Genomic DNA, 72,089 nt, shown 5'->3' with positions numbered 1-72,089 from the left:
CGTGCGTGGACCTAGAATGAAGTGCGCCAATGAAATCGCCGGCGCGAGGAAGCAAGAACTTCCCCCATAAAAGGGTAGAGCTAATTGCTGTTTACATTATTTATCACCGGTCGCCGTTTGAGGCGTCATCGGGGGCCGCCTCCCGCTGCCCACCTTAGAAGTCGCTGGTGAACGGTTTTATATTTTCCCAATTCATTTCCCCGCGGTACCTGGATCGCCTCGGGCCAGTTAAAGGGACACCGCGCCCGACAGTGGCCCAGTTAGAAGGGGCCACTCCGAATGGCCATACACGTGCGATCATCCTGTCAAAGTCAATCAGAACCGATCACTTTCGGGTGACCGGCGGTTGCCCGGTGCGGCGGCATTCTTCGCTTCAGTAGATGCCCCGCTGCCCACGGCGACACGAGGCCCTTTCTTTCACCCCACTCCCATTTCTTCCGGCGCGAGTGTGGGTGTGATTGTCGAGAACCGTCCGATGGGCGCTTTCACCAGCCAGAACAACATGGCATCCCACGGCGGGGTGACCTTTGGTGATTCTGGATCCCCTCCTGGCTGGGGTAGGGGGTTCTCTGCGGGGGGTGAGAAAGCCACCCTCTTGTCGGGTGTGATTCAAGCCAGACCGGGTCCCGTATGGCGACCAGAAAGCGGATATCACTCTGGCACCCCCCAAACCCGCCGGCTCCGCAATTCGGAATTGATATTCGATCCCCTTCAGCCCTTAGGGGCGGATGAGTCGAGAACCCTTCCAACACGGCGCGGGATAATGGGAGTTCGCGGCTGCAGTCACTCGCCTTCGACGCACCATCGTTTCACCGCTGTTCTTTCCTCTTCGGGTCGCGACTGAACCCGCGGTCCCGTTAGGGCAATCAAAATCAAGTCAAAACATCTCACCATCAACGCCTCTCGCGGTTGGCTGCGATCCAAATCGCGCAGCATCACCAAACGCCCCGGTGCTGGCCCGTTTGCGCTGCAGCTGAGCGGTGCTGCCGATGCCGGGTCCCGACTGCATCCACCACCCGGTTTCAATCAACGGGCCCGGGCCGCGCAATCAGCCGATTCGGATCAATTTATGACACGATGATTACGGACATTACGGGAAACGGTGTGGGCCGATTTTCCAGCCCCGAAATGTCGCGCAGTCGGTCTCCTGCGCAAGCGCGATTGACAAATGGTGTCGGTGGTCGTCGGGAAAATGAGGTCGTTTACATGCTTTTCCGTGAACCGCAGGGCTGAACAATGCGTACACTCCTGAGCGTCGTTAAAAACTTCTTCGTTCCTTTATGCTCCACTATCGGTGACAGTTACCTGCATCAATCTGAAGTATTGTCTTTAAGCTGTGTTTATGTAAAGCTTGATGGGTTCAATCTCTTTCAATTCGACGCAAGTCAAACTTGGCGCATTTTATTTGCTATTAGGTTCTACAGAATAGGGAATAAGTACTTCGAAAAGATTTTTTTTTATATATATTACAGACGGAAGTGAACAAATAACCGATATTTACGTTCATTGTGCTGTTGAAAAAAAAACCATCAATTCATGTTTTTAACCGTGTGGTTGTTTCAATAAATTTTTGTTTTCATTTCAAACATTTTTTGGCCCAAGAATTATGTCCAATGGAACTATATCGATAGCCTTTGACGTTTTTGGTTTGTGATCAACACTGCTTACCACTGTAAATTATCATGCAGTAAAGTTTGATTTATTTTTATCCAAAGTACCTTACCTGTAATGCTTTGTCAAGTTGAAAATTACACCAAATAGTGATGGGTCAATTAAGAAATCATTAGATTTCAATGTTATATTAGAGTATTCGAAGTTCAAACTACAGGCAAATGCTTAAGTTGTATAAAATTAAACGTGTTATGCATGAATAAATGTCCATTCATTGTACCTTGATATAAATTCCGAATTAATAGCCACTGTCACCTTCATATTTTCGATTAAAACATTTTGTTTATGAAAGAGGTCAATGCGTCGTTGCTGCATCGTGGACAACAGCCAAGGCATGACGCTGAAAATTTAATCCGAAGATCATGCTGAAGGAATTCCCATTCCCATTCGGTGGCCGTGTTGAGTCATGTATTTTACCGAGAAATCAACACCAAAAACATACATTTAAAAAACCCACAGTTTGATGAGGTACACTCCAAGCCGAAAACATCTCTCTCGAGTGTCGGAACGATCGCTTCATTCATAAACCTGTGACGCATAGAAGGTGCACACTCGTGTGAGGGAAAATATTATCCTGAACTGTTGCCGGTTCAGGTGAAGCCACCGTAGTGCATATTTATGCACACACACGGAAATGCCCTTCCGCGCGCCACACCTTATGCTTCACCGGAGCGAAGGGAACAAGGCCGGCAGCCTCCGGTGGTGTGACGTAAGTCTCGCAAGCCGGTTACGCTTTGCACCGAGCCGGTTATCTGTCGGGGACGAGGCGACGAATGAACCATATCGCGTCATCGACTGTGGCCGCACCGTGTGCCGACTTTCGCTCCGTGTGCAGAAAGTGCCATTTTTTTCCACTCCGGCCTGCCCTGGCGTGACTTTTCCTTTATTTATTGGCATCGTAAACCTCCGGTCAGTTCCATTTTTTTTTGTTGGTGTGTTTTTGGTTTATTTCAACCGTCTTCCTGCTCGCCAGGACTGGCAATCGATCCGAACCGGCACGATCTGTCCATCCATCACGCGTCCGGGATTCGCCCGGATTGGCGTTGACAGATTACAACCAGTGGAGGAAAGGAGAAGAAGGAGATAGTAAACTCGCATGAGTGTGCGTGTGTATTTTTTTTTTATTTTTTTGTTAAATTGGTCCTGTGTGCAAATTGGATCTTGGATGCGGATGGCGAGAGTGCGTTCGTACAGCCTTAACAAAAAAAAAAAAAAAAACCACACGAGTCACGATGCCTACATGAGGCGAAAGTGTATCACGTCGAAGGCTATGTACTCACGGGAGGGATGGGGGTCCCGGTGTGGACCGGAAGAAAATTGCCACACGGTACGGATGCCACAAATACCCGCAGGCGAGGAGGGAAAGGCAAGGTTCGAAGAGGGACTCCGGGAGCGTCATCTGATGGACGCCAGTGACAGATGCTCTCAGACGAACCGTCCCTATCAGCTTAATTATCTTGTATTACTTTAGTACACTCGGAAGGAGTTTATTTCACCGAGCGCTTTTTTCCACGCCGACTTTGAACCGAGCCATGGAGTAATATGTAGCAGGCTCCTTTGATTTTGTAATTGTCGACAGCGTGTCAACAAACATAAGAACCTGGAAGATTTTTCTTTTCTTACGCACATTAGCCACGATGTTTAGCTGCGTGCCTATCGGGCAAAGAACGAACGCACAAAGCCTCGGACGGGATTTAATCGAGAAAAATACAATCGTACACATGTCTTACACGCCACACTAGTCCATGAACGAGGAGAAGAAAAGAAAATACAGAAATAAAACACGCTCGATGGTATTTTTAATAACAAAATCCTTTCTTTTCTTATCGTTCCAGGTAAGCATCCACAATTGTCGTCGGCCGGCCAGCAATCTGTTGCGCCGTACGAACAGGGCGTACAGATGAGGTGTTTTTCTACCCAATCCTAGTAAAAAAACATGTTCATCCCCTGAGTAGGGAGGAGAGGGAATTGTAAAATCCTGCCGCATGATGGAACAGAATCCTGCTGATTGAGGATATTCATCATAATGAGGAGTGGACCAGATGCCGTAAACAGGATTTTCAATTAGAGGAAGGATTGTTTGGAATGAACACTGGACTGGATCGCATTCTATTCTCCATCCTTCCTCCGGTTGGATAGTGCTTTTGGAAATGGAGGAACTGAACAGGGGTTCGTAATTCGAAGCAACGAGGAACAGGTTTTTCTCCTCCCTTGCTAGAGTGGCAGGATTCACGAAACCACGATCACCACAAACCGATTCGTCGAGCGGCGGTTATTGTTATTATTATTATGACCTGAAACCATGCAAAGTGTGCAGTGTGGGCTCGTCGGTGGCTTTTGGTCCGATTATGTGCCCGGCTGTGCTCAAAAATGCTCGTAAATCGTGGCATTTGTCGTCGTCCGACGCGTCGTCTCCGCGCACCAGAACGACGACGACGAGGAGGAGGACTGTAAAGATCCGTATTGTTTGGAAGATTCTTGCGCGCCCCCTGCTGTGCTCCCCCGAAACGTAATGGTAGAACATTGGATTATGTTTACCTCGGATTTTGGTTTCGGTCCTGGGTTTATGCCTTCTGGCTTTTCCCATTCTTTCCTGCGTTGGTCCGTTGTGCCAAGTACAGCTTTTTCCCCCCAAAAAGGTTGCGATGAGCCTGGAGAAGACATCACCACCTACCGAATTTCAGGATGCGCCCGAGACCGACGGTCGGAGTTGTGGTGGTATTAATTTCTCATAAACATAATCTTGTCACCATCCAATTTTCTTCGCCTTCCTCACGGCCGCACTACCGAGTACTGGCTGAGATTGTGCTCCGGTTTCTTGTCATGTCGGATCGGATCCCGATCTCCGCGTTCGTTCCGGGGGTGACGCTGATCAACCTTTTCGTGGGGTTCTCCGCATGCCCACCGAAATCCGGCCTATCGAATTTCAGACGCTCTTAGCCCTAGCGAGGGGAAAGAATAACTCTCCTTAAGCTTCGAGCTTCCAGCCGGCTACTGTTTCCGGCCGTAAAAATCGATAATGGACGCTTTTAAGATAGTTTTGTTTTCTTTCATCGGGGTCTCAAAAACGCTACGGTCGTCCCATCCTTAGTTAAATCCTTTACGGTGGGAAACCACACTGTACCAAGCGATCGTGGTACCACTCTCGAGGGCTCGCTCAAAGGGACAGTTTATGACAATCTCATCGCACGCACGGGTACACGGGAAGTCGTAATGAATTGCCTTACGGTCGGCTCGGTGTTGGGGTCCATTTTCCAGTGTACCCTTCGCACATTCTAGTCGACGGTACAACGTACGTCACCAGCTCCTGTTCAGCAGAGGCTCAACAGAATGAAACACGGGCAAAAGTGAATGGTGGAAGTGCCGGGCGACATAAATGAGCTCCAGGGTTGTGGCATGGCCGCTGTACCCGTTGCTACCCCGTGGCAAACAAGTTTCAATTCAGAGTTTGCGACTCTGTCAGTAATGTACCCGGCGGCTCGCCGCAGGTAATGGCATTGGTTTTTGATAAATGAAGGCCCGCTCGTCGAGCACAGGAAGTAAGAGTAGCAGCCAACAGTGAGTAGACGCCGAGAACAGACCGGAGGAACAACAATTAACTTCTACCTACGAAGCGGGAAACGGGTTCTATGGAACCCGAAGGAATACAGTAAATAATTAAGATATGAAACTATGTACTGTGAAACAAGTTAGGACCATTGGAGTGTTGGTGTTGCCTCTAAAGCACTACGGAACCACGTAGGCCCAGTTTAATTGGTTCGGTGTAATCGCAGTAACACATGCAACTTTTCCACATCGCGATGATAACTGCAACAGCTTGTTTGAAATGTGATGAGTCCAAGTAAGCTACGAGTTGCAGTCGTTACAAACGACACGACGATACCGACTCAAGGCCAGTGTGTACAAGAACCTCTTACGCAACTCAATATCCACTGAAACCAAGTAAGTAATCAACTGTGGAAATCAACTGCTGGTATCGACAGAGCGTATTACTCCACCTTCAGGTATCGAATATCCTCCATCGTATTTCTGAGACAGTATCAATTCCTCCCTCAACTACCAAACAAGTCCGTAGGCATATAGCCGCGTCAGCTTAGGTCCACTGGGCGCGGGAAGTTCAACGAGAGGTCAGTCAGCTGGCCACAATTACCGAACCTCGAATGTCTCGGGTCACCCGATGAAGCGCACCTAGCACTTAAAGCGCTTAATGGTTGTGGACGACACGCTACGTCCGATCCGGCCACAATCTGCTTATGCGCCACAAATCAAGGTTAGTGTTAGGTCACGGTGGAAACTCCCTAAGGTCCCTACCCTGTACCCTCCTCCAGAGCCCGGGGGGTGATGATGGTTTCGTTCTAGAGCTCCATTGCCCCCGTTGATACGACTTCACCATAGACCATTTGGAAGAACATGGAGTGTTTTGGAAGGCGGGGTGGATTTGAAAGCCCACCCGAAACCAATCCAAACTCCTGGACGGTGAATGGAACGGAAAAGTCAGTCAGTAGTACGGCGTCGGTGGAGGTACGAAAGTGTAATTACGCCACGAATAGGATGATTTGTCAGTACGCTTTTCTTGAGCTTTCCTCGCTGAAATGACGTGGAGCGCTGCAGCAGCGATTTGGAAGTAGACAGAGCACATGAAAGCAGATATAGAGAGCATCGGACGCGGGTTCAATTCGATCCGTTTGAAATCACACCTTGCTCGCGGTCCTAACGGATAGACAGAGATGAGCCAAAAGGGGGGGTCGGGACGTTAGGGCTAGGGTATAATAAATGACTAGTGAACCAAAACAGTAAAAAAGAGTGTGGTAAAAACACGCCAGAATAGGGAGGAGAATAGACAAAACCGAAAAACCAACACCATTTGAATACAAATCGCCGAAGAATGCGGGTCCTCCGGTTCTGCATGGTCCGGTGCGGTTTTAGGCTGAAGTCCCTTTAAACGGACGGAGTGTTTAGATGGAACGGTTTCGGAGGTCCAGCAGATGGGTTTTACGCGGAATGTGTCCGATGTCGCGTTGGTGGGGAGATGCTACGCACTCCCGGCTGCAGGAAGATACAGGAGATGAAGAATGACATGACGATTGTCATAAAGTTTTCGGTGAGTCTAACGGACACCGGTCCAGCTTGATTGTTGTTCCGTGTTCCGCATATTTTTCCACATCACAGTGCCGGCTTCTTCCCCAACCGGCCCCTCCCTCACGTTGCTTCCTCCCCTGCGGTGGCTTTAGTGTTAAAGCATAGTTCCTATTTTCCTATTTTGTGATAAATTGCGATGGCTCCACGGTTGCTTCGGTCGGTTCGGTCGGTCGGTGAAAGAAAAGGCACTCAGCGGGAGGGCTTGACTTTAAAAAAGGTTTGGTTCTTTTTTTTCTCCATCCCATGCTTCTCTAGCACCATCCTCGGCCAGGTAGAACGTGTGGCTGGCACGAGAAGGCGTGTTCGAGGTGGGATGGAAGTACCAGTGCCTTTGCTGAGCATCATCGGCAAAACCATTATATAGGTCAGCCGTACACACATTAGGCGAACGGCAACAGGTGTGCACACCTAACGCAACTAATGTCTGCCCCGAACCGCAACGTTGACCGGGGCGCATCTTGTAGGGGATGGACCTCGGGTCTCATCCGGGAGGTGTTGGGATTGAATGTTGTTTTTCTACAACATTTCAATGTTACCTGCCGCAGCTGGTTGCTCTATTGTGTCGATAAAAGCACACAAAAACATGATAAATTCCGTGTAGTAGAGATAGAATGCCAAAAAAGGAATCCTTTAGACCCGATCTGTGGACGTTCGATGGAAGTAGAAGAGAAAAAATCCCTGTTTGCACTTCACCATGGGAGGATCACATTGAACAATAATCTTCGCGAAAAAAAAACATGCTCAATAGCATTGAAACGATAGTTGGTTTTTGGTATTGTTTACCCACACAACACGCACGGTATGTTTCACTTTATTTGCCAACGGAGATTGAAAAATGATCGAGAGAGAGAAATCATTTCTCATCGATCCTGCGTAAGGATGCTCGAAGGAAAACCCTTCCCAGCATGGCAAACGACAACAGAACGAGCGTCTCGGAAAGGTCACAACCATGGAGAACATCAATCACGACACGTTTATTACGTGCCCGAAAGTTGAGTCGGTTCCGAAATGTTGTGATTATATTTTATCGCTGCTCACCTTCACACAAATGATCGCCATAAGGGGCCGTAATTAAAAGGCCTGAGAAAAGGGACGTCTATAATTGCGTCCGGATGAGACCCTAATAAATTTCCGACAAATCATACTTTTTTCTTGAAAAATCCAAAGATGTAGGATGGCAGTGAAGATATGGGGAGTTGGAAACTCAACATCAATTTTTAACAAAGCTTATTAGCTGACGCCCGATTAAGGTTTGATTTGTTTGAAGCGAAAATTATTTACTTTGTTTTCCTACTGTGTGTTCGTCCGTGGCACAGTTTCCATTTGGGTCATCATTTTCGCAGCCAATTACCAAGCCGGTGTGGAAGTATGCAAATTGTGCCGGAATTAAACTCGACCACCCTGCATGCCTGCGACAGAGGACATTGCAACAATCGAATCTTTTGACAATGGTGCAATTTGCACGACACATATCCGTCACAGAAAAAAAATGGGTTAGAATGAAAGAGCGAGTTTGTTTTGTACAGAAAATTGTCGCATGGGGAAGCCGTCCGTGGCAGTACGACGTGGCCTCCACGCATACGAAGAGGGTCCCATATTTCAAACTGTTAAATGCACAGCGTCGCCTAACAACGTGTTGGGCACAGACCAGAGCATATATACCTTCTGCGCATAAATTATCACCTGACGCAACATAAAAGCAAGAAACCAGCGCGAAGTAAAGCGAAAGGGGAGGAACCGTTTTCGCACCACTTTTCCACGGCGTACCGCGGTGGCCAACGAACTGTGGAACGGGGGTTTCTTTTTTGTTGTTGTCTCCATACAGTGTATCCTTTCCCCTTTTACGCCCGGTGAGCTGACATATGTTCGTCGCTTCTGCTATCGTTGAAAGCCCGCGTTGCCTTAACCTTATTTTTTCACCAACGTTTAGCAGGACTGTTAGCTTGTACTGTATCTTTCCACTGCAAATGAGCTAGGGAACAAGTGGTTTGTTATGCTACGCGGTGTTTGTGCTCGGGTTTTACCCTCCAGTTCGTGAGTGTTGTTTTTTTTTTGGTCGACACTCTAAAACATGCCGCTTTTCCCACCTGCTAGACGCCGGCAGTATCATCGAACGGTATCGGCAAGTGTTCTTTTTTTCCCTTATGATTTCAACCTTCCCAGAGTTCATTCGTGTTCGATATACTTCTTTTTTACCTCCCTGTATTTTTGTTTGTCTGGTTCGATTGACTACCACTTAATCGGTTGACCTAGTGCGTGGCGGGTCCAGCGCGCGCCCGGCACGAAAATACTGCACAAGTGAGCAAGTGGCAAACCTTGGCGCGAACAACAATCGAACCAGATTTTTCGAGCGCCAGCGAGCCAAACCGGACGGGGCCACTAGTATTTAAAGCCGTTGAAACATGTGGCGTTATTTTGTTTTTCTTAGTTCCACTCCTGCTGCTTCAAATTTATCTTACACGAGTTCCGGCGCGCGGTTGGCGGTCTCTGCTCCGAAGCGCCGACATATCAAGGACGCACTCACTATGTCTAGTGTTGGAGCGGACCAACACGACGTGTAGTTATGCAGGTGCCTAGCATAGCTGCGTTTATGATGGCGTTCCATTGTTGGAATAGGGGTAAAGTATTTAAAAGGACGAGTGTGGCTAGTAGAAGCTAGGAGCGAGCGTGACTGTCCCGGTATGTCGAAGTGAGCGTATTAGGGAGTTCAAGGCTACCGCTACCTGGAGTGGCCGATCGAACACTCCTGGCTTAATTTGCTTGATTGCACTAGAACATTGGCATGGGAATAATAAAGTCTTATAAATAGTTTACAGCTCCCAATCAGGTTCCTTACGCTTAGACAAATTAGTTGGGTTGTAGAATGTATTGAAGAAAATACGGATCAATATTTAATATTTGAATTTGTGATCTGATTTTTATACATTTGGTTAGCTCTCTTTTTTCTCACATCATCAAAATAGGAAAGTTAAACTGTTTTCGTATAGCTTTTCAGACAAATAACAATTAAACCAAAAATTAGAAAAAAAATTAGAAAAGCATCTAATTTTAAGGTTTTATTTTACCTCCAAGGCAGAAGAACTTTGATCAACTATTCTTTTGATCCAATACAATAGAAATAACACGTTTCAAAAATGTTTTACTTCACTCTTGATGTGAGAGGCCTTTTTATTTTTATTTTAGAAGTTTTGATGAAATATACGGATCAAAATTTGATATTCAAATGTGTGATGTGATTTCAAAATATTTAAAAAAATTTTTAGTTGGTTCTCTTTTTCTCAAATCGTCAAAATAAGAAAGTTAAATTGATTTCTTATAGCTTCTCAGACAAATATAAATTAAACCCTAAATTCTAAAAAACCTGAAGTAGCATCTAATTTTAAGGTTTTATTTTAACTCCAAGACAGAGGCACTTTCTTTACATTTTCATTTGATCCATTACAATAGAAACAACACGATTAAAAACAGTTTTACTTCACGTTTGATGTAAAAGTTTTTTTTATATTTATTTAAAAGTGTTGATGCAATATATAGAAATAAGTATAAGAGACTGACTTATATCTTTTAAGATCAATTTTTAATAATTTAAAAAGTTGGTTTATTTTCGATATCAAAACCCCATGATTCGCCTATCGGCTTACCGTCATTACCGGGAAACTGTATATCATGCTCCTGTGCAAACATTAGGATCCCCCTTACTTTTTCCTCAACTTCTCATTCCCAAATTCAAACCCCTTCAACCATACGTAATCGTCCGTAATCGCCCGTAATGGCACCGTTTGGCTTTCTCCGGCTCGGGCGAAATGGTAGGATTTATTTCTTAATCACCCAGGCCAGTTCCATTGGCTTGGCTGTTTCTTAAGCCCGCTGCCGAAGAACTGCACGACTTAACGTGTGTGTGGTCTCGCATCGTTTCGTCGCCCCGAAACCGACCGATTGAACTATTTTTGGGCAGCGATGAAGCGATCAACGCGATGGGATGAGTTTTCTTCCCGATCCCGGACTGCGTCCTCCTCCCCTCTTTAACGTGGTGGCATCTATTTTCCACGGGTGGGCTGCTGGCCGCTCCAGTTCGAGGGCATTCAGGGGGTTCGTCGCTTGATGCCGAATTAATAGTACTTTTTTTTTTGGTTGTTGGTGCGCGTGTCTCGCGTGCTTCCACTGACCTATTCCGCGCCGGCATTTGGGCTTTTGCGGCCTTGCGATCCGTGGTGAGGGGATCCGGTGGTAGTCCAAACATTTGCCAACATGCTCCGCTTCACGGCCCGTTGTTCGGTGAGCGGAGCACAGGTGGAAAACGTCCGTCGGTGGAAGCCGACGAACCCGGGCGCGCGGTAATAAATTGCATTAGCGGAATATATCGGTACATTTGGGGCTGATTTTTTCAAAATCTTCCCTCTTCCGCTGCCACCCGGTTTTTGGGTTCGTTTTGATGAGCGATCCCACAAAATGCTCCTCGCTTTTTCTTCCTCTTCTTCTCACTTTTTCATCACTACCAGCTCGTGGGGAGGCGTTTGCTTCCCCCTTTGCTGACCGGAGCGCAATTCTCACGCCCGTTTGGGCCACGGACCGAAGAAGCGCACACATTGGCAGCTTCCAGCCGGTGTTGGGTTTATTTTCGGAAATTTATAATTAATAAATTTTAGCTGCAATTAACTTCACCTTTTGCTTCTTCTACTCCGCCGCCCGTTGGATCGTTTCAAGATTTACCGAACCCCCTTTTCTTGGGTTGGCCATATGAAGTTGTTTATTTGGATCTCGTTGAAGTTTGCGCTTGCGCGTGAAGCAAACATTTTGCTTTTTGCATCTTCTAACGCCTGCAACGCGGGAGGAAGATTACACGATTTTCCACGCTGCATATGGTCGGGCGTGTGTTTTTTTTGGCAACTGCTAACTGCCATTTTGACTCCCCGGAACGTCTCAGCCCCTCGTTGCTTGCTGTGGTCAGTTACTGGAGCACCGGCACGTATCATATATTCGTCGACCGTGGATGCTAGAAAAGGGTATAAATTAGCCAACAAGAGGGCGCTAATGGTGGTTGGTGGTGGTCGGTTGGTTCGCGATCGTTACCCCGGGCATGGGAGCTTTTTCGGCTAACTGTTTCGACCGGACCAGAGGCGTGGTTTACGGCTTTACGAGGGGCCGGTAGGGGAGAGGGAAGGGGTAGATTTTGCGCGCCCGTGACTTAGTTATGGCAGTTGGATGTAATAAATTAATAGCGCATCCGCGCACCGGCAAAAGGAAGGAAATCCGTGGTTCACGCACCACAACACGACCAGAGCGGAGCGAGCGGGGCGTGTGTCCGGGACGGGGTGGGTCGAAAAGAAATGAAATGTGCACGGTTTCCATGCCATGCCGCATGATGGTACCCGCAGGAAGGAGAATGTTTTACGGAAAAACGGTTTATGGCTGCCGTTAAAGTCAAACCGATCGATTAGGGAACGATCTGTAACATCGTGGGGCGCCGCTATAGCCGATAGTCACACGATCGAACTTTCTTCGTGCGCCTTTCCAAAAAATTTGATTGGATTACGAAATCAGCGAATTCGGGGCTATATAAACATACGGAGTGCGATCCGGTTACGTAAAATAATTAAGCCGACTGTTGACATGCAGACACCGTGCTATCCGGAATTAACGCCGGGTCTGATTAGAGACAAAACATCGTGTCATAATAGAGGGACACTTTTTATTGAAACTAAAGCAGATACTGGATTTCATTGATGTTTTTAAAAATATATTTTGACGTAATACTATTTCAGCGAGGCAGAGACATATAAACACTGCTTGAAACAAGTAACTCAAGTAATGGTTTGTTTTTAATTAATAACAAAAATATTAATTCCGTTACTTTTCCATGGACTGTCCAAAAAATGTAAAATGTGTCTTGTAGCTAACTATTGAATTTGTTATTTTAATCCAGCGTCAGTATATTTTATAGTTTCGTTGCTCTAAAATATATTTATGTAATGCTTTTCATGCCAAGCTTCAAAAGAGTACTTTCATATATTTTTTCTAAACTCAAAAATATTGAAAATTATATAGAACCAACTAATACATTGTTCTTTATTATACCGTTTACTGGTTTAACCAAATACTTAAGTATCTTTTACCTTAATTACATCGATATGCTAATTAAGGCCTGTGAGTTTTTAATGCTACCTTATTTAATATCTTTATTCGTAGTATTATTCTCGAAAAAAAAGGTAAAGCAAATAACACCTTCATTGTGCACGTCAGGTGGGAATTCCAAGTTAGGAATCGGAATTTTTGGTTACAACATACAACCCCAAGGCGCAGGAACACCTGAGCGTACCTAACATCCACTTGCAAATTAAGATCTCGTTCAAAGAAGTCTCCCTTCACGCTCCCGCGTGTCGTAGTGTTTGCCGAACACCTTTCGCTCGCTCGCTCACCCCGACATCGGCACATACTAATTTGCCAAATTTTTCACGTGAGACATTTCGTTCGTATCCCCCCTATCCCAGTTCTCGCTGGCACATGCCACACCGCGCGGGGCACCTGCACCGAGAAGGAAACCCCCAAACGGAGCCAAAAATTTAAATACCTTTTGACTTTTGATTGATAAATATCTCAGCCACACGCGAAACAATAAAGGGTGCTTAGAAACTGCTTGGCACTTATACAACACCTCGCGCGACGACCACCACGATCGATCGCGTCGGTCGTTGGGGGAGGGGGAGAATCTCTCGACTGAAATTTAACCCCTCGGTGAGTGTTTTTGAAAAGGGTGGTAGAGAGACAGGGTGGTGTTGCAATCGATACCGATCGTCTGGAAAGGGAAAAGGCTGGCTTTTTGGTGGCCAGGTTTCGCCTGGCACGATTTGCCCGCTTCCATTCACAAGGGCTCGTCGAATGCGCGCGCGCGGTGTTCGATCACTATCGCGCCTCCGGCTATTAGCGTCAGCATTTAATCAGATTCGATGCTGCGCACCACGACCACCACCACTACTACTCCAACCCCCTCGAAAGCCTCTCCAACCGGGGGTCGGTTACGCGAGTTCCAAAGAGTGGATTGGACATTTCATTTTGTTTATTCGTCTTTTTTTTCTCTCTCAACCTTAAATAAACCTGCTTCGCTGCCGTCAACCGATCTAGAAAGGGGGTTGGGGGTAGTCAACCCCTCAGAGGTCAACGGATTGACATCGGATCGAACGAACGCTCACGATGCTGGATTCACACACAGGTGTCGGAACAATCGCGATGCGCACTTGGAAAAAAATCCCCATCCCCCGTTCGATTGCTCTTGCCAGGTCCAAATGCCAAGGACTTACATGCCCGTTGCATGGCCTATGAGGAGATGAAGATGAATAACGAAAGGAAAAAAAAACTAATCGAATATCTAATGCAACACTGAAACCGATCGATGATGCGCAAGTTTGGCGTGAGAATTTTCATAAATTCCATCTCACACTCGTGCACGAGCGCTGATCATGGTAATGGTGCATCGTGACAAGATGTGAGGTTGTTTTTCTATACCCTACGTTCAATAATTATTAACCCCATCTAATAACTATTCAATTTTTCGATCGTTCCTTGCGGGGCTCCCGATGGCACGTTCGTCGCTTGGTGTTCGTGCATTGAATAAATCCCATTAATTAACCAAAGCTCGAAGTATTCGCTCGGGGTATGCTGATTGATCTAGGTAGATCTTCAATCGGCACCTGCACCGAAAACCGACCACCGGCTGTCCTTGAGTGGCCCGTCGAATGTCCGTTTGGGTCGTCCCCGGGGCCTCGGAGGCTGAACCACCGACCAGTTTCCGTTAGGGCCAAAGCGGATGATTAACGGACGACGACGAGTAGCCCAGCGCAACGTTTCATACCGACACAAACGGTCCGTGTGTTTCGATTAGATAGCAACCCCGCTTCGCTTCGCAAGGTGGCCTTTCTTTATGGCGCAGTCGAAGGTGATGTAAACTATGCGGCGCGTTCTCAAATCGTCGTCATCGCCGCCAAACCTGTTTGGCTAAACTCTATCAGGTCTTGGGAAGGAAAAAAATCAGTCTGTCGACTACCGCTTTACGGGCAGTTGAATTGTTAAGTACCAGAGGGCAAATAAGAGGGCGCAAAAGGGCTCGCGATTGGTGAACTGGCCCGTCTTTAGCGTCTAAGCATGGTTATTACGCCAACGAGGCTCCTTTAGAGGAGGTGTAATTTTTTGTTTGTTGACTAGCAACTTAGGACTTAGCAACTTAGGCAAAAATCCTACCAATCCTTGTTCGAGTACGTACTCACAGTTTAAGATAGAATGTTTATGCATTGAATGAATACCGGGTGGTTAGTTATTTCCCAACGCATGCCTTTGCCAGGTCGAGATCCTATCGGGAAACACCGGCGAGCGAGAGACTCTTATGGTGAGCTGATCACACGACACGAAGACGACGACAACTACCAATCAATCGAACCACGCGGCAATCACTTGATTTGATGGAATGCACAAGAGTCCCATGGCGAGTCCATGGCCCCTAGCTCGAGGTGGAGGAAAAGTGATCGATTCGGGAGGTACTAATGTATGAGATGGAGGAGGGGGGGATAGGGTTTTTTTATCCCATCACATCATGCAGGCAAATCAAACAACCCGGGCGGCGGAACGGTAATCAGCGGAACGGTGTCCGCGGGCAATAAAATGTCGTTGCAAAACCATTCAAACTATGCACCTCTATGCGCAAACCGTCTGTGAACATATATATGTGTGTGTATGTGTGTTTCTGTTGCAACATTTTTTTCCTCGCGATTTTTGACGTCATGCCAGCCAACCTCCCGGGGGGAAGGTATGGTCTCGTGTTGGAGGGAAAAGACATTTTCCCACCAGCCCATGCAGAAGTGGTCAACCAAGTGGTTGCCTCAGGGTGAAAGAGAGTCTCCCTGGAGCCCCGGGAGAAGCGGTGGATGGCGGTAACTGGCATTGAGCAGGTGAATGAAAGTGAATCGCGATTCATTCGCATATTTGTCGCAATGTTGTTTGTGCCACCGCGTGCTCGTAAATCTAATCAACCGGTGTGTAAGGCAATCAATCTCGCCGCATAGGGGTAGTTACGCTGTATATGTGTGTGTTTAAGTAGGGTTAGGGTTTTGCGACATCCATGTAGACAACACAGTTTAACTTGACTGTAGATATAGGAAAGGAGTGCTTTTATACACTATTTTTCTTTTACATATTGCATTAAACTAGTGTTGTGCCATATGAATCTTTTGACGAGATTCAGTCATATGAATCTTTCCCCTAAGATTCACTCAGATGGATTCATGAATCTTTAGTGATTCGAATCTCCAAACGTTAATGAATCTTCATGAATCTTTTACGGATCTTTTACGAATCTCCATGATTCTTTGGTTACCCATTTTTTGTCATCACTTCTTATCGATGCATTAACGTTTGTGATTCAAAATAAATCTCTCATTTAAAGAATCATTTATCTCTAATACACAAAGAATCATTTAGAATCATGAATCTGAATCTGAATCACACAACACTATATTAAACACATGTCTTCCAATTCAAGACTGCGTTATTTTGTTTTCATTTTTTGGCAAATCAACCCTTCGGCAAACAAGCCAAACGTACGTCATCTAAACTAATGATAAATCGTTTCCCGTGCGCACAATGATTCGCACAATTGGGCTCGCGCATCGGGTAAGACAACGTTACGACCACCATCTCCTCGCACATTAGCCTCGTACGGTCGCACCATTCTGTGAGTGATCGAGCAAACATACATCACCTCGTTCGACAATGCCACATTAGGCAGGCATGGGGCACTTTAGGCTCGGTTGATTACAAATGGCATTCGCAATGGAAATGGAATACGCAAAAAAAAGGAAAAAACCATCAAGTTGAAGCCTAGAACGGTCTGATAAATGGAGCTTATGGTGCCTTAGGTGATGCCCTCTGGAGGGGGTTATGGAACAGACACCACTCCATTGCTCGACCTCGTTGGGTGAAGGCTAAGATGCAGCGCTTTGCCTTATCTCGGCAACAGGTCTTCGAATCAAGGGTGGACGGGTTTTTGTGGCCGTTTTCAGTTCGCTTTTTGATAAGCAAGTGCAATTTAGCTCGTGCTTATTTTTGAATTTTATAACAACAAACAGGTTTAGAAGCAAAACCGTGTTACCTCAGCTGGCAGAGGCTTATTTTAATTTTGTTTTGAACTTGTCGATTTAAATCTTCTTTATTCGCATTAAAAAGTTAAAAAAGAAGGTTATTTATAATAAACTGAAGCCAATACTTTTCTACTTAAGTCGCATTTGCTGTGAGTTTTGAAAAAAGAAGGTTATTTTTTAATAAACTGAAGACAATAACTGAAGGGTTTGATAAAAAATCAAAAGTATAAAAAAATTAAAGAATCAACAAAACCAGTACAAATCGATTTGTTGCAACTTTTTCTACAAGACCTTATTTATCACTCCTGTAAGAACTATTCCTCTATAAATGCCGATGACCCTCGGGAGATTTATTAAATATGCTGATTTGATTTTTATTAAAAACAATAGCTGGTGGAAAATGATGCAACATGAAGCCTATGTTCTATTATCGATTTGGTATAAAGCGAATATCATCATCGTTAAAGCACTCTAAAAGTCATAGTTAAAATGTATTATATTGTTCTGACGAAAGTGAAATTTGAACAATTCAATTTATTTCACCATTTAGTATTTTTAAACAAACATTCTCCCTTTCAAAGTTATTTGCATCATGTCGATCAAAATCAACCCTATGAGTAAAGTGCAGAAGCATGGTAAGAGAGCAATAAAATAAACCTTCCTGATGGATGGACGGACACGGACACTTGGCAAAAACGGACCGCGAACCCGTTTTGCGTTCCCGCAACGCAAACAAGCCCATTAAAAAGTGAATGAATTTATGAAATAATGAACACATTACAAAACCACGACGGAGTACCGCGGGGATGCAAGTTATGCCACTTTCACTGCCGCTACCAGCAGCATCATCTGGTGCTCGGGTTGCAGATCTCCCCTGCAAACGTCCTGAGTGCTCCGATGGCGCGTGCGGACGCATTTAGTGCCCACCGTCCGATGGTAAGTGGGCCCGAATGGGAAACGGTGGCCAGTGGACAACATCAGGCAAGGCTTGGGCCATGCCGGCCATTTCCGGCCATTCACGTACGGCCACGTCGTGGGCCCCGCGGATACATTACCCCTTACGGGCGACGACGAATGGGATCGTGAGGTGAAGAAACTGCAATCAACCTCAAATCTTTACGGCCATAAATCAGAAACGCAGTCGTGTGGGGGGGAGTACGTTTATGCTTCATAAATGCAACGCAGCCCTAAACACCGAACCTCTCGGGGGCTCAAGAATTTTAACGGAGAGATTTGTTTTTGTCCCTTTCGTTTACTTAATTTTTCATCTTTTTCTTCTTTCGACAGTGGACGGCAGACGCAAAATATCATTAGTTTGGGTCCGTCTCGGGGGTTTTTTTTATTCGGCAGGTTTCCCGGTTTCCATCGGTCGGGCTTTATGGAACCGGATCGTTGTGTCATCGATACAAATTGCGTCCATAAAATGCACCTCATCCATAAAAACAAAGTTCCCCCTGCTTAGTGTGGAAGGAAAAAAAAACAAGCCGGACGAACAAACATACACGAATGACGACTCATCTGTCAGGTTGGGGGCTGGGAAAGGGAAACCTTTAAAAGAAAAAAACACCCAAACCCATTTAGAAGTCATTCTATCGCTACCTGTGACAAATTCGATACTAAGCGGTTTTAGGTTTTTCTCCTACATTTTCCCATCAAAATTTGTCTGCGTGTTTTTATTTTCTTACAGTTTTTTTTATTATATTTCTTATGACTTATGTGTTTGTTTTTCTCTCTCCCTTTTCTCCTTCAGGTACGTATCCATCACACATCACTGTCCCCATCCCGTTAGGCTCTGGACACCGTCGAGAGTCGTCGACATCCTCGTCATCAGGCTCGTCAACGGGCTCGGGCAAGTTGAGACGATTTGTTTGGAAAAACACCTTCAATTTCCCGTGGGGAGGGGGTGGGTATCGCAGGGACACTATCAATAATTCAAATGATTCTGCTTTCTTTCGGCATTCGTTGCGTGCATCCCATCCGTCTGTGGGCTCTGGTTTTTTTTTCCTGCCCCTTCAACGGATCCGAACGCAATGACCATAAATTATGCATTCATGCAAAGTGTTGAAGTGGCTCGCAGAAAAGGGTTCGAGACGGGGGGGGAGGAAAGCGACCGATCGCCTAACGGCTACGGGGGAGAGAGGGTGCATGTTAATGACCGTTTGAATGTGCTGTTGTTGCCGGATGTTGCTGCCCCGGGGACTGAGGGCGAGCGAAGGTCGCTGCACTTGCACTTGCACCACACTGTTGTGAGGGGGCACGATCGCGATTGTTGTTTAGATGCACTTTCTTTATTTCTTTCACCGCGCCGAGCACGTACGTTGTACGTTCGTGTGGGGGGTTTTTCGTTTTCCCTCACCATTGTTATCCCTTTCCAACGGGCGTTTTTCCACGAGCCCTTGGTTGATGATTTTTTTTCTTTGTTTTTGGAAAGGGACGATGTCTCTGCCGAGTTCAACGACGCCACCGATGCCGAAAGAGATAATTCAATTACGTGTCACCTGGATGGTGGTCTCCGATGTACCTTCCGTTTTGTTTTTTTTTTTTTGGAAAGCCTCGAGTATTTTGAAGACGTCCTCTTCGGGAATCGGGCCATTGCCTTCGGTTGATTGCGTTTTACGAGTCGTCAATGTTTAATTGATTCCTGAGAACCGCCGAGTCCTAAAAACCCTCCACCCTCGAAGGGCTGGCGACATGGACACCGGAACTGGTGGGACAGTTTTACGAGTCTCATTATCGATTTTACGATTTGTTTTGTCGATGCTGGGTGACCACAATAAATGTGTTCGTATAAAGAGGAGAAAAAAACCTGTCCGCTTTGTGAAAACGTTTTGAGATGTTTTGTGTTGTGTTGTATGCGACAAAGTCGCACCGGCAGTTAAACATCAGCATATTCGAAACCGACCAGCGTGTTGTGGGCCGCCCTTCGTTCGGGCATCGGCATTTTGATCGGATCCCCCCACCGCCGAACTTACATAACCTTCAATCGGCAAGCCGCCGAGACGACGACGACGGCGTTAGGAAAAGGAAATCGCACCACAAACGGAATCTCCTCGTTTTCCGATTGGTTTAATTTTTAATTTCGGTTGAGAAAATGATAGGGCATGGCAAAAATTAAGGGTATACATCCGGCGCCCGATTTCTCCTGCGAAGATGTGTGTGGGGATTTCGTCTCCCCCTCACGTCTTCTTCCTATCGACCCTCCCATGTGAGGGCCGGGTGTAGAGTAATTAATGAAAACCTTCCGAATGATGATTCGGCGGCGCCCCACAAAACCCTTTCGGGAGGTACTAATTTGACACTGTGGCAAATTTTGTTCACTTCCGTCGCCGGAGGGGTGGTGGTTTGCCACGGGACCGTAAACTTTCGTTGGGTTTTTATGTTCCGAAATTGCGCGGAACTTTTTTTTTCCCCATCGCGAGAGGGGATAATGTCAATGATAAAAGTGAAACTTAACACTGTTGGTGAAGCTTTGCAGCTTTTAGTGACAATGGTTTCTAATGGGATGGTTTCAGTTTTCTAGTGGTTTACGACAAAATTACTCGACACTTATGCGGCCATAATTGCAAGACGATTATTGTGACCATCCGTCTCAAGGCAAACAACGGGTCTACAATTTCAGTCGTCTGCCGAACGATCGGCGACTAAGTTTCAGGTAGCAGAAATGCCCGGCGTTCCTCTTCACCCGGCCTTTCAACTCCATTATCCCGTCGCGCCCTCGGTCTAACGATCCAGACGTATGATAAAGCACAAGAAACAAACATTCGTACTGTCACCAGCACCCGCTTGACATTCGACCCCCGGGAGAGGAAGTTTCCCTGTAAATATTTACCGATAGTGGCAGCCATTTCCTGCCCGGAAAGGACTCAACACCCAAAAAACAAAAAGGACCAAAATACCTGTGTGAGATTCTATCGCTGGCAATCTCCTGCCTTTTCCTGCCATGCAATCGTATTTCCGTAAGGTCTCATCCCTTATGGAATGCATAATGTTCCGTTAATAATCTGCTTACGGAAAGGCAAACGCGTCACGCGCTCATCCTGTTGGGAAGGGAACCCCGGACGGAAACCGGGATGCCTGTTGAAGAGTGTATGACTTATGGTTTCAACATTTTGTGGATAGCGTTCTCGTGTCTGATTTTTTTTCCTCTTCCCTCATCAATTCCGTTTCCCAAGGGAAATGTACCGAAATTTTAATCCTTGGCGCCGTATGGATTGGCTGGGAATCCCCGCAGAGGACAGGACCCTTTTTCGATCCCGTTCGACATGGTCCATCAATAAGGGAATTATAGGTCAGCATGGCTTTTTTTCACCCATCCCCTTGTGGATATTTTATCCCGATCGTTGTTGTTATTTTCTCGTTCGCTTCCGCCGAAAAATAATGCCAAAGTTCACGTAACGTTGCAAATTAAAAATGATCCGCCCGCCTGCATCGTGCTCGTTCACCATGGAATCGACGCAAATGCATAGTGCAACACAATACTCCTCAAAATGCATAAAAAAACGAGGCCACATACACGCATACACGCATAGAAAATAACAAAATTAAACGGGTCACCGAGTGTTGCGTTTCAGAACACGCACCACAAAACGCCCATCCGAGGCGTTGGCGTAACGGTGTAACGTTTTACATTGTCTCTCCGTTTTGTTCCCCTTTTTTCTCCTTCTCCCCATTGTAATCGATCCATCCCTTTGTGTGCGTGTATGTCGCCTTTTCTTGCAGGGCGTCTGAAGATGATATGCATGAAATTGACTCATTCGTCCATAAATAATTCATTCACTCCCTTTCGCGCGCCCCCTAGGGTTGGGGTGGTCGGCCACTCACCATGGTCTTTTCGTTGATCGAGAACTCGATCACCTTCGCGGTAGAAAACGCGTCACCACCACAGAAAAGAAGCAGGCCAAAAAAAAAACAAGCCGTTTTGCATTTTGGGGTGCGTTCGAACAATTCGTGAATTAATTAGCCAACGGTTTTTGGAGCGCGCTTGAAGGACGCGTCAAATTGAAGGTTTCTATCGCACAGTTGATGTTCATGCCACATTCAGTTGATGCAAAAGAAGTTTACAGCTACAGTCACCTACATCGTAGGCCATTGAAAAGGTCTAGTAAAATGTGTAGATGATAACTTTGAAGGCTGCAAAGGAGAGGCAGCTGAGATCGCTAGCTGATAGGCGTGTTAAAAGGAGCTACGATCGTGCGTGATCTGTTCTATTTCTTTTCTTCGGCCTGTACTCCTTTCAAAGGTGATGATTTAATAACAAAACGGGATTGATCATCAACATATTATGTTTGTTTTAGTTACGAGCCTCTTTTGTCGGGACAAAATACGCCACCTTTGAATTCATTCGCATTATTATGCAAACGTGAGACGAACGCATCCGTACAACGCGTGATAGAAACGATGACTCACCGGTGAGTTCCATTCGCGAAAGCTAGCAGAGCGTTCCCTGGAATGTTGGCTCGATCGTTTCCGAGCCATATCACCGTCAGCCATCCATCTCAACGCCTACGGGACTGCGCCCGTCAGTCTCCGGAGGAAAGGGAAAACCCTAACCTCCCTCGGGCGCCCACGGGGGGGGGGCGCATTATTATCGCACTGGGCCCGGGGTTCATTAGATGAAATACTAGAGGAGGCGAAATTAAATCAGTCCTACCCCGCTTTCCACGAATCAACCGCTTTCCAAAATGATGAAGTTTCACCCAGGGTTCGTTAAAAGCGACGATCGGGTGCGTACGCCCTTCCTATAGGGCGCATAATAACCGCGAGTTGAGTCGTCGTTGGGACGGTGCCGCTTCCCAACCGGGCGTGCCTTGATCTCCCGTACGGCCCGTGATCGTTGGGACGTTGACTCAATTTAGAAATCATTTCCTAGCGGGCCGCTTAGGTTCGTTTGGTAGACGCGTGCCACACTCTACACTGCGGGTTTATATCGGAGGAAGTCCGTTAGTGGTGAATCGAGCGACTCAGCTCCGCTCCGAAGGGTCGCGGCGAGCACTTGAACTTTATCTATATGGCTATGACCGATCGATGAACGCCGCACCACTTGAGTTGACAGTGGCGGACTCCAAATGGTTCACGTTACCTTCACCGTTTGAACCGATATCTCTTGCAGCGGACCATCATCGCAACGTGACGCGATAGGAAGGAAGCGACGGACGCTTAGAAGTGGTGCCGTGAAGGCATAGAACCTGACGAAGGTCAGCCATAATTTGCGCGATTGTTAGCCGCATTTCCGCAAAATGAGAACCCGCTACGAACGCTCACCCTGGTTACGCTTCGCCAACTTCCTTACGCCGTTCTCGCGTTCTCTAGAAGCGTGTCAAACACATCCGGACCACTCTGGGTCGAACACAACAAGCGTTGCTATTATCGCTGGAGGTTGCGGGTCCGGTGTGTTTGTTGACATCACCCGCCGACCAACTCCGCGGTAGGTCTAAACATCGAACCGGAGAGGGGGTGGGGTGGAAACACATCCATGCAATGTCCAGCGGCTAACTAACCTACTTTAACAAGATTGGCGAATCTTGGCGATTCTTACCGTGACATAATCGTCAGCCATTCATGACGAAGAACCAACCAAGCCGACACTGAAAACCGAGCTGGTTGTGGAAGTGGCACGCGAGCGCCATCCAACTAAAACCCGTCAACGTTGTGCCGCTCTCTAGCCCACGATGTTGGATAATCCGAGCACTTTTCTTCACTTTTCTTTTTCTGTTTGGATTGCAACCCTTCGAGGCTTAAGCAAGTGGCTAAAAAAAATAAGGCTAACGATACGACAATGTTGCCCTGTGAAACTGTGCCATAGTTTTGTAGCAATGCGGAACGAATCGACCGTGGACAGTTGGACGGTGACGATGGTGGTAGAGGTTGCGTTGCCAACGATGATTGAATCTGACGGGTTAGTGGTGATAAACTCTCTTTTTTCCCCCCTTAAAGACAAGAGTGCCGCAGGCTCGGGACGACTGTTCAAAGCGCGATACAATGAAGCTTAGAGTCATCAGCTGTTTGAATAATGGTCTTAAGGTTGTATCGGATCATCTGGACAAATTGACGCCCTTTATTGTTGTTGATGTGATTTTATTTTTTATTCGAAAGATAACTGTTCAAACTAGAGCTGTGTCTTCTTATAAATCTTTTGACGAGATTCATTCACGTGCCCTTTGAAGATTCGAAATTCATGGTTCTTTCCGAACTTTTATGCAGCTTTATGGAACTTTAAAATGTTTGAGAGTGCATGGATCCAACGAGCAAAAAAGAGGATCTTCCCACAAAACTGTATCTTTGGGATTCACCAATTTCTTATCCAAAGACTCACGAATCTCTAATTCTTTGGACAGAGTTATTCAGGTCCATGAAATCCCCGTAAATCAAACTTCATTACTAAGGATAACCTGCACACTCTACACTTGTGTCTAGTGGCATGTATGTTGTGTATTAGTTCAACTCCAAAGGCAACCAAAATACATCTAAGTGACATACAATCAAATATGCCTGCATAAGACTTTAAGGAATTCGACATTGCCCAGAATTCTGCAACCAATCACATGTTCAATTATAAATTATACTTAAGCATACCAATTATTGTCTCACTCTTGTTTCCCACGTCCTCGGCTCTGAAACGGCTGGACTCGCCCGCAATATCATAGCATTCCAGCAACCGGTACCTTCCTCGGCCTGTGGGTACCACCGGTCTACGTGGAGACAACCTTCCATTATTCCTCGATATCTATATTTTTCTTGTCTTCCTAGACAATCCCGTGCCGTCAGGATGACAAATTGTGTTCTCTCGAATCTCTCCGGTGCGGAACGTTCACCTCACTCCTCTAGGGCCGCTAGGGTCACGGCACCGGGGACGTTGGAACACATCGAAAGTGCTGTTGTACACCGCATTCCATTATGGTATGCAAATCGAGCACCGAGTACTACGCCGTAGACTATATCGGGCAACATTCCCGAGCTCACAATTGTCCCACCGTGCGCCGCCGTCAGGTTGTTGGAATGTTTTTCGCCAAAACAACGTCCCGGCTAAGCCGCCGGTGACGGGCAGCGTGTGTATATGTGCACCCGAACGTTCCTGTTGCGGGGGCCTCAGACCCCCAGAGGGATTAAGTTGTTTCACTCAAGTGGTCGAGTTGCAGCTTAGCTGCAGCTGCACAAACCCTAGACAAGTGTACCGTTCGCTGAGTGGTGTGGTGTGCTTTGATGGTGTATCAAATTTGTTTGTCCTTTTAAAGCTTAAATTTCGCAAGCATTAACAGAACACCTCCGGGTGGAAGTAAACGATCCGGACGCTGATTCTATTTTTTGTTTTGACGATTGTCGTTGACATTCAACCACCGCTGGTGGTGATTGTGACCCCAAAGAGATAAACTTTTTCAAACGGAGGCAAACGGAGATGGTGATCTTCTGAAGGAACCCCTCCCGCATTAGCGTTTGGACGAAGGAAGGAAAACCACCGTCTTCCGCGGCGAGAGCCTAGTAACCGGGTAACCCAACACCACCGGATGGCCAAGAGTGTTGTTGGCGTGGAGTGAAGCTCGGCGGATGGACGCAGTTCTAATTGTTGTAGCCCCATAAACGAGATCGTTTGTCTCCGCGACCGACGCTGATTGTCGTTGTGATAGAAACTCACTCACTCGTTCTCTCTCGCTCGTGAATGGTCCTTCCCTCTCCCTCTCTCTGCCGTGGCCCATCAGTAGAAGTTAGTGGAGTAGGCCACATCTGAACTGGGAGTAACTTAGTTCTAAGTCAACCGCGGCTGGCGTTGGGTTTGTCTCCCGTTTTCTGGGATCGCACGGGAAGGTGTGTAAAAGAACTAGGTTGTCTCGTCAAGTGTAGGTTATCGTTGGTGCGTTTCGGAAAAGTGTTTTGCTCTGCGGTGGACGTGTTTACCAGCACGTGGTTTGACAAGAGTTGCCCTAATCGTGTCGCCGTGGTGACACGCCAAGAAACCGCAGGAAGTTACTCCGATGTAACCAGCTCCAGTTTGACGTTGGAAGGTCTTGTGAAACTGTGTGTGCTCGGTGTTGATCTAAACCAAATCCCAGTGTTGGTGCAGCTGCGCAGCGATGAAGCGACCGTTTGGTAGGGTTTTAAAAATGTATCGACACGGAGAATGGAGCGTGAAGAACCAGAAACTCCCCAGCCGAAACGATACGACCGAGCGTTAAAATTCAATTATTGCCTAATTTTGTCCGGAACGACCTTGTTGTTCGGGCGTTGATTTTGTTTTTGTTTAGTCGTTACTTTTCGTGGTAATGAAGCAAAACACAACCAACCTAACACAACACGCTCGCAGTTTTCATGTTTGCGCATCGTCTCTCGCGCGCACGCAGTGATCGACGATCTCCGCCGACCGGGTGGACGGTTGAGGCGGTGAGCCGAAGTTAAAGTAAACATTTCGACCCCGCGGCGAGACCTGGCGATAATGCGAAACCATAACAGCACCGATGTTCCACGAATAACTCCATCTGTCCGCGGGCCGAACCTTGGCCGAACCTCCTCAGCAGTATGTAACCTCGAACACTGATTTACGCCAGCGCGGTGCAAACGGAGCGAACGCAGGTTCCAGCTTCTCCGGCGAGACGTATTCCAAGCTGCAGCGTGTACTTTAAACGCTATCGCACAATCGGCACGGCACGGGAGGTTTGCATTAATTGTCACACCGAGCGACCTCTCTCTGGCAGCGACAAAGATGGCGATCTGGGGACCTCGGCGACGCAGTTGAAGGCACCGGAACGCGAGCACCAACCAACACTACACCGGAACGCAAGTAGTAAGAGCCTTGAAAGGTATTGGAATTAATTTTTGACGGGTCTGCTAGTGACGGTTCTGACAGGCTGCGTGCTGAACGTGCTACTTTAGCTCTGCGAACTCGTCCGGCTCATTCGGAAAGGTTCTTCACGTCGCGCCTTCTAAACATGCGTGATGGAGCAAACGGTTGCCCCTTTTTTTAGTGTCGTAAACGCTTGCTATTCCATCGCCTCGGTTCGTTAAGAAGTTTCGGTAAACTGCCGGAAGCGGCATCTATTTGTTCCTATACTGTCTACCCTTGGATACCCTCACCCGTGTGATATATTTGCCCGGACGGTATCTGCGCATAAGCACACCATTCGTTCTTATATGTGGTTTTCTTGTTAAAAATGTGTACCCTTGGCTGTAAGATCATCTTCCAGCCGACGAGAAGAAGCTTTTCAAGGAGGCGAACGTAGAACACTGAAGCAAATCACCAGGTGAAGTGTTATTTCTGGGAGTGTCCCGAAGTGATCGAAGCCTCCGCTTCGCGGTTATGGCTGGATAAATATTTAGAACATTGTGTCTCATTGTTGAGCATGACTTTGACGGAAGCAGTCACGGTTGGACGTTGTCCAGGTTAACTTTTTTTTGTTGTACGTTCTTTAACTATCGTCACGGGACAAAAACTCCTCACCCCGACTTCACGTCACGCGTTCTCCGGGGGGATGGTCAGGAGATCAGGGGGACTTTGATTATTAGAATGCCCCAAAACCGCAAGACGGGTAGCGGATATAGGGAAATTGAATTCTATACCGCTTGTTGATCACCGTGCGCTGCTGAACATTAAGAACCGCCATTGGACACATTGGCGCTCAGAATGTCTTCCACTGGCAGCGCATTGTTACGATCGATGATTCTACAGAAATTTTGCGTTTGCGAGTCGTGTCGGTCACAATAACAAGAAGCAAACAAAAAAAAAGAGATGTATGTACACGACGTATACATCCCATAAAATCACGTCACAACAGCAATCAATTACGGTCATCAGCCGGGCGGGAACCGCAACCGGGAGCTATGGATGATGGTTTTGATTGCGGTCTGTTGCCGTCTGTCGAGCGTAAATGGCTGGCCAACATCTTGGTGGGTAGCGCATACAAGTTTCCCCTTCGAAGCCGCTTTTTTTTCTTCATTACTATAAAACTTCATTTCAATTACGATCATGTACCGTAGCAATTCATCAACTTTGGCACGCTGGAAGCGTTTTGCAGTATTGTTCCCCATTTTTTGTATTGTCTTGTCGGAACATCTCGAAATGTGTCCGTTTCTAGCGAGGAGAAACCGATCTACGAACCAACCAACGTGTGTAGAGTGTACAGTGTGTTGTGCCCACCGACTCCGCCTGTGTCATAATTTCGGCAGCCGGTGTGAATATTTCGTTACATAAAGTTTTGCCGATACGATCAAAAACCGGCCAAAAACGGAACATCGTTCGGGCCCGGGTTTTGCAAGTAAATGGTTTGGAAAAACATCAACCCACACACAGAGCGAGCAGTTGAAGATGCAGAAAAGCGAAAAATAAAACCCTTTGATCCATATCTCCTCCAGGGCCAATGCAATGTCCGACGTGCAGCTAATGAAATGAAATGAACAATACACACATGCGATGGCACGGGGGGGTGGAGGGAAGGTGAACATAAAAAGAAAACTCACCATTCAAACATGTCTTACACAATTTCCACATGGTACGAAACATGGTTCGATTTGGTAAATGGTAACTTTCTTTCGGACGGCAACAACAACAACAACAACAACATGCCACTCCCTTGAAAGAAGGTAAAGAAGGGAAAAAAAATGCACTACCCTAAAGCACATCCACACGCGGTTGGTAGCAATACCATCGAACCACTTGTCGAAAGCCGATGCTGCTTGATGGTTTCAGTGCGTGTTTGTCAGAGTAGAGCATCGGAATGGTACCACTCCACCTACTAATCTAATCAACCGTTTGTGCCCGTTTGCCTTTGGAGTAGGTGTTGTTCGGGTTCGGGCTATCAGTTTCCAGCGTGCATAAACCCGCATGGTTTCGGAGGTGCGTTCGATTGCGTCGCCCTTGCGTACCTGGTATCGAGCCAGATCGAGCGAAAGGTACAGTCAACTTGCCCTGCCTTGGGTACTCCGCGGAGGAAGACGCTCCTCGTTTCCACACCCTGGATGGTGGTGGTTGTAAACATCAGCATAAACCGAGCCAATTACAACATCTCACGCGTACGCTGCTTGCGTTTTCTTGGGGGCGAAAAAGGGCGTGAAAAAAGGGTACTGCTCCCTGGTATCAAGAGGAACAACACACCATCCCAGCAGGTCGAAATTGCGTTTGTTACCTTTCCCTGCTAAGTCAAACTCTCGACCTCGGTTCCCCCGAAACCTAGCCTAACCGAAAACGCCACACTCCAAAACAAGGTGGAGTCCCAAGGTCTTCCTCTCTTTCGCACTCAATCTTCGTCAAAAACTCGCCACCAGAAGGATCGTGTCGGCGCTGTGATCGTGAGGTGGGTGCGCCAGAGTCGGTAAACCCCCCCGTCGCTCTTAAAATTACTTCACATTTGCACTCTCCTCTTGTGTGTGTGTGTGTTTGTTTGCCACGCGCTTGTCCTGTTTTACAACCCTGTGGCCACGAGCTGGAGGATGTGAACCCCCGTCCGTGCCCGTTGCGTAAAGACAAGCCGCCAAAGATAACGCCCCGCGAGGTCTACAAACTTCCCCCAAACGCCGGAAAAGGTGTTAAACGATTCGGGGAGGGTGGAGAAAACGGGAAGAAACGGGAAAACGCGCCGCGGGTCCGCGATCAAAAGGTTTTCCGTTCGGAAGAAAGTAGCCGAATGGGGAAATGGACCGCGCGCTGTTCCGTTGTCATGTTCGTTCACAAATATGATCCCCAATTAGTGTCCAAGTGGTGCCGTACAGGGAACGGTAGGAAGGGAGAGGTTGGAAAACAAGATCAACAAACCCTTAGGAACCGCCGTCGGTTGCGCTCGTGAATGAATCGGACCGATTAGGTACTCAGAAAAGGTTCGGTTCGCGCTAAGCCCGTTGAGTGTTGTTTACCTTAGTAAACCCTGCAGTGCGTAGGGCACACTCTCCGGAACGTCTGTAATGGGTCTCCGCTGGGGCCATCCTGAGAAAGCACTCGTCGAAAGTGTGCGATCGGGTTCCAATTAGCGCCGAAAGCGTCGGCTAATGTTCGGTAACGGCACGCAGCGCAAACGCGGTTTTCGGTCAACTTTCCCATCTACTTCCCCGGGGCCGGGTTCAAGTAGGGAAGTGATGGGGTAGATGCCGCAACATCCCTAAAGTAATCAACGACACCACGCCAGACGACACCACTCGTCTCGGAATGTAGCGAGCATCCCCCCTCCCATCCCCGTTCTCTCGGGTTCGGGTTTTGCAAAGGCTACACCTTGGCTGGCGCTGAAATGTTTTGAAAGACTTAAAATTAAATACACTTTTCGCAACTCTTCGCAACACCCCTCCTACCTCTTTCCACCCCTTTCCCGGTGACCATAGTTTATGGACGCGCAGCTGAGAGCCGGCTCTCGACATTGCGTGCCGCGAATCGGGCCGGATTCTTTTCAACTCATGCTTATTTATCTTCGGTCGGACAAAAATGCACGGAATGCGTGCTTCTAATGGGTGGCAATGCGCTGATTTTTTTTTTGTTTTTTTTGGTTCGTTTGCCCAGAAACATTGTTTATGCCGAACAGGCGATCGGTGGTCGATTTCCGCCTCGGACCAACTGTACCGACTGGTCCGCAATCATCCGAGTGGTCAAAGGTTAGCCATACTTTTGTTCCGCCTGATCGTGCGTGTTGCCATTTTGAACACGAGGTCCCGAAATGATATTGCACTGTGGTAACTAAGGTGGCTTTTACATCACGCTAGTTTTCATTTAAAACACATGCATAACGGGGTGAGCATAGTAAGATTTAAAAAATCAGCTTTTCGCTTTTCTGCTTAAAACATTTGACAGTTGATAAATTTTTAATTATTTTAAAACAAATTTCGTCAAATTTTATAACGGTTCTAACACCAGTTATCAATTCAGCTTAGTGATGAGATGAGAGAAATAAATAAAAAAGTGAGCTAGTCAGAAAAGATCAGCTGATCGTTATCGTTATTATTGATCGAAGACGTTAACCTGTTGGCAAAGTAATGAAAGTTGTGGATTTGAACAAAACTGGGCTCTATGTCAACAGAACATCAATAAAGGCACAAACTTTTTGATTTGCTCTCGGAGCATTGCTAAGAATATTGATTTTGGTTGTTCTTATTCACTCAATCAAAAAAAAAAAACGGTTTAGGACAATTATTTTTAAAAGCTTTTAATTGTTTTGTGGTTATCAAACCCTACTTTTAAAACACATCTATTAACAAATTCACCTTAAAATAAGTTCGTCCTACTAATTGTCGTGACACGGCCCGTTGTGGTTCTCCCTTCTCCAAATGTTCGGTCCTTCAGGGTCAATTTCTTCCGCTCGTAAGCACTTCGGCCTGTGCCTGTTCAACTCCACTCGCGCACGATCGGCCAATATGTGACCAATTATTGATCGCTAGTTAAACTTTATAGAGCATGTGTTTTGCCTCCAGTTTTGTTGTCGAACGGACGGGGGAGCTCCAGCGAAGAAAAAAGCCCGGCGATCCCGACCGAGGGCAAATGGCCTCGGAATGGCAGGTTTTGGGATTTCAAAAAGTATGGGTTTGTGGTACGATTATCCACGATTGCAACGATTGAAACTGGCCAGTGCCTGGTTGGGGACCATAATTACCGCTCGCTCACTGTTGATCGACGAACCTGGTGAAGGGGATCGTTTGGGGAGATGGTGTAGAATGTTTTGAGGCTCTCCGCACCCGATCTCCATACATGCGGGTGATTGGACCGGCCGGTAGCTGCACTGCTTTCCAAACCGATGGTAAAGACTTCTTAGAAATATTTCATAAACCCCCCCGTCTCTGTTAGGCAAGTTTGTTGTTGTACCTGATGTGCCTGATTTTCCCTTTATCTAGGGGCCATTTGTACGTCAAATACTTATGCCTACGTGCAAGACGGGACGCAAGAAGTAATTGTTCTTTAAACGTGTATTTACCCGATCCGCGGCTTAGAACAGGTACGAACAGTCTCTAGCCACAAACGAGATCCGAGGCCGTATTTCATTCCCCAATCATATGGCGGCCGCAGTCACGCAAACGAAATATTATTGGCCAGCTAAACATCTGCTATCCAATCAGCCGACCAGCGTTCTTTATGGGGCCGGCTATCGATGATCGATGATGATTGAACCTTATGGCGAGACCTGCGCCGAGAGTTCTAAGGCCAACAAGCGCTAATTCGCCCATTCGTTCGAGGAAGAATGGGGAAGTTCGCTAGGAGAACCGACCAGGCGTATCAATCGATCGCTCGAGCAAACTAACTAGCTTACTATTTGGATGGTTTAGGAGATGGACAGAATAGGTCCAACGTACCAAATCAACGAAGAACCAAAAAAAAAAAGCGGTGCGCATCATGCTTTGTGGTGATCAGCGAAATCGAAGGTCACATTGCCGGCTAAAATCAGGAAGAAACATTCAGTTTTCGGCTGATTCCATTTGCTTATTCTGTTTCTCTTGCTTCTCAGAGCAAATGAATTTGATGAAATGATCAAATTTTCCAATGTGGCCGCTTTTGCGGCAGGTGTGATCACATTAAGCACCTCTCAGTCGAGAAGCTACGTGTATCCGGTCCCGGCCGATGATGAGTTCTTCACCTTTCGGAAAGGGGCGGACTTCCACAAATTACGGTCACATCCTTGTTTTTGCGCACTTCCCACCATGTGCGGCCGCCAGTTCTTTGCCGCTAGCATTACACCGAGGCCCTTTGGAGAAAGCCTCAACTCGTCGTGTCTACATTAGAGACACGCCGTCCGAGCGGTTGGAAATATCGGAAGTATCGATTATTTGACACAGATTTCTGCGAATGGCAATTCGTCGTGCTGGCCGCACTGTAGAAGATGAAAGGTGGAAAGTAATTGTAAACCAACCGCTGCCACCCACAGCACATTTCTGAGAAAGCCACCACGAGACCCTCCGGGGAGGTATCGCCTTAGATCTGGGGTGTCTTATTCGGTTCTCTTCCGGACCTGAGGTTAGCAAAACCATCATCAACCATCAACCTGACACACTTGTCGCTTTCCAGCATGGAGGCGAGAAGAAAGGGAAAACGCGAGTGAGGAAAAACCGCCGAGCGATTGGCGTGGTAGCGCCTCATAACCCACCCCGTTGGCATTGGAAGCGGGATTGTCGGTCGCACTTCGTCAACCTAACACTTACACCCTTTTGCCGGTGGCCATCGCGCGCTGTAGGGGAGAATAATTGCGGACTTCCTGCGACCTCGTGCACAAGTGAAAGTGGTATCTACACCGACACCGACGTCCGTAGCCCTTACACATCCAACCGGGAATGTCGCGGGAACGAAATTTGCATGTCATACGTTTTACGGGCCCTCACTACCGGGGGCCCTGCATACATCCGGATAGCGACCAGATGGTCCTATTTAATGGGCTCATGTTTCCATGCGATTATGATGGACCACCAACTCGCGCGCTCCGGCAATCTCTAGCATTCCGGCGCTGTAAACATGGGCCGAGATGAACTAGCAGAATTTGTTTGAAAACGTACACACACACACACACACAATGACCCTCCACGCGGGGCAGAGTGCGCAAGTTCGCTTCCTTTCGGTGGGGCTATTTTTACTTCGCTCCACAAGAGAACAATCGTGCGTCTGTTCTGGTCGTCTTGTTTCGAAGAATTAGAGGCACACATATGGACCATTGCATAATTGAACCGAATGAGGGCGGATGCTGCCGAAGGGTGGGCAGCGACGGGTAGGTGGAGTGCTTAAAACCATAACTTCTGCCATCGTCGTCCACTAGCATTAGCTCCGATACACATTCCGTAAATTACCCTTGCGTACACTTCATTTCAAGCGTTTCGATTCCGGCCCCCACCCAATGTAGGTCGTATTACAATCTGATCTCTTTGGTAATTACACGGAACCGCCGAACCGCCAATGGACTGCACGATCTTGTGCTCAGTCCTAGATACCAGGCGTTGCGCCACTGGCCACTTTCGGTACTCGAGAGGGTTCGCAACGGAGAACATTTATTTGTCCAAGTCATCGAAGTACGTAGACATCAGAACATCGTGGAACTAATCCAATTCCAGATTGACTCTCACTTTCAAGCTGCGGGGAGGGACTTTCGCCCGGTTGTGATACCTTGCGAAATGGTTACACACCGGCATCGGGGACTGGTACGCGGCTGAATAAATATTCTATCTGGGTTGGTTCGCGAAACTCGCTGTTTATTTTCTTTATTGCTTGCTGCTGCTGCTGCATCATGCTGGTTCTGCCGGTGGTGACAGCGCCCGCGTACCGACGAACAAACGTCGTTGATGGACTCCGATCCGTCGCCATTCGTGCGGACCGATCGATGATACACTCGATCGCAAACGGTGGTGCGGATGAGTTACTGGCGTGCAATTAGCCGCGAGAAGCTGGCCGCATCCGTGGAGCGTTCGAGATCGAGAAATTTCATCGGGAAATGGATTTTCTTTTCAAACAAACACCGTTGCGGGGCCTTGGTGGCGGGGGGTTGTGTATCTTGCGTTTTCCAACTCGTTCCATTTAGATTTTTATTTTGGCCCGTGCTGCCGCTGTGGACAAGAGTGAGGCCAAACTTCCGTACCATCTGGGTGGAATTCGGTGGAAAATAAACATGACGCGACCGTAGGAACCGATGCATCAGTGGCGATTGGCCGTAGTTGATGCCGGATCCGGTCGGAGGTTAGACCCTGCCGGAATATGGGGAAATACTTTCCATCAACGCAACACCATGCACGATCAAGTGCGTTCCCCGATGAGCTCGACAGAGCAGACCTTTTGAATACACGAAGCGGATGCTTCCGCAGGCTTAGGCTTAGTACGGCGCATACAAAAGCATCTGTTGATAAAATAGTGTGTCGGCGCACTTTGAACTCGTGTCTCGGTAGTGCTCTACGTCGCCTCAATGCTTCTATCCCGCTCATTCTCTCTCTTTCATTCCGTTGGGATGTTCCGGTCGACTTGGATGGACACGATCACCACGCGCACACTGCGAGCTTCGGATGCTATTTTTAATGAACTTCCAATGTAAATAAAAGTCTCTAGTCTTATTTTGTCGCGTTCGGGACCGGGGTATGGCTTGGCCATTCTTTGTTGTGCTATTTTTGGGGTGGGAAAAATTCATGCGCATCTCGCAGCGGATGTGGGACTGTGAAACTCACGTTTTTCACGATGTATTCACCCGGTCCAAAGACTAAGGGATCCTTCCCCAGCGAGAGACTAAGTGGTTCTTTGAGACGACTCTTTTGTCCACCCCGCTCTGTTGGGCCCGATCGTTCATCCAATGTCAACCAAAACGTCAAAAGTCGACTTTGACACCCGCTCTAGGTTAGTGTACCGTAGGTCCTGTCGCATCCGATCAGATGACAACGCGCGAACCTACCTTATGTCATGCACACGCGTCCACGATCGTCACGTCTTTCGATGTGTGCTTATCTGGCGAAAGCGAACCCATTCGCGGGTCGAGATAGAATCGCCAACTTAGTACGTTATCTGACAGTATTGGTAGTAGTAGTAGTAGTAGTAGGACGGGGTGCGCGCGCTCACACCGATGCAACCCCTCCGAAATGGGGGAGAATGACGCGCGCAGACAGATCAGCTCCCGAGCACTGTACCAGTGCCAATTCGTGCCGCGTACACGTTTGCATACGTACCCTGGGCCGGGTGTGTTTTAGTAGACGTTCAAAATTCGACTCGATACGTGCGCTGACCAGAATTTTTGCGCCGATGTAGCGCCTTAGTGGACTGGCGGACTGAGAGGCCGTGCTTGGTAACATGTGAACAGTGTGTTGTTTAGTCTGTTACACTACCATCGATCTTTTTGACAGTTATTAGTAATAAGTCTCGTCCGACGATTTGCAGTTACTCAGTAGTCTACAAGATACAAGGAAGTACAACCTGAAGGGTTACCCAGTGGCAGCAAGATGTCTAACGAAGCGTTTGTTTTACTTCAAGTAAGATCCAGTGATATAAAAAGGTCTAAAGACATCTAGCATGGTGTGTGTGTGTTTAGCCAAATAATTCCGAAGATGAAATCTAATGTCGACAACTCTATAAAATAATAAAAAGATGTTGAAGGGATCCCTTATGCCAGACTAACGTCGACGTTTGTGGATCAAGATCGATCGGATCGATACTGAGGGAAGAATTGGTGTGTCCTTTAACTCACGCTCGTTCGTCATGATCCACCCCCGCGTCGTGGATGTTCCCACGCACGTAATCGTCCCTAAATAGGCCAACCCAAGCCGAAACCGACAACAACCCCGCTATGTGTGTGTGTGTGCGCGTAATAATGGGGATGGACTGTGAAGAAAAACGGTAAAAGTCGGTTTGGGGGGAAAAATAGTAAAATTAAACCGATCAGGTTGTGCTCGGACACCGACCACGCGGCTGTTTTCAAGGTCTCAGCTTGTATGTGAAAAGTGTCATCAGCAGTAGGCCCTCCTTCCCAGACCAGTGGGGTGGGGTGGTACCGTGAAGGATACCGGTGTAAAGATTGGTCTATGATTCATGGGGTTGGTTTGGGAGATATTTTGTGTGTGCAATGAGTGATGTACTAAAACGTAGACTTAAACCAGGGTGTCAGAGGCGGGAGTGGTGGTGTAGCTTGCAGATGAGCTGTTCGAAGTCGGCTGATGAGCGCATTCTTTAAACTGCACCAAACCTTGGACATCAGGAGGGGTTGCCGACGGCGCAGGCGGCGGTGGTGAAAAATCTTACAAACAAGAAAGGCACACAACGGTGCGGATTGTTTACGTCTCACAGCACAACCCAAAAGGGAGGGCGAACGCATATCGCTTGCGTCAGCGCGGCCGTGATTCTTGGGTCAGAAAGGAGACCGCCAGCATCCCAACCCCGGCAGCAGCCGGCTTCGTAACGAGTTACACGCATTTCTCTCTCGCGCTGGAAACTCCAACGCAAACGTAATAATTATGATCACGGCCTCCTGACATTGACACGCCGCCGCCGGTTGCAGCTCGGCAACCCACCGGCCTGACAGTGACCTACGCATCGCCCAAAGCGGTCCAAAATGTCGAAGGAGTTCGTGCCCTTTGTGGGGGTTGGGTTGTGTGCGCAAAACGCTGCGAAAGCAGCGAAGGTTCTACCTCGGCCTCCTCTCTGCGGGATTTGGAGAAAATGGCGACAAACGTGGCCGACGAAAGCGCACCAAGCGGTGTACTGCGTGTCGTCATGTCCACGTTGAGTGATCGTACCCGTTATTAGTGCCAGCGGTTTACATTGCACCGCGCTGCCCACCGGCGTTCTTAAACGAAGCCACTTGGGTGTTTTTTTTTGGCTTTTTCGGGGTCGAGCACACTTGGAATGGATGGCCCGAAAAACAAACCACCAACGTTCTGCTCCCCGGCCAAGCACTCGACCAGTGTTGCTGCTTGAGAATAATTTAAGCAATTGCCAATTGAAGTAATTTCTCTGTTTTTCTTTTCGTTCCCGTGCGCGCTCCGTCCACTTGCCCTTTGGCGGGGGGGAAAAGAACCACACACTCACACACACACTCTCGTCTGAAGATGCAGCTTCCCCCGGCTGGAGAACCATCCCGGCCAAGATCGCCGCAATCTCGAGTTCGGCCGGGTTTCGAGTAAACAAACGGGGTTATAACGATCACCCACCCGGGGTGCAGCAGCAGCAGCAGCACCAAATTCCCGGGGGTTTTGCTACTCGTAGCGCGGAGAACGGGCGGTCCCTGGCGTGACGGATCACTCGACCCAGGGCGAGCGGGAAAAGGTTTAAAAATTACCATGCGTACATTTTTCTCCGGGCAAGAAACCCGGTCGAGCAGCTACCCTAACCGAAAAACGTTGTTAACAACTGACCGCTTGACTGAGTTTTCGGAGCTGCCCGTGATTTTGTTGCCGGTACGAGGTGTGTGTGTGTGTGTGTGTGTGTGTGTGTGTATTTTTCATTTGTTATGTAAAAAGTTGTAGCGACTTCAACTTCACACATTTGTCCAAAACTCGCTGTTTATTCGGCACTACGGCAAAAAAAAACATAATTTTTAACGCAAATATCATAAAAGTGAGACCATAAAAATCAAATATTCCTCCGTTCACACATCTTTCCGAAGGTGTTGTTTTACGTTGGTCAGGTTTTTGGACCGTAACATCCAGGTTTGTCGATGTGCTAAAATGTGCACGATCCGTTGGAGATGAAAGGTTCCCGGGGGGAAGATTTTCGGGAAGCAAACAATTGCCCTTTTGCGCGGAACTGTCATTCGATACCACGTGTCAGGCTTTAGATAAAAAAAAATGCAGCTCGTACTTTAAAGATATTTTAATTCGGGTTTTTCTTCTATTCTTTGGGAAGTGGTTTATTTTCCAGGGCCTTTATTTTGAACAGGATCGTTAATTAAAAAAAAAAAACTAATACACAAAATTCCAGAGTTCCAATATACTTTTGAACTTGTTTGGGAAAAAGAAATAAATCAACCAGAAGTACGATTTTCCCCGCTTCCGAAGACGACGTGATAATGGTCATCCTTGGGGAAAGTGCCAAAAAACACATGCCAAAGGGTTGCGGAACGAGATGTGCCCACTCGCGCGGTGCACTATAATAAACCTGTCCGTCGTTTGGAGCACGGTGTCGCTTCCTGCCTGCCTGACGACGTTTTAACACTCGATCTACCACTGTCAACCCCGTACGTCCTCTTGCCCCACTTCCGGAGCTACGTTTCGTGTTCGGGGATGATTTCAACATAAAATGATCCATTGGATGTACGCGGTTTTGCACCGTGCGTGGGAGGAGAACGTATGTCTGAGGACAAATATTGACCCTTTAATCATCGGTTGCTGCACTCTAGACCGGGGCGGGAGAGGTATGGTGCCAGAAGAAAGCTAGTGGAAAGAAAGGAAAGTATACAACCAACCACATCGGTCCGATGTCCGACGGGTATTTAAAAATAGTTCTTGCCAAATGACGATTCCCGGCGATGGAATGTGCGCTTCCGCAGGAGAAAACCAAAAAAAGCCAGCGAGTTGTTGGCGTTGTTTGTACCCGTGTCCGGTTGGAAAATTCAACAACCTCCCCGCTGCTGCTGGTGCACACCATTGCTTAGCGATCGAGATGCGGCTGATCGTAGCCAAATGGCGGCCGGCGGCTATTAATTGCGTGGCCCGCGTAAACGTTTGCTGCGTTGCAAATTTTTCTTTTCGGTTCGATCGATCGAGTGGAGAAAATCGATTCCATCGACCATTTTCCGGGTGATTCAATTGTTCTGTGGAAGCTCTACCGCGAACGTTAAATGATGCTTTTAGTTGTGCGGGAAGTCTGTGGTCTGGAGTGAGTCCGAGTTTCGGTACAGATACGACGCCCGCGTCCGCCGGTGAAAACCTACCCAGCATTACCTAATATCTTTCTCTGTCCTCCGTCCTGCGTTTGATACAAAACAGCCCACTTTGCGGAACGCGAGTTAAATGCGACGGTGTGTATTACCACATACCGATACCAAGAGCCTTTAAACGGTGAAATTGCAAATCGAAACTCAAAGTACGGCAATTTGTGAGGGGTTTTGCGATGGGAATTTGCAAACAACGACGACGATTTTGATGCCGTAGCCGTAACGGCGAGGAATTGGGAATCGAGAAAAAGACATGGGCGTGTTGTCTAACTCTGGCCACCATTGGCCAATCTAGTCACGGTCGCAGGTGGAAGTATTACACGAAAACCCATTGTATACAATGAACTTCGACAACTTTCTCCTGACACGATGGAATGTTCCATTTAACTTTAACTAATCGCTGCATTATTTTCCCCGCTTTCTTTTTAGACTGTACAGACGGCGTCTCCCTGGAGGCCACAGTTACCCCTTCCGAAGGACATCACAGTTCATGTGCAGCAGCAGCAGAAGCAGCAGGACATGGAAAAGGCTTCGACCACAGCGGCCAGCAAGGGTGGCAAGGATAAGAAGTGGTCCCTCGGCAGTCTGTTTCGCAAGAAGAAGAAGGACGTCGACACCGACTCGAGCTCGGAGGAGGACCGGAAGGCGGGCTTCGTGCCGGTGAAGAGCACGCACAGCGGTGGCACTCTGAACGGGAAGCGCAAGAAGCGTTCGAGCCGGATCGTCGGGGCGGGCTTCGATCATATCGTGGTCAGTCCACAGCAGGCACCGTCGGTGGTGCACAACCATCAGCAGCAGCAGCATCAGCAGCATCAGCCACATCCCCAAGCCATGCAGCACCAGAACCTGTACGGCTTTCGGGAGGCCGACAGTATCAACTCGATCGATCGGTACACCGGCAACGGGTCACTGGATCGGCGGGGCAGAAAAACGGACCGTGGTAGTCGCCACTCGAAGGAAAGGCAGTCGTCGAGCGACGAGGAGTCGCACCGATCGTCGTCGATGTCGCGCTTCCGGAGTGACGATAGTCTCGGGAACCACAGTGCCGGTTCGCATAGAAAGTCTCGTACGGCGCGGACCGAGCGATACCTCAAACGGATGTCGCGCGATGATGGGAACAGTCCCAGTGGTGCACCAGCCGTTAGCCGTTGGCATACGCAACCGATTTCACCCAGTATGGTGCACGGTGGGAGTGTCCACTCGATGGACGTTGCCTACCGAAGGCATCCACAGCAACAACAGCAGCAGTATCTGCATCATCCTCATCACCAACAGCACCAGCACCAACAGCAATATCAGCTGCACCAGCAACAATTGTACCCTAGTGGATCCCATCCGAACCTACGCAACTCCTCCAGTCTCACCAATGTGCCGCACCATTTCCACCCCACTGGGAGCTCGCCATCGTACGCACATCAGTTGCAGCTGGCGTATGGCTCGCCTACGAACTATCAACAATCGCATGGGCATGCCACGACGAACCCCAGTGCTGTGACGTACGAGAATAGTTTCTACATCCAGAGCAAGGCGAGTACGATGAGGGACGCAATCCGGAGCCCTCCACCGATACCACCACGCGATCCTCAGCGTAGACTAACGATCGGGCACACGAACGAGGCACGCCCGATTTCGTACGCGTTTGATCGATACCATCAGACGCTGGGAGCGCCAGGACAGTCGACCATTTGGCAGCCGAACGGAAAGTGTAACAGCGAGGATCGGCTGTGGGGGGCACAGGTGCAGCGTACACCGCCTCCACCTCCGACACACCACGGATCGATGGGGTTTGTCAATGCAAACACGGTGACTCCGCCACGTGCGTCATCCGTTCAACCGGCGGAAATACAACAACAGCAGCACCAGCAACAGCAGCATAAGCAGCGTTACATCTCTCGTCAGCAACAACCACCGGCTGTTCAGCCACCAAGCACACCGCCTTCGAACGTGGCCTATCACCATCATCAGCACCATCAACACCAGCAGCATCAGCAGCACTATCATCAAACCCCGAGAGTGACACCACCACGCAACACGAACGCGGTCGAATATCGCTATGTAACGGATGTAACGCCTCGATCGCGCAAACCGATCCAGATACAGGATCGCACATTCGAGCCATACGAGCCGAAGATATCCCCTTTACCGGCGCCGGCTACCAACACCGGCAGTGAGTCGTCCCTCGCGTACAGCGGCACACCAACGCCTTTCGGTAGCCGTGGATCGACGACTCGCTCCTTGACCCAAGCGACCAGCTCCGAGTCGATGACGGGTGCCCGCTCCACTCCGCAACAATCGGCATCGGCGTTTTGGCGACGCATCGAGGAGGAACAGAACGGAGTCACTCTGCGACGTGGCCGAGCCACGGAACGTCGACCGGGAGTAGCCGGTACGGCGCTGGCATCGCGATCCGTGTCGACTTCGCGCGCCTTGGAGATCATGAACCGACGCAACCAGGAGCTGACACGTGAGCTGGACACCCTACTCGATGATAAGCAAGCGAAGCGAGGCGACGAAGAGGAGGAACAAACCGCGGGCGATAACGTCGTCAGCGGTCGGTTGTACCTGCGTCAGACGGCGGACGGTACTAGTCGGGCGAAGTCGAACGAGAAGCTGTACGAGGTGAAGGTTAAGACAAGTCGACCAACTGTTGAAGCGGTGCCAGCCAAAGCCGGCAATAGATACGAGGAGCATGTAGCCAAAACGGTTGCCAAGGGAGGTAATCAGGCGGGTTCTCATGGTTATCGACGATATGGCGAGGAAAGCACGCAACCACCGACGCAAGGGCCTGTGAAGAGTACTGGACCACCGGCTCCACCGATGCGGACCATCTCGAAGCGGAACTCCTGCTCGGAGGAAGAGCTTGCCAGGAAGCGTAAGTCAGCGAACCTCGAGGAAGCAATCAACGAACTGGAGGCGATCTACAAGAGTCTCAAGTTGAGCGACGAGGATCTGTTGGAACGAGCCGAACAGCGCGATCTTTCCACCCCGACCGGTTTCAGCCAACGGGCACGGCTCTACCGGTACGATGGCGATGTGGACGAGGACCGTGCCAAACCGGAACCGGATCTGCAGCTTGATGACCTAAGCTACCGCAGCATTAAGCGTGCGAACAGCTCCATAAAGGCACCGGAAACGCAACCACCATTCGGTATTCCCGTCGGGCCGATTCCACCGTCCCCGAGCACGGACTACCTGACGGTGCAGCCGCCCGGGAAGCACAACAAGCCGCGCTTCTTGCCCCAACGTTCGCCCGACCTCGTGGCGGATGACCTGGCTTTCCGGCAGCTACGGAAAGATAAGGACCTGCTAGCATCCATCGAGCGACCGGCCACCGTTCGGCATGTCCCGCCGGCAGCAACGGCGAGCAACGGTGGAGGAAATACCAGCAGCGGATCGGAGGACTCCCGCCCCAAGGGTTCCCTTTCGTCGACCATCTACAGCCAGATCCAGCGTGATGCGGCTAAACCTTCGGGTGGCAATCTGGAGGACTACTACAAAATCGAACTGTACGCGAAGAGTTTGCGTGAAGCCAACTCACCCAACCGGAATCAGCGGGATCAAACCCGGCCGAAGGAAGTTTCACCGGCGAAAGACACCGGTGCGAAGCCGAAGGCATCGAGCAGTGTGCGCCCGAAGAGTAGTACCACACCTCCGAAGGAGAACCGCGGTGCCGTCTTTAACCTTCCGTCCACGTTGAAGTCCAGTTCGACTAGTCCACCGAAAAGCCCGAAAGCGACCGATAGTGCGGGTAGCCCGAGTTCGAGCAGTGCGGCTGCCACACCCACTCCCCGACCTCGATCGGGCACGGAACCGGTGATCGTAGGTGCGAAGCATAAGGCAGAGTTTGAGGAGATCCTCAACGCCATCGCACTGGAGGCGCAATGTACGAGCGAGAAGCTCGGTGCAGATCTGGCGGAACTACGCCGGGAGACACAATCGGTATCGAGTGGTACCAGCCTGGAGGCGAAGCCCAAGTCCAAAGTAATCGCACCGAATCGTCCGATTGCGTCACAGAAAACGTCCCTCGCTAGACAACGCCAGTCCAGTGAAATCGATGAAGTGGCACAGGCGGCCAAATACTGCGAGCAGATGTTGCGTGACATTATCGAGGAAGCGCCACCGAAGAAGACGATGGACAAGGCGAAGACTACGACCGAGCTGGGCAAACTGACGACATCTGCTCCGGTGTCGATATCAATAGAGGCCCGAACGATCGTCGAGGTTCACGCCGTGGAACCACCTACCATTGTGGAACCTAAGCCAATCGCCAGCAGCTTACCGGACCTGGGAGGGCTAATCCAACAGCTGACTCCCGCGGGAAGTTTCGAAACGCTTAGCAAACGCTGTCAGGAGCAGCTGAGCGAGCTCGAACTCGAAACCGATGAGCCCGATGACGAACGCGTAAAGTCTTCGATCGAACGTGACTACGACAACCTGGTCGAGAGTATCACCACGGCACCGTTCGAATCAGACACGGATAAAAAGTCTACCGAGGAGGAAATCGATCAGATTATGAAGGAGTGCGGTATCGAGATCGAAGTAAGCCCGTGCCCGACCGATCATCATCTTCCGGTGAAGGTTGCACAGAAGATTCCCGCCAGTGCCCAGGCCGATCTTAACGATCTCCCCAAGTCGACCTCCTCCGAGCCGAAGTCTTCGAGTGAGACGGATCCAACGTATCCGACGAAGTCGTCTTCCTCGTTGAAAAGTGAGCCCTTTGAGGCGCCGCAGCTAGCAGCAGTTCGCTCGAGTGTCTCGAGCTCGCCGGGACGTGAGCGCAGAAATGGTGCGTCCCGTTCGCCACCGGTGTCCTCGGTCCGGCTGACACCGTCCGACACGGAATCGCAGTACAACTCCTCCGAAGAGCTCGCCATGATCTTCGGGATCAAGAGTCCCACACCGTCAGGTAAAGGAGCTGCTGCCGGTAACGCAGCATGCAGTGTGCCTTCGTTGCTTTCGTTGTCGTGTGCCAAACCTATACCCTCCCCCGTTCCCTTGCCTCCTTCCCCTCCAGCCGAAACCGCGCCTCATTGTGCACCTTCCCATGAAAACACCACCACTATCGCCACCGACGAGCATGATGTTGATGGTGGCGATGGGATCGTCTTTTCCATGCCCGTACCCATCCTCTCACCATCCTCCACGACCCGTAACGAACCCACTAGCACCGTGGAGAGTGTTTGCCGTTTCGCTACCAACACCACCACCACTACTAATAGCATCGCTTGTAACAATGTCACTACCAAACACACCGACGAAACCACCACCGTGCACCCCGTCGTCGAAGAACCGGTCGAAGAACTGATCACGACGGACAGCAGCTCCATCGGGAGCTTTTACCTGCGCAGCGCCAGCTACGGCAACCATCTCCACCACAGTCTGGACACGATCCACGAGGATCTGGCCGAGGAGGAGCTGCTGGAGGAAACGAACGCAGCCGATGTCGATTCGACCACGACGGATTCGGGCAATGTGAGCCTGAACGACTTTGGATCCGAGTTTGGTTCGTGTACGGGAGGAGCTGGAAGTACTCCGATCGAGCGCAAGGTAACGTTCGTCAACGAACTTCAGATTGGTCCCGGAGGGTACTACCCGTTCCGGAGTGTACTGCAAATACCGGAAATATTCATCGAAGACGTAAGCAGCAGCCAGCAGGATGAACCACCGGTGAAGGATGATGAACTCCAGGAGGCGATCGAGACGGTCGAGCTTGAACGTGAAGCTGTTACCCCAAATGAAGAACGTCAGGAGGTGCTGGAAGCTGGTCATCAGCCAGAGACGGACGTTGAAGACCCACCGGTGGAAACGTTTGAAGAGCTCCAACGCCTCGATGCGGAACGCCGTCGCCTGGAGGTCCAGCTAGCGAAGGATCAGCTGCAGCGTCGTGCACGGGGCGAGAGTGATGTACACCGGGGCAGCGCCAGTAGTAGCCGCAGCGGCAGCAGTTCCGTCGGAGGTGGCCCCACGAAACGCAAAAGTAGTGGTAGTAGCAGTAGCTTAGTGCAACCGCAGCATGTCGTTCTTGCATGTACCTATGGCTTGGCTAATAGCAGCATTGATTTTGTTACCGTCATCGCGATCATTATTGCCATCATTACACTCTTTGCACTCATGGTACTTTAGAGCTGCTGGAACCTGGAAGATGAACGTTGTAAGAAGTGGACACGTTGTTTAAGGGCAGCACATCAAGAATAGCCTATGAACCTCTCCTGTATAGACTTACTGAAGGGTGGAGGTCTATGCACTTTTGCGCATGATTCCAGATCTTCGATCGGTTTTTGACGATAAAAAAGTCATTTTCACTCGATCGCCATCTCTAAAGGGGCTTCTATATTTGATTTCCATCGAGAATGTTTCCAAAACTGAGAACGAATCTCTTGCGATACTTTCAGGGAAATTTTGTTTTCCCAACAGACTTTAATCATTGAAAGTTTTTGAAAGTTTACGTTCAATGAGATTTTGCATTCTCTTATTTGTGAAGGATTCGCAATCACGTTCCACCTCCTTTACGGGAAGTTTCTATTTCATTCCCCTGGACGGGATAGTTTCTCCATTTCCGGTTGTGATACGCCAAGTCATTGTTAACATTCCAGAGGTGGTTGTACAGAGTATATTGAATTTATCCAGCATTAATGGTTGCACTGTATAGAACACCACAACACCAGCACACGTCCTAGGTTAATCGATTGGAAAGGTGGATAGATCGATGTGTGTTTTTCCGAAAAACCGTTAATAATCAATCACTTCTCACCGTCGAAGCTCGATGTTGCAACTCTGCAATGCCTTACTGTGTACTCGTGTCCTTATCTAACTCTACGATGCCCTTCCCGGCCCTCCATTTTTTACCGCCATGTCCGTGTCCGTAAACAGGTGTGGAAGAGACGGATCTGCATCCGAGCACCACGGAAAGCAGCAGTATCGTGTCGCTCGCGGTCAAACCGACCGGCAAGCAAAGCATACCGCTGATGCCGTGTCTGGGCGGCCAAAAATCGGTCGACGTCATTGAAGTTACCGAACCCTCGATTGCCGGCCGCAGCATCGTCCACGAGGAAGTGCCGCCGGAAACGCAAGCGCCCGCCAGTAGTCAGCAAGTCACGAAAGCTACTCGCAATCTCAACCGCGACTCTAGTGGCGCTCTGCAGAACCTATGTTTCTGTTTGCTATAAAGTGAAACTTTAGTAAAGCTCAACCGAGCGGGTCTTATCAGTGGTGGATTCGGTGATAGGTTGTCGTTATCAGGAAAAGCGTACTCGAGTGCCTTAGTACAGGTTGTTGGCAGATTGTTCGCATGGCGACTTTACAAATCTCGTTACCTTCGTCTTAAATTATCCACTGATAAGTGTGTAAAATTCCATAGTTATCTAAGGTTTCCCCTTACCTACCTTTGTATTCGTTCTCGATATAAGAGACTGTTTCCATGTGCCAATGAATGTTTATCGTTATATTTACCTGCTCCCATGATTTCTCTGTGGGATTTTCGCTGACCGATCGGGAAGACTATTGTAGCTTGTAGGTGTATGAGATAGCGTGTGGAAAATGATAGAAGAAGAAAAAACATTATAATAACCTCTCCGGATCTGGTTAACGAAAAACGGAAACCGTAATGCCTTCCAAGATCGTTCGCTTAGCTAGTAGTGACGCAAAAACATAAACCGTTTAGATAGTTAATGCAGGATGATATCACCGCTCGCCTCTAACCACGATCAAACGATTTACCTTTTTTCTATTTCGATGTTGTATTATTTTTTTTAGATCTTTAACACTTTAAGGACAGGTAGTTCTTCTTCTACGGGAGACTGTACAGAAAGACACACGCACCGTTTGTGGCGCAAAACGTAAAACACAGAAACACAGCAGCATAAACCCGGATGGCGGACGACACTACCACGCAACCATTCACGCAAACCGACCGGAATGTTTTTGAACAAGCTACATGCAACAAACACAAAACATAAGGATTATAGTGAGCGGCACTTTATTCTCGAAGAAACTAAGCCATGTGGTATGCCGCAATGGTAACAAACACCGCGTCCAACAAAAGATCCAAATCGGAAGGATAAGATTAATTATTTGGTAGATGTACGGAGTCCCACAAGAGAAGAAAAACACACACGCTAAATTATTCCGGAATGCTTGTGGAAAGGCAATTAGTGGAGCTATTTTCATACTGTCGAGCTTAGGTTGATCTGTTAGTTTGTAGGGTAGTAGACTACCACCTTTTTTTTATTGTTTATTATTAGCTTAAAACAGCTTCCGTTGTACGGTAGGTCCCGTGCCAGAGTAGAAGAGAAAGGTGTGCCTGCGTGTTGGAGAACCGCCGAAAGTGTAATAAATCTGTAAATTCCTTCGCTTGTTAAGTTGCTTGTGTTAAGTAAGGATAGTCACATCGCCTAAATACCGCCACACGCGAACAAATCCACGCGCGCTTCCCTGCAAAAGGCGCTTGAAGCGAGGTCGAGGGTGCGCGTAGTAAATGTTGTACACAAATAAAATCATTATATTACCTTACTGTATGGACGCTATACTTGTTGTTGATTTGCGGTAGTAATAAAATTAAAAACAAACTCACCCCTACTTCAGAGTTGGTTGTATTTGTCTTATAAATTGGTTCCTCGATTTTTTCCCCTTTTTGCTTTTGTTTTCGTTAAATAGTAATAAGACGTTCGGCTTAATGCTATGAATTACATATTTCTTCGTTTATTGATAGTAATATATATTTTTTTCAATTTCAACATAGTGCAAAAGATTCTTCCAAAACGTACATTTTCTTATTGATTGTTAAACAAATTTTTAAAGAGCTTATTTCTCTAATGTCCTCCGCACATCTTACGATTTTTAAATATTTTTTCTCAACGGACATCTGTTTCCATAACAATTGTGCCATAAAGAAATCATTGCGCCGATTTACGACCAGCTTAAGGTCTTGGCCATCTATGATTAGATTTTCGGCTAATGTAATCATATCGGGAACCCTCGCCGGGTGATTCAATCCGGTCATATAGTAGCTTATCTTATGTCTGTCCAGGGTTGGTACGAAAAAAAAAATAAATTAAGAAACACCTGGCAGCATCGTGGATAATCTCGGCCCAAATTGGTACTCGGGTGCAGAACCCCGACGATGAGGTGATGTGATAGGGCTGTTTTTATTACTCTTCTGAGGCACTATAAAATGGGTTCCCTTTGTACGGAGGTATCATTCGTACAGTGCTGTTCAGTTGAGTTCCGGCATCCCAAGAAAACGAACAAACGATGGCTCTGTTGAAGTTGATTGCCGTGATTGGTATGGTGCTACTGGCTACCAACAACAGTTTCGTCCTTGGCGCAGGAGTTGCTACGCGGGCCTGCTCTGACAATCGTCCCAGGCCAACCGAGGTACGCGTTGAGGGCTGCACCGTTCCACCGTGCGATTTGGTGCGCGGCTCGGACGCCAACATGGACATGGACTTTATGGCACCGTTTGCGGCGACCAGTCTGCACACGAGAGTAGTGGCAACCGCGCTTGGAGTCACGGCTCCCTTCGACCTTCCGGCAGATCGCGCTGCGGCCTGCAACTGGCTCCTGAACGCCGAGTGCCCCGTTAGCGCCGGCGAGGACATTACCTACCGCTTGAGCATGCCTGTTCTATTGATTTACCCCCGTGTGAGCCTTTCCATCGAAATCGATCTGGTGGACCCTAGCGGCCAATCGTTGGCGTGCTTCATCCTCGACGCACGTGTCGTTTCCTCTCGTCGCGTCTAAGGTTATTACAATAACGATGCAACTAACATACTAACATTTAATTTCACTGGCTAAATAAAACAAATTTTAAATCCATACAACATAACACACAAAAATGTGCTAAAAAATATTTATGAAGCAAGATTAACGGAAAATTTTAAATTTCGATAGCGGAAACGGCTAACGGACTTACCAGACTAACTTAGTTCAAACAGCGTTCCGTTCAGGTGAATCATCACGATTGACTGGCGAACCGGTAATTTGATTTAAAAAAACTAGAAAAGAACTTACTTTGAACAAATATTTATCCTAAAAAGGAAATTATAATTTTTAGTTAAATTGCAATTTGAAGTTTCGTTACCTTTTTCCCGTGCACCTCTTTCCACAAAGTTCTAGAAAAATGGGAAGCTGTTACTTTGTGCACCGACCAATGGTTTAAGTGACCACTTCTTTTGTAACACAAAGTTGTGTGTCCTGAGCAGACCTTTCATTTGAGTGGTCACATGTACAAATCGGTTCTGCAATTGTAAAGTTATTAACAAATTTGTTATTTCAGCAGAATATACCAACCAATGTGGCCAAGGTTTTTGAAGATTGTTGATGGCAGTTTGGCGCGCAGCTTCGTTCTAGTGGTGGGTAAACCAAATCCCCAAATCCGAATCCCAATCCAAGAAACAGTCGTGACATCTTTGCGATGTAAACCAGTAAATGTTGGTCTGGAAATTGTTTATCCTCATCTGAATCCCCATTAAATCACAACTCGCTTTTTCGAGATAAAAACGTGCCACATGTGATAGTAAAAATGCAAAACAGCTCCTATTCTGAATCATTGTCACGCCGTGAGCTAAATGGGTTGGATTGATTAGTACAACTCGGATAATCGACATTCTAGTGTATTTCGTTGTCAAAAATGGGTTCCAGGAATTTTTCCTTATTCTAACTGGCAAATCGAGCTAAAAACTCATTCTATGTCCAATAATCCATTCTACCCAGCGTTCGATTTGAGTAAACTGAAATCAATCACATTGTCTCTAGGTCGACTCGTAACGTGACCATTTTGACGCAATTGATCAATGTGAGTCGATTCAAATAGTTTAGGGTCAAGTTAGAATCGAATCAAATCAAATCGGAATTGAATCCCAATCGAGTCAAACCTTCGATTCCGTCAAATGGGATTCGAATCTTTCGAATTCGTCTAGCAATCGAATCTTCGGATCTTCGAAATCCTGATTCTGCCAACACTAATTTGTTCAAGTCAGTCTGCAGAAGTCCGTTTCGCTCGACGGTTGTGTTTGCGAAACGCGAGAAAACGGTGCGCGACATACAACTTTTTTTACGTGTTTGACAGAACGACGCGCCGCCGTGCGTCTGTGGTTCGTTTATCTCATCAGTTTTCCACTAGTTTTTTTTTATTACTACCATTCGTGAAGCGTGAATTTCGTGCGCCCCATTTCTTCTGCCGTGGCTCGTGGGTTTTACAAGTAGGTTTCAATGCGAACCCTTTGGTTCGTTCGTGTTTTTGTGCGTGCCATGCTGCTGTGTTCTGTGCCGCCGTGTGGTGTTTGTGTTCGTGGATGCGTTGGATATTTTTGCCGACTCTGTTGTGCTCGCCGAAATAATGCAACAAAATGGACTCGCTCAGAACACGCAGCTCGCTTGCGGAAGTGCGGCAAAGCGCAACAACTCTGAACGAGCTGAAGAATGCCACCGCAAAAGCCAGGGTGACTGGCGATGGTGAAGAGTTTGATTATTTTTCTCCCCGCGGAATGTGTTTGGTACAGCTGATTGCAACAGTGGGCCTTCGGTGGAGGTCATCATAGCGAGGAACGGGAGGGAAAAAGAACATGGAGATCCTTTTATGCACCCTTTTGTTTTATCCGAGTAGGCGATGTTTGCCTATGGTTGCCCGAATTTGCCTTGGGCTCCTCCGGATTCGGATTCTGTTCCCAAAGTTAGTTATCTATCGTGAGGTTAGTAGTGCAGTAGTCGCCGACCTCCATCGGGGAGGATGACACTGGGACCTACATTTTCCAGGTCAGGTCTGCGAAAGGACAAGAAGACAACCATCAAATGTTCGGATTTGAGTTCGCAGGAATCTGTGCCGTGCAGAAGAAGCACTGTCGAGCTCTCGGTGCCGCCATTCCTTTGTGGGCTGCTGCTGGCGGCGGCTCGGAGGATGGCCTCGGGATTTTATCGACTTTTATCGCTCGCTCGTGATGAGAAGGCGAGATACGGACGCCTCTTTGGAGCCTTTCGGGACAGGGCGCGAGAAATGCTTGCCATCCGCGCACCAAACACGCTTTTCCCTCATCGCGAAACGATTGGTGGTGTGTGGATGGTTTGTTGTCAAAATGCTCCCCATCGTCGTCGCATCCTCGTCGGTGGGATTTTTCGGGGGAAAAAACCGTGCGAGATGGAGAGCGCACGCGTGCTGACAGGTGTATTCGTCGGTGCCTTCTTCGATTCGGGCTGAAGAACAACAAACAATGGCAGACTGCCACGGATCAGATTGGCCAAAAATATAAGGCCCACAGCCGCCGGTCGACTTTTGCTTCCGTCTGGTTACGGGCATGTCAGAAGTGATTGACTGTCCGACCGACTGACTGATTGACACTTGATATTAGCTACATTTCGAGCAACAATTTCAACACCTTTGATCATTTTATGTTGAGTTTGCGTTGTTTTGCAGTAGCAGAATATTTTCGACCCCGTCAAGTTCAGTAAAATCGGTTGACGTTGAGTTTTGCGAAATTAATTTTTACAATACTTCTAGTATCCTTTCACCCACCGTGCCATTTCGGAAAAGGAGCAATGGCAAACTCTCCTTTCCGTCCAGCGCCACGGAGGAGAAAAATGCTCGACGAACACAGATGCAACAGACGACGTTCCTTCCGGGTTCTCTCCTTCTTTCATAGTTTCTCCGAAGGACACTATCGGGGGTGGCATCAAAATAAAAAAAACCCCCTGCGACCGAATGGCGAATCCTTCTCCTTCGGCAACATACTTGTATCGGAGCGAAAGAGCGAGCTAAAAGTGATAGTTTTGAACTTGAACTAAAAAATGTCCTCTAACCCACTGATAAACTATTTCACGGTTAACACGCAGCGGAAGGAAAGCTGGATGCTGTCTTTTCATGAGAACAGCTGGTGTTAAATGTTCCACGTGGGATGTTTTATCTTCATTTGCATCTCAAAGGAAACAGAAGCAGCGTAATATAACAAAAACATCACAACGCGAGCATCGTTAAATGTCCTAAGGGACAAGGAATCGGTACGAGCGGTTACGTGACGAAATGCACCAACCCTTCGAAACAAAAAAACAAACTCACATCCGGGAAAAGCTTTTTCGATGTATACCGCTTGCCAAATCGTTGCATTGGTATGCGTTTGCCGGCAAATGACACACGTTAGTTTCCGTGCTAGGCCGAAGGAAAAACGAAAACCTCCACCGTACACAGGCCTATTTTCCGACGCAAGAGAAAGAGAACCAACTCCGATCGGAGGAGCAAATATACAAAAGAAAAATCAGGGACCAGAAATCGACCAGACAGGATCAAAACTCGTGATACTATGAGTAAATGTTCGAAATTAAGTTCAACATTTTCGGATCAAGAAAACACCATGCTTCTCAGTAGTTGAGGTTTCCAACTGTGGACTTTTTTAGGTCGCACTGTAAATATGCAAAAAAATACATATGCGTTTCTTTTCCTCCCATTTTTCGGTAAAGTAATGTAAACGACCCTTAGTAGCAAGCATAATTACAGTCAATAGTGATTAAATAGGAAGATTGAAGCGATCTGTTGGGCAAATAGTAGTTTCCGAAGGCAATCTCAACCATCGATCGAGTGCGTAAGCTGTTGTGGAAAATTCGCGTACGGAAACATTGTGCTAAATAGAGAGATAAAAAAATATACAGAAGCAAAAACATACATCAACGGGCAATAGTCAGCTGGTTGTGCATCACAACGGATGAAAGCAACGCTTTCACCGCTGGAATAGTTAATGTAAAACCGGCATTTTGTGATAAAAAAGAAAAACCGTCAACCAACAACCCATCCTTCCAGAGCTGCCGAAACCATCCGCACCTCCGGGCCGCTTGCAAAAGTGGTTGCCGGAGATTAGCAACATCTGATTCTAAAATGGTAAATTGTCTTCCCTTTCGTGTGCCTTTTTCGTGCATATTTTGCTTTTGGTTTTATTTTTAGGGTAAACATTTGCGCACCAAACTTTCCATACAAACGACCGACCGGCGACGGCCCTCGTTTTCGTATTATGAACTTGTCAACGGAAGAAACCTATCGAACCTGTTGTGTTGTGCATCGCTCCCAAGCAGGCGGCGATTTTCTCCCGGTACGAAGGGGAACCTGTTTCTTTTTGGTGTGGTGCGATCCTCTGACCAACCACACGATACAAGACGATCAATAACCAAATTTGCATCTAAATTAGATAAACGTCTCCAGTTTCCCTTTCGCTTCCGGGCGCGACAAGGGAGGGGGGGCCCTCGTGCGCGAACGCCCGTTTGTGCATGTGCAAACCCGTTGCGAGTGCGTGTGTGTATGCGCACGGGATGACGTGCCCCACATGTCACGCGCGCGAAGCTTTGTCTCAAGACGAAGGCAAAGGACAAGTTGTTACTTTTCTTACTTCCTCCAAAAATAATCCAACCTGTCCATTCCTGGGCGACCGCATCGGGGGAAGGCGCGCTAAACATCCACACCAGACACGTCGGTCGTATGTGTTTACCGGGGGCGAATGTCCGAGGATTATATGGCGGAAGGAAACGGAAAGAAAAACCACACATTTGCAAATTCGGAGGCACGCTTGGGAAACGTGGCACCGTCGTGCGGTCCACCTCGCAGCATGATTTGACCGTTCGGCAACAAAAAAATATGTCCACGTCTCACATGCGCCTTTGCGCCTCCGTCACCGTCACCGAACTGGGGCCATTTGCGGATGATTTGGAATTCAATTTGCGCTGGGGTATGAAAATGTACGACTTGCACTTCACTTACCATCGTCGTTATGTGCTAATTCTATTATCAAGTGTCTTCGCTGTTTCGCGCGCACGATGATGGGTGTCGTTGTTGTGCGTTGTTGGTGGACGCTTTTTCACACATTCGGCCATGGATGATGGTGTGGGCGAGTGATTTTGACAGATTAGTAATGGGCAATGTCTGCAGGGGGGATTGGAAGAGGGACGAGGGAAATGGTGAGATCGTCAAATGAGTCATAAATTTACTATTTTCGTAGAACGTGCTGCGGTGTGACTTATCCTTTGTCATTGGCGTGTCTATTTTTGGTCATATATCTGTATTGTTTGTATCATTTTTCAACTGTTTATGGCGTTTATGTATTTATTGTTTGCATCAAGTCACACATCAGAAACATCTTATTGTATGCACTTAACAGTTGTACCTTTCTGCTTACGTTGAGAGTACTAGTGCTATTTATTGCTTTTTATTTCTCTTCTGTTCAATATTCGATCATTTTTATTCGAACAATCAAGCAAAAAATTAAATTAAAATAGTTGAATCACTTAATTAGTACTTTCTTAATTTTTCGAAGAAAAATCTCTCAATAGTTGACGAGCAAGAAGAGACAACACTATTAGAATGGTAACTTTCATTCAACATAATTAAGTAAATCATTCATTCGCATGAGTTTTCACATTCAATCGAAGAGAAACTTTAATTTAATTTTCCTTTTTAGAGCAAATATTGTAGTAATCGAAAATGATGGCAGAACACAGCATTATGTTTTGATACAAATTATGGTTCAATGGCAACATTGGAAATTTTACAGCGATTGATATTTATTACAATCACTAAATGTTAATGAATGACGCTGTGCTAGAAAACTTTTTTCCGGATAAGTTGAAAATATAAATTCAAAAAGCGGTTTTGTTGCATCAATCAGAACAATTAAAGCATTTGCATCTAGGTGGGGTTTATACGCTAAATCGTAACAAATCAAATTGCATTTGAAGGTTATTTTATCAGGCTGTAAAATAATAAATGTGGGTAATGTGATTTAAAACACTTAGCACAACTTTATTCGACACTTCACAACATTTAAGGTTTAGGTCGAAAAAATCAATTTATTTATTGACAATGCCCTTTCCAATGTTCGTAAAACTCCAATGTAACATATGTTATTTCATTTTAAGTGCCATCATCATATTTATAATACTTACCCCCCATTAGCCGCCTTCCCCTTTTGCGGATCTTTTTCTGTGCCATTACCTTTGCCAAAGCGATTGGGATCGACCGATCCGTTGCAATTAGGTTATCTCTCCTTGAGCTCAAATAACGGCCATCGGTGTGTCTTCCTTGTTTTTTCCGGTTGTTGTCTCGCCTTACGCCATCGCTCCCAGCTGACTGCCGGTTTTGCCAACGGTCCCACTACGTCATCGGCCTATAGATAGGCGGCCGGAGTAATCAAATTACATTCCGGTTCGGCCACAGAGGATAATGATTTGCCTCATCGGTGCCTTTGCCCGGTGCCTTCCCTCCCCGGGCCGCAGCCGCAGGGCCTGAAGGTCCGGGTGGCTGGCTCCCGAAGGCTCGGTATCGATTGTTCGCCCCGCGCATTCTAACGGGACCAAAGTGTGCCGTGCCGTGGGTATGAGTCAGGCGAAACCCGCGGAAACTTCCCTTCTCGAGTGTCTGCATGCCTGCCCCGCTCTCTAATCGATCCGCCAAGGCTTCGGAAGGACGGGTCTAGAACGAAACAACCGCCAATCATCGGCTGTACTCTTCAGGTGTGCTGGGTGTCGGTTACTAAACCCTCGGTACCCCACCACCTTCCTGTAGACGCACCCATTGAGGAGGAGGCCGCCACGGACGCGAACTGTGCGAGCCTCTTGCTCATCCTCCTCCGTCCCAGTGCAGCCTTTAACCAGTTGGAGTAAATTTCTTCCTCGTTCTTTTATTTTCCCCCGTTCATTTTTCTTTTCCTGTTCCTTATTGCTTTCCTTCCACTTGTGGGCCGTCTTAGGCCGTCTTACGTGCATCGCAAAGGTTTTGCTGATTTTTCTCTGCTTGCCGTTCATATTTGTGTTTCGGCTTCGCGAAACGTTGTGGTTCTTTCGTTCAGTTCGTTTTTGCTGTTGTTGTTTGTATGTTTTTTTTGCGTGGTCCGCAAGAACGCGCAAACGGTGGCGTCGACCTTAGGCTGGCTCGAAACAGCACCAACTGCGGCGGAAAGGAAGCACCCAGCAATATCGAATTCGACGTGCGGGTTTGTGGTCTACTGCCTGCCTGGCAAAATTCGAACGTGGATGCTCCGCTGGTCGATTTTATTCCGCCGTAAACATTTATTGTTTTACTGCCTGGCCACGATCTTATTGGTTTTGTCATATAGTCGGTAAGAGAAGTGATGGTTGGGTAGTGACTTTTGCTATATTTAAAAAAAACACGTCAAATAAATCCAATCCATGATCAATATTATTACGAATACTTGCTTTCCTTGTTAATAGAAACCCTCTGTATTAAGGAACTTTCATCAATAAAAATCAAAACAAACCGCCCGCAAATTCTGAAAATTCGGTAATGAAGTTGAAGGATAACGAATATCGGAGTACCCTGATAGGTTTAACGTTATTCTTATCAGACTCAACGATTCTTTTTCGAATTTAAGTTCAAACACAAATCTTTTTATTTTTGCCTATTCGTAGACTATTTCTTGAAGGAAATGAAAAGTAGATCGGTTTGTAACGATTTGTTTCTTATCTAAAAATGGGTATGGATTTCATTCCCATCATCCCACTAGCTGTCTGATGAATGCATTTCAGCGACTGAAGATGGTACATCAAGTTCCATATTCCCCCCCCCTCCCCCTCCCCCCCCTGCCCCCCCCTTCAAGATGGTGACAAAGAAACACAAAGAAACAAGTGGCACAAACGGTCTCAGTGTTGCTCGCGCCACGAGAACCACCGTCGATGCGGAAATGCGCCAAATTAAATCATCGTCCATCATTATGACTTGCGCGGCGCCGTTACAGCATCAAGCGTGGTTGCAAGGGATGCACTTGATGCAGCAGCTTGATGATAAAAGTGCACTCATCCAAATCACCCCATTACACAGGGCTCCGCTGGTGGATCCGCTGGCGCAGGCTTGCGGTGATGTTTTGTATCCATTCCAAAGGAACATGGCGGTGATTGCAGGGATTTCATGTTTATGGCTCGCCCCTTGCGCTGTTTGATCATAAGTGATCGCGCCGGAAAGCAGTGCTGATAATAAATAGTTGCAGTGGATGCGAAAAATGTCGAAAGAGGATGATACCTTTAGGGCAGTGATTCTCAATCGTTTTTTCGTTCCGCTTATTTGTTTTTAAATTATGAAAGTTTTTAGTTTTCAACCAGTTTTTTCGCAAATAATCAGCAATCTTAGATGCAGATTTAGGATTAAAACCAACCAATTTGAATGTTTGTTGATTAAATTGATGCTTACGGTACCGATGTGATAGCCAGGCAAAGATTATTTTTAAACTGGTATGAAGTTCAGTTACTTTTATGTAACTGCATTTTTCTACTCTTTTCTTTATTATTCTCTTACTGCAATGTACTATTTATGTCGGAATTGTAAAAATAAGCACCTGCTGAAAATAATTGAGAATCTCTGCTCCTAGAGAGGACCGATTGGTGATGGCACATTATCCATCAGGGGTATCTTCTGGTCGATCCCTTCGTCACTTCCTATCGGACATTCATTTCCCTATGATTAAGGCAAGACACCTGCGAAGTGCGAGTTGAGACTGGCCGAAGGAAACCGGCCCCAGGCAGGAAGCGGCCCCGGCTGGGGCACCCATTTTCTTGCGGTGGAAAAGAAAGTCGTCAACAAAACCGGGCGCAATCGAGTAATTGCATCATTGACATCGTTGATAAATCGTTCGTGAAAAAGAGTCGCTGCTGCAAACGAGCCGGAGGGAATGGAGGTGGGTGGATTTGGGCGGTGGTGTGGTGTCCAACATACAGCAACCTGCGCGCGCTGTGAACGTGCCGATGATGGATGCATTTGTGCATGTAATGACTCATTGGCCGTTCGAATGAGCCTCCTGCTCGTTGGGAAAGGTAAAGCAAGGGGGGGGAAATGGTCGTGACGGGAGTTTCATTAATGTTTGACCTTTCGGTCGTGTGGACGCCGCCGATATGGAAAAAAAACCCGTGTGGATATGTATCGAATGTTCCCCGAGCGGTCCCGTTCCACCAGAAGCCAGGACTTTTGCATAAGTTTTACGAGTTAATTTTCGATGCATGCATATCGATTTTTCTGTTTGGAAGATTTTTTCCCTTCCCAGTTCGGCCGTACGCTCTCTGGCATCGAATTAATCTTGATTTCCGCTTCAATTATGCAAAATGGCTTCCTAACGATGCCCATACACACATACCCCGAACTGTGGCACTATGCGGAAAGTCTGATGTTAAAATGAATCGTCGGGGGAAAAAACAACCGGTGCACGGTTGGAATTAATCCTGCCCGCAGATTGGTAAATTATGCATTTTCAGGTGGATATGGAAAACACCAACTGGAGACGAGCGACATCCAGCCCAATGTCGGTGGGACCTGCAAAACAATGGTCGGAAGGTTTTCGTTCCTCGCCTCTCGTATTTTAACATACCATGTTCGAATGGTACCAACAGAATCGTTGTCGTTTGTGTTTTCATTCCAACACATTTTCCAATTTAATACGCACCCATATTTCTGTGCTTCGATCTTTTGCTCCACGTCGAATGCCACCGATCTGGTACGCAGTTTTCCACGGAAGCTCACTTTGAAGTGTCCGCTTTAACCTTCGTTTCGCAGATCATTGTTTTGGTATCAGAGTCTTCTAGTGGTAGCTGTAAGAAAACACGCAATGGGGCGTGACGGACGTAAGGTTATGTTGAATATAATTGTTTTTTTTTAAACGATTGTTTTATATGCCATGAGGCTGTTATGGTGAATTCTTGAATTTTATTTCAAATTACTAAAAATTGTATTTTCGTTGTTCAACTATGTTTCGTGAGAGAATATAGAAATGTAAACAATCTCTGTAAAATATGTAGACCTCATAGCTTTCAATGTTGTAAATTGAACTATTTATACCAGGGGTTAGCATACATTTGCTAAAGAGGGCTATATGAACAAAAGAGTTAGAAAGTACGGGCCGGATACCTTAAAGTTATATTAAACCCTTTTGAATGGAGTATAAACTTCATGAATAGTAAATTTACATAAAAGTTAATTAAAATAAGATAAAATATTTGAAATTTTTAATTTTACTAGTGTATTTGTGAACAATCAATATTTCAAATACGATAGGAAGAAGTCTAAAATTATACTAGGAAGTCGCCTGGAATTGAACACCTCGTTCAACAATTCCAATCTTCGTTTTTTTCTTATCAAAGAATCTTATCTTATGTTTTTTTTTCAAATCAAAATCAAGCGTAACATCGTGAAAAAGTCCGATAAGAAATTAGATAGGTTTTTTTTGTATGTAGTACTAAAATTTTTTTACGGGCCGGACTTTGCCGACCCCCGATTTAAACTTTGGCTTTTTAGAAAAATTGTTTGATGTTGCTTCGAGAACGCAACCATTTCCGCTTTAGTTGCTAAACGATATGCATAACATTATTACGCCACATGCCTCCAAAAGTAATCATTTTCCTATTTTTTGAAGTCATAAATGGTTTAAGAAGTATTACGTGTTGGCAAGCATCATACGATTTTTATCATCATTCGTAAAACATCCAACATTTTTTCGAGGCATTTATTAACTGACACTTCCGGCGGATAGGCCTAGAAACGTTTTGGAATGTTTCTCATGTTTAATTCCACCCATATTCCGATTATTGGACCAGTACTCTCTCCAACACAGTGGTGAGCTACGTGACTCGACGTGGCTCGGAAGCTGATGGCGGTTGAACTCTGAAGAATGTCTGAAAGGAAGGTTCGCTCCAAGAACCAGGCTCAATGATGTCATCGGAAAGTAGTGGCACGTCGATAGTACTTCCCTTAGTCCGTACACGGAAAAGCGATTTCCGAGGAATCTTGAGTTTGTCGATTGGAAACGGGAGGCAAAATGGTCCTTGGGACATTAATGATCCTTGGGACTCGGTGGTGGAAGCATTTCATTTCCCTACCTAGACCGTAGCTCGGTAAGCGTCTTACCTTTGATGTCCGGCAAATTTGGTTTATTTTTGTACGGTGCTTTTCGGTGGCAGAGTATTACATTAAATCAACAAAAATATGTACGAGTATATTACCGAGAACGGTCAAAGCGCACATCAAAGAATCGTTCGGAATGAGCTTGGATTTGATTATTCGGTTGCTTTCGGAGCTCGGGCGAAATGTCCTAGCAAATGTCAATCATGCACAAATATTCTTAATCGTAGCGTAAATATAATCCCACCCGGGGGATTCACGTCCGAACGTTCGCTTTCCCAGGCATTCCAATTTCCCCCCGACGGAGCCCTTTGGCGCACGCACAAACACACACACACACACACACATAGTAAAGTAGCCCATGAATTCCAGTGGCCGCAAGAGTGGAGGTCCCTGTTTGGAATGCAATAATAATAAAATGGGAAACCCCCCAGCGGGGCCTCCTTAAGGGCGGCGGCTTTCTTCGGCGTGGCGGCGCAGGTGAAGAAGCCCACCCGTTAATTATGGAGGTAAATGAAAGCAACGACAGCTGGAAGTCGTAGGTAGAGGGGGATGGTTTTATGACTCTGTAAATCATCTTTTCCTTCGCCGAATCTTCCCAGTTCTTGTCGCCGGCGCTCGAAGTGAGACCCACGAAAACCTCCTCATCCATCCGGAATGCGGCGGACGAACACGATCGGGCGACGAAATCAATCACTATCGGGCACCGGAGATCTCTTCGGGAAGCGGTTCCTTTGGTGCCTTCGTTCGGAGCTAATTTCCCATCCTGACAAAGTGACACTTTGCTAAAGCTTGCAAGAGGGAGAGAGGAGAAGGGAAGAAGGTGGATGGCACGGGTGAAATTATGTTTCTTTCCCCCTCAAAAAAAAAAAAGAAATGAAACAAACCGGCTCGCTAGGCAGAAGCAGGAAAGCAGCTTCTTTATTCGATATCTTACCTTTACTCGCGTTGTACAAGATTTCACCTGACGCCGTCGTGTTGTTCCGTGTCTCAGCGTGTGTGTGTGCGGGTTATTTCTTTCGGTGGTTCGTTTCTTACTTGGGCCTGAATGTTTCCCCATTTCAAATATACGACCCCGGTCCACGGTCAGCGCAAACCACTTTCCTTTTCCGGAAGACATTCTTTTTTTCACGCTTTTGCGATGGCCTTTATCGCCGTCCCCCCCTGGTGGCCTTGGCTTGGCTGTGACTTGGTTGGCTGGTGGTTTCGAGGAGAAGAACCCTTCCTCCCCCCGGGTCGGGAAAGTGCAACGGCAACATATCTGCAACATTCCTGTCCCGGTGCAGCATGATGCCGAAGAGTTGGATGGAAAATTACAGGTCGGCACACACGGGAGGAGGCTGGAAAACGACAGAATAATAAGTGGCCGCGGCTGCGAAATGACACCGACGCATTCCGACGGGCGAAAAGCAGTGGGTCTGCCGCACCGTATGCAAATGAAGTATGATTGGAAGATGGTAATGATGATGAGAAGCGGTTTTTGTGTTTGTGTGTTCAGGTTGTCGTTTTTTTCACCGGTTCGTTTGTCTTTCGTGGTTTAATTTTTAACCCCCTTTCACGACCAGCTTCTGTGCAAATTCGACAACCCTTTGATCTTTTACTTGCCCTCCCATCCTCCAGCTGCTGGTGCTTGTGTAGCAGAGTTTGTCTATGGTGTTTGAAGTCATCATTTGTCGAATATAATTATCGGAGGCTTACCCGCACCGTGCCATGTCGATGAGGCAAGCGTCACTTTGAGGCACATGTTTGAGTAGCTGTAATCGCCCTCCTGTGGTGATGGAACTATTTACGAGCGCACACACCCCCAGTAGGTTTTGCGATAAGTGGCCACCCCGCGCGACGCATTATTGGCATATTTGAGCACTCCATTTATAGTGGGAAGATAAGGGAAGGTTACGCTGTGGTAGGAAATATTTATCTCGATCCAAACAACCTTGAGACAAACTTCGATCGAAAACATTAGCAGCATAAATATTTTGTGTAAGAGGGAGGGTGTGTAATAAGAAATAAGTTCTTTTATGAACAAAAGATAAGTTTTCGTGACCTTTTCTCATACGATAATTTCTCGTAATTGGAGGTAATTTCTTCGTTTAAATCAAACTGATTTTAATGTCACTGATTTCACTCTACGTTTATTTATTTTTGTTTTATTTATTTTTGAAATTTATAAACAAACTATAAATACATTCCTAATTTTTTCACGAATTTTGTTCATGAATTTCTTTGCTTAAATCAACCCAGATTTCGGCATCGATTTATCTGCTGAAAGTTTTTTATTTAACTGTTCTAACTGTTGTTTAACTGATTGAAATGTTGTTGGTCGATTGAAATATTAAGATTTTAGTAGAAAAAATAATATGCTACACTTGCTTTACCTGCTTGATGCAAACAAAACTTTTGAAATTTGAACTATTTGCCAATTGTGAATTATTTGTCAGTTTTTAATCTGACTCTTAACATCAACTTCACCATTATTTTTTAAAAATGAATCACAGAAGAACATTTTCTTTACAATATGTCTCCACGTAGAGATGAATTCAATTTAATTAGATTATGTATAAATTCTGAAAACTTATCAAAAGAGCTAAATTTACAATATAAGATTACATTAGGAAGAAGAATTTGAATGACAATGTATTTCTATATGGCATAAGAATTTCAGAGTCACTGATTGGAGTTTTAAAAGAGTTGGAAGAATGCTGGTGTGCTCCTACAAATCAGCTAATTTAATGTTTTCCCTCCATTGCTCCAAGCTTACCTTTCCAACAAACACATTTCTCTGTTACCGTCGTCAAGGACTTGTTCCCGTTTCAAAGTAGTTAAAGCAATCGCACCGTTCTTTCTCACTACCCTTGAAGCCTATATTGGATGTAAATTCTGCTGCACAGAGTACGCCATCCACGATCACGCCGACATAGTTTCACAAACCAACCGTATCTTTTTGAGTGACAGATGACAGCGGGGGGAAAACTTTTCCGTGTTCTGTTCATTATGCGAATAGCGAAAGTTGTTCTACTCTCATCTCGGCGTTTCCGATCCGTTCCGAGGGGGGGCATGCACTTACCTCGTGCTGCTACATAGTTTTCCGCTCCAGCAGAATACATTCTCCCCTTTGGTTTCTCCCCTTTCCCCCTGGGTAGATTATTCTGGTTCCCCCCAAAGTATCTCGGAAGTTGAGGGTGTGATTTAAAAACGGTTCGGAAGCTTTCACTTGAGCAGTGACGATGGGGTTCGTCGTTAGTTAATTAGATGCAATATTAGTAAATTTGGGGCAACCATTGGGATAAAATGGTGAATGGTGGTTTTCCAGCCGAGAGCTTCAGCACAAATGATTGCCCTGATTGTTTTCGCTGCCGTTGCGACGGGACGCTGTTTTTTGGTGGTTTCTAATTTTATTATTCATTCGTATCAAACACTTCGACCGTTTTTTTTAAATTTTACAATTACAAATGAAAAAATATTTGTTTCAAATGTTAAGCAACATTTTGGAAACATCGAACATAACTTTATCAAATTTTAATCAGGACCATACTTCCCAAACCAGGAATATTTTATGTTTATCTCTACATGGTCCGGGTTTTGATATTTTGCATGTCCATCCCAAGGAATCATGTCCATTCTGAGAAGCACCATGTAAAGCCTCGAAGCTTGTCCAACACTAACGCCAGAAGTGACAATTTATGTGGCAGAGCTACGACGTTTCCATGGCGTACGGGTACAATCGCTTCGGGACGTGCCAAATTGCACACCGAAACTGTATCGTCCAAACACTCCATTCCCATTTCCAGAACCTACCGTGCAACTGACTGCACTGATGTTGTACGCTTGTGCCGTTACGGTGTCCAAATTTGACCCACATTCCCAGCTGCTCGGCTCCATTGCAGGGTTCATATTTAATCACTCCGCCACCGGAGGAGAAGCTCATCGTCGCGTGGCGCTTCGATGTCACTCCAAATGTCTCCCCACATGCACTCTATCTATCTTTCTCTCTTCTCTTCCCTTCTCGTTGCAGGTAAGCGTCCCGGCGGTGGATTGCAATTTATTGCACCGTCTTGAGTGCACACACACACACCGGTTCGTCGTGGCGTTACGCCAATCGGTCCCCATCGGGAAGCTTTCCGTCCAGGACACACGAATTGCATTTTAATGCGATACGACGACTGACCGGCACACATCATCATTTATTTGCAAACATTGGCTACGGGAGAAAATTACGACTTGTCGCGCGGGCAGTCGCCTCGCTTCCCCTGGGATGTGCTCTTTGGGGGCGATGTGCCGCATCTTCGTTCGTTTGCCTGCACTTCGCGAGCGCATCCTTAATTACCGAGCCGTGAACGCACGGTAATGACGATTGTTCCCGGAGACACCCGTTCGGTTTCCTGCAAATGCTGCAACTTTGGAAGCAAATGGATTCATTGACAATTAACGCTCGCTTTTTGATGTCAAGTGGAGAATGTTTTATATTTTCTTAAGCATTTGATGAACGTATGGACGTGATTTCTTTTAGACATGTTCTAATGTCTACATTACTAGATCAGCTGTATGTTTTCAACCTTTGATATTAGTTATCTTTCGTTTCTATTTGTTCCTCTTAAAATTCCAATTGTGTTGGAATCCAAAACGTCCATATTCAACACGGCACTGTTTTCGATGGAATCACAAAAAAACAAGGTTCTTCGCATTCCACCACGATCGATCGCTCGACACGCAAACAAGTTGGTGTTACATGACCCCCGAACCGGGTCGATTTTTCTAAATCCTACCGCTGACACAACATTTGACATTCCGTGATTTGCACAGCGTGCCCCGTTCGTCCTTTCTGGTCGCACTTTCCTTGCATTATCAGGCTTGAGGAGGAGAGAATGTTAGGAGTCCGGGACGAGGTTGATGCTGTCTAATGGCTGTCATCGGGTCGGTTATTTTTGGCATCCATCCCAAGGAAGCCGGCTCTTGAAAGCCCCCGTGCTGCTTATTTGCCTTGGGTTTGATCCTGGCCGACGCTTCCCACTCACAGAGGTGGTACTAAAGAAGGAGAACACTGTGCCCGGTGGAAACACCCGCCGTATCTATTGCTTCGTGTCACACTCTGCTCGACTCTGGAACGGTTCGGAAAGACACACGCTGGAAGCGAGGAAAAGCCTATGAGTCACGGCCGTTTAGCAACGGTGTCGGCAATGTTGATGGCGGTGGCTATTTTTAACGAACGATAATATACACCTGACTATTGACATTCATTGCGTCACAGCAATGTGCCTCTCTATCTATAGATATCCTCGCTGGTATAACAATTCCAATGTTTCTCTATTGGAAAGAAGAGTTTAATTACTACGTTAGACGAAACGAAATTGACATTCTTTAGTGAGGTCTTATTTTATCCAACAGAATTTATGCTTACCGAGGTGGGAAAGCGCTGGTCGGATCGGGCTTTATTTTAATGCTTGCGTGACACTTGATGCGAACGGCTATAAAATTAGTATAGTTTGCCGACGGTTACGTTTTGAAGTGGTAATTAGGAACTGATCGGTAAAAGGCAATTGGTCTTTTTCTAGCTTCGTCTAGGCCATCGGGACGATCGGGGTCGCTCGTTTATCCTTTTATTGGGGCTTGTCGAGGGTGCCAACGATTAAATCGCTTCCGTTCCTTTGCCGTTACTCATTTTGTTTTACTCCGATTCTTTTACGATTGTTCCAATAACAGCTTTAGTTTTATGTTTTGCTTCTTAACTCTTCGTCAAAATAACACTGAACGTTTACTCCTCCTTGCTCTTTCCGAAGAAAACGGACCTCCAAGACGCAAACAAACAAACAAACAAACAAACAAACAAACACCAAAAAGGGAAACAGTCTGGCGACAAAGTTGTCGCTAGGATACACTCGAACTGTTGTGTCCTTTTTTTGCGCAGCGAACCGACTTGGTAGCAATCATAATTCGATTTCGATAAATCACGTCTATTTATTCCGAACGGCCACCGAATAACACCATACCTTCGTGCGGGCTTTTCGGGCAGATAAATCCTAGCTCTAGTGTCCCACCGGAGGCCAACGTGACCTCTCCGCGCCGCACATCTTCTGACCCGTGGCAATCCTTCACGGCCCATTTGCCCCCGGTTGCGGAGGCGTCGTTTGAAGTTTTGTTTTAATTTTATTTTGAAATACATTTACCAGCTTTTCTCGGTGCGTGTGTAGGCTTTAATGTGCCACAAATTTATGGCAAAGGGAAGCAGCGAACCATAATTTGTTCGAGCCTACTGATTTTCAAGTTGTAATAAATTTTTCACACCCGCTTGTGTTGTGTTCGTTGGCAGTGGCGTTTATATTTCGTTTTTAGCTTTGCACATTGACGAAGGGTCAAATTTTTGTAAATTTAATATTTGATTCTTCTTTTGAGTTTCACTTTTCCAACGATACTACAACGAACTAGTTTGGGCTTTTTTTATTGTTACTTTCATTAACCCTGCGGCGCTTAAAATGGCAACGCACCCACAAAAGGCACCACTTCACCCTTCGAGACCTCAAACCCGCGCTCCAAAGAAACCAATCGACTTTCCGAATGTCGGGGACCCGGTCAAAAACTGAGTGTTTAAATTTCAGCCCACTCTTGGCGTTGCACAATCACGATAAATAAATAAAAATGGAGTGTTGAGAAAATCGATCATAAATGTGCGAAAAGAAAAACGATCGGCGTGGGGCGCCAGCGAGCAGAAGCTGTGACCACCTTCTCTCCTCCTCCTCCTCCGCCTCCACCCCTTCCGAATGCCTTTCGTTAAACGATTCGCGTTCCAGCCTGCGTGCGGATCTTTTCTCACTTCTGCTTGTCTCACTTTTCCTTCATTGTACCGCCAGTGATGGAGACCACTGTTTCGGGCTTGGTTTAAAATATAGTATCAGGGTCACCTCTTACTTGCGTGCGCGGTTGAATAATGCCTAAAGTCGCGCCGGCAATGTGAGAAATGGTAGAAAAAAAGACATCAAAAATGTTATGCGCATTGGCACGGTGGTGGATTTACTTTTACACGCCCTCCAAAAAGGTTTATGAGATCATCTTGTTTCACACGTTTTGCGGTGCGCTGTTTTTACTTTCGTCGGTGTCGTCGATTTGGTGCGATGAGTTTTGTCTGATCTATGATTAGCGATGAATTATAGCGACGCGTTTAGGTTTGGTGGTTTCTTAAGAGGTTCCTTTTTTTTTATTTGGAATGGATTATGAAACAACTAATGCATAGGTAATGAAATGATTTATATGGTATTTTTGAAGTGACAGATGCATGTTTGAAATAGTCCGTCAGAATAAAATGATTTATAAAGGGTTTCTTTTATGTCCTTGGGTGAATGTTACTGTGGTGAAGTAAACATAATTGATCAATAGTTTTCATGAACGTCCTACGTACATCTAATGGTTTGGTTCGCGTAATATTTTACCGGAGATCGCATTATCTTTGATAACGACTTTTACCCAACAGCCATAAGTTTCTCCTCTTCCCGTTAAAATTTGATATCGATCACAATTTTCGGGTATGAGTCTCTCTCTCTCTATTACTTAACTCCTTCACCGTCGAAGGATAATTGTTACGTGCATATTTCGGGAGTGGCAGGTCGTAAACCTCGTTCGAAGAGGTGGAAAAATTGAATGAAAAACTGTTCACTCTGCAGCAAAACGGCCAATCGGCCGGGCGATATTCATCCCGATAGCATTAAATTCTCAACACCTTTCGGATTGATCAATTTTCCTCCGGTGTGCAAAGTGATGGATGGAAGAGAAGAGAAAAAGGAAAACGTCCAACGGTGGTGTTATCTCAAGAAATTGCAAAGCTGCCCCATCCATTCAGCTGAACAGTTGTAGCAGAAGAGAGCATGTGTTGCGTTTGCGGTTGAATCGATCTGGCAGCAGATCAGATAAGTCGAAACGCCTGCGGTCAGATTGGAAAAGCTGTTCAAGAAAGCTAATCAAACGTAAGCCTAAGCCATGGGGGGGCGAGCGGAGCAACCGTGGTTAAATAACGCAGTCTAGTGTTGATTATTTTCATTTTCTGAACCGAAAAGAAAACGTAAAACACCGCAGAACCAGCAAGCTTGTTCTGGTCAGCAATTTGATTGGTTTTGCAATGTTTGTTTTTCTTTTAACAAAACAAGGTTTTTTTATGCTGAGGGGTTAAGCAAGGTGGTTAGTTACGTTTTTTCAAACGAAGTTTAAGCAAGTTGGAAAAAATATGCAACCTAACGCAACTGGCAAAGAACAAATAATAATTGTTTTCAGCTCGACTTCCGGCTATTCTGGAAAAGCAAAACTGAAAATCTTATTACCGTTCGTCTAAAATTAGCATTGAGGCTGACTATTGGAGAGGAAGAGAACATTGGACCACCCATGGTGAGTAAGGAAAAAATAAAGTAGATTAATTTTCGGTCAATTACCCTCACAATCAGTTCCGCCGCGCGAGAGACAAGAAACATAAACTTCTGTCGGTACTTTCCCGGTTGTTCATCTGCGTCCGGTTAAATTGGGCAAAAGCGGCCGAAGGAACAAACCCAGAACAAACCGCACACACGGCTGTAACACTATCAAAGTGACCGTTACAAACAGCGGTTGGTAATAACAATAATAGTTAGTGTTGTATTACCCCATGGCGTACAGCGTCTGTTTTTCCTCCCCCGGGGGAAAATGGTTGTTGAACAACTGGAATAAAAAAAAAATACGACCGGACCCCACGAATCATCGGAAAATGAATGTTTCCAATGGCGCAGCTTTTTTGGAGCGTCTCGGCCCCCTCTCCCATCGGATGGTGGGTGGGTACATACGTAAGTATGTGGTACTCCAACAACACGCCCAATAATGACCCATCGGACGACACTACAAACCCTTCCGTCGGAGCGTTTGACGGGAACGTCCCGCGTTTACGGGAGAGGTCACCGTAAAATTACACTCCTTTTTTTCTGGCACGCCATCGCAGCTCGTATGGCCTCTTCCCTTTATCACAATAATATTTTTGTTTTACTTTTTTTTCGTTCATGTTGAGTGTTTTCCTGCTTTTTTTGCTTCTTCATGTACAGCAGATAAGCACCACTAGACCGTAATTACGGTGTGATATGGCTGTAAATTGAAGTACGGCCGATGATAAGCGGTTGTGTGTTGGCGGTGCAACGGTGGTGGTACCATCGGACCCGAGCGTCCGACGAAGGGTTTAAACTAATTTCGCTGGAATGTGTTATCTCGGCCGATGACACTTTATTCGCGCCTGATGGCATAATTGTTGTGCAATCTTAATTTGGTGATGATTTGTCTCTTCTTTCAATTCTTCTTTCAATTGGCACTCACATTCCAGCGACAGCAATTTTGCAGTTGAGTCCAAAGTTGTTGTTTGTGTGCTAATTATTAGTTCGCTGCAGACATGATATTAGTTCAGTATACTGCTGCGTATTTTATATCTTCTGCTCTGGTTAGGGTCGTTATGGTGTTCAAAATTGTTCGTTTACTGGAATCCAATATCCATTTACATTTTCCTCCCTAAGCTATTATGTATTAAACCACTTTTTTAAACACGATTTGTTCCGCGCCATGTTCTCAGTTGCTCGCGTCACCCAAATATAGGTGACGGGGAATGCTTATTCGACACCGCCCTACGCTTCACATATGTTAAGAATTGACGCACAACAAAGCAGAGCAAATTTATGTTTGTTCATATATTTTTTTAGTTTTAACTTTTGTTACGTTCGTAAAATACAAGCGCGATGCATTAACGACTTCGGATATTTCATGCAGAAAGAAGTTTTTCGTGCAATATGTTCTCTGATATTCTTGATTTTTCCGATTCACCAAGGTGTGCTTTGTTTACCTTGAATTATTATTGCTGTTGAAGTGCATGATGCAGATTTACCTAAGCTACAAAACTAAGTAAAGTAGTTCTTTATTTTGGTTACCTGTGATTCTTTGACTTGTATAAATTTAAGTTGCTGTTGAGTATATGTATTTTGCAGCATTAGTTTTCTATTTTTGTGTGTTATTTTCGTTTCCCAAATTTTATTTGATGATCTGAATAACGTATTTTCTCCATACTTAACATATTCCTCCGAAACTGCACTCTTCACTCACCAGCATTTGAGCAGACGGATTCCCCATTGGACGAGTTCTCCTTCCAAGGTGAAAACTGTCGTTACTGTTGGCCGACCTGTTCGGATGTTTTTTTACGACCTCAAAATAAACACACCAATCAATCATTTCCACCGGAAGGGTTGCAAAAGGGTACACGCTACTGCCGTCGCTATCGACTTTACCGGGCCTGTGGTGGGATAAGGGGGTGGTGGAGGGGGGGGGGGGGGGGGGGGGATTGTCAGGTGAACCTTCACAAAACGGCATCCCGCGTATCGGTTTACGTTATTGCTTCTTTTTATTTATTGCCGATTGCCTGTAGCGACGCCGGTGTCTAGTGTACTCCGGATACCGGATGTGCATCGACCAGCGTGCCTGGGTCCTTCCTCTTCATAGCTGCTCGGTGCCGCTCGGGTTGCGTTCGATTTACCACCACCGATGGGGTTCGACATCGCATTCGCGCGGTGCGTCCTTTTAAGGATCTCGTCCCAGGGTGAAGTCAGTTTGGTTTGAAAAAAACAAAAACCAAACACGGGGAATTTTTGTGCTGCTGGGCACAAGTTGACCCTCTTCACCCGGGAGCAGCCCAAGAGCAGGTTCTTTCCGAACGCATCGCATAGGCAGAGGCTTTGTTAACGACCGGAGCTTTGAGCCATTTCAATGCTCACTTGCTCGTGGCCGCAAGACCACCTTAATTTATTCCACCTCAAACCGAAGCGGCGAAGGAGGACGTCTTTCTGCACAATTTCTCGGGGTTTGGCCACACGCCAGTCGCTCATGTGTAAGGCAGTCTAGAAATCGAAATCTTGTTTTTCTACTTAGGACCGGGAATTGGTTTATCCCGGTGCCGGGCCTCGCACGGGCCGTTGCAACAAAGTAGTAGTAGACGCCGATCGATGGCGATTCCCGATGGCATCTGCAGGACCTCTCGAAGATCGATACGGTGGAGGCCGATCGCAAGGACACCTCCAAAAAGGAGGAGAGGCGGGTGTCCACTGGAACTGAACCTCTTCTCGGTGCAGGTGTTGCGCGGTCTCTTTCCATCGCAACGCGATATCTGTTCATGGCGGCCTGTGTTGTGCTGGCGGTTCAAGGAAAGCAAAGATTTTTACCAATTTAGGATAACAGCCCCCGTCACCCTGGGGTCCTCTTCCGCACCAGCAACCTGGGTTGACTTTGTTTTTTTTCTCCATCCCCTCATCCCCACCACCCCCACTTTTCGTTTCGTTGTGCCATTTTGTGACACCGGATTTTCGAGGTGCTCCTAAAATGGCGTTTTGTGCGAAGGAAGGTACCTCCTTCCGTCGTGTCGCCGATAATAATGGTTCGGGCGAGAAAAGGTGAATGCATTTTGCACCGCTGCAAAACGTTGGCAAGGTCTTCCGCGTGTGTGTGGCTGGTGAATCCTGTTTTTATTTTTTGTTTGCCTGTGTGCAATTCTTTGGCATTTTTTTTTTTTTGCGTATTATTGTTCCTCGAGCTCGATTAGCGAGGAGGAGGAAAAAGAACACGGGCGAACATTGTTTCGTGCAGACGCTACCGAATATGGTGCGATGTCGATATATTGGGCTTGCGGGCAACTGGGCCAGACATCATCATGCAGGTTGTTTTTGCCGCGTTTTGAAGCAAGTGATCGGAAAGAGATCTTCAGATAAAGCGTGTAGCCATTTGGAAAATAAAGGCGAATGACGCAGTTTGGAAGCGATTCCAATGAAAGGCATTAAAGTAGGAATTTGTTTTAAAATTACTTCATCGTGCTCAACACAACATGGTGGATATAGCTTGAAGGAAATGTCTTGTTTCATTCTGTTTGTCTCACTTTGAAACAACCAATTTATAATAAGTTGTATACAGAATTTTATTTACGTTTGATAGAGACAATTTCATTTTTATTACTTTCTACTTCGTCAGAGCCATATTATGATAAAATTTCGTTTGATTTCT

At 46.9% G+C, this 72,089-nt stretch overlaps 2 protein-coding genes across 2 annotated transcripts; both read left to right on the top strand.

Annotated features, from left to right (window-relative positions):
* Positions 1 to 35,777: 35,777 nt before the first annotated feature.
* On the top strand, positions 35,778 to 46,371 carry LOC131294581 (uncharacterized). The gene is made up of 7 exons (XM_058322626.1): positions 35,778 to 35,807; positions 39,635 to 39,979; positions 40,049 to 40,414; positions 40,505 to 43,179; positions 43,237 to 44,111; positions 44,220 to 45,233; positions 46,076 to 46,371. The coding sequence occupies exons 1-7, from the start codon at positions 35,778 to 35,780 to the stop codon at positions 46,369 to 46,371; spliced, it is 5,601 nt and encodes a 1,866-aa protein (XP_058178609.1).
* Positions 46,372 to 48,454: 2,083 nt separating this feature from the next.
* LOC131294580 (NPC intracellular cholesterol transporter 2-like) lies at positions 48,455 to 48,943 on the top strand. Its single transcript, XM_058322625.1, has one exon. It carries the CDS (start codon positions 48,455 to 48,457, stop codon positions 48,941 to 48,943), a length of 489 nt encoding a protein of 162 aa, XP_058178608.1.
* The last annotated feature ends 23,146 nt before the right edge of the window (positions 48,944 to 72,089 follow it).

This window comes from Anopheles ziemanni, chromosome 2, assembly GCF_943734765.1.
Source record: "Anopheles ziemanni chromosome 2, idAnoZiCoDA_A2_x.2, whole genome shotgun sequence".
Lineage (NCBI taxonomy): Eukaryota > Metazoa > Arthropoda > Insecta > Diptera > Culicidae > Anopheles > Anopheles ziemanni.
Note: the sequence above shows the minus strand (reverse complement) of the source record. Positions and strands in the feature narration are given on the sequence as shown.

Coding starts and splice junctions, on each gene's coding strand:
- LOC131294581 (XM_058322626.1), top strand. CDS start 35,778: ATGTCTAACGAAGCGTTTGTTTTACTTCAA. Junction 39,980..40,048: donor GTCCACAGCAGGCACCGTCG/GTGGTGCACAAC, acceptor ATGCAGCACCAG/AACCTGTACGGCTTTCGGGA. Junction 45,234..46,075: donor GCAGCATGTCGTTCTTGCAT/GTACCTATGGCT, acceptor GTCCGTAAACAG/GTGTGGAAGAGACGGATCTG.
- LOC131294580 (XM_058322625.1), top strand. CDS start 48,455: ATGGCTCTGTTGAAGTTGATTGCCGTGATTGGTATGGTGCTACTGGCT.